The sequence below is a fragment of the Mauremys reevesii genome, linkage group 11, assembly GCF_016161935.1.
Source record: "Mauremys reevesii isolate NIE-2019 linkage group 11, ASM1616193v1, whole genome shotgun sequence".
In the NCBI taxonomy this organism is placed as follows: domain Eukaryota; kingdom Metazoa; phylum Chordata; order Testudines; family Geoemydidae; genus Mauremys; species Mauremys reevesii.
Genome location: NC_052633.1, coordinates 62,927,479 through 62,999,567, shown reverse-complemented (window position 1 = coordinate 62,999,567; position 72,089 = coordinate 62,927,479). Strand labels below are relative to the sequence as shown.

Genomic DNA, 72,089 nt, shown 5'->3' with positions numbered 1-72,089 from the left:
GCAATAAAACCTTCCTGTCATCTGCTGTGTCTTTGTTCTTGAGGCAGAGTAAAGTGCAGCTAAGGCCATATTTTATGATTAGCTGATCCCGTTGGGGCTGAACTTCATGTACCCCTTGTCACCAACAGCCTTCTCTACAATTTCAGATGTACCCCTTAGTTATACAAAAGTAAAGTCTGAATTTGTGCTGTCTGTCGGAGTCTCTGACCAACATCCCACCAATTTATCACATCTGTGGCTACTGCTGGCCTTTTAGTCAAGAAGATAGAGCGGCCCCAGTGGTTAGGGCACTTTGACTGGGAGTCAGGAGATCCAGGTTCTGTTTTTGGTAGTGCCACTCACATAAGAACAGCCATCCTGGGTCAGACCAATGGTCCATCTAGCCCAGTGTCGTGTCTTCCAACAGTGGCCAGTGCCAGAAGCTTCAAAGAGAATGAACAGAACAGGACAATCCTTAGGTAATCATCCCCTGTTGTCCAGTCCCAGCATCTGTCAGTCATAGGCTTAGGGACACCCAGAGGATGGGGTTGTGTTCCTGACCATCTTGGCTAATAGCCACTGATGGACCTATCCTCTATGAGCTTATCTAAATCAGGTACAATGTGTGTCAAATCCAGGCTGTAGTGGGGTGGACCCCCTCTCCCGCTTCTGCCCTGGAGGGTTAAAAACAGCCCTGGGAGGTGGCTGTGGCTGGAAAAAGCAGCATTTAGGCTGGGCTGATTGGGGGAAGTGGCTGCAGCTGGGGCCACGCCCCAAACTGAGCAAGAGGGCCTTATAAGAAGGCCAGGGAAGCCAGGAGCAAGTAGTCTTTCTCTGTTTGCAGAGGGAGATGGGCCTGGCTGCAGGGAGCTAGAGGCAAAGTACCTGAGTGGAGCAAGCTGGGGAAAGGCAGAGGAGCTCCAGGCTGCGGCCTAGCATTGGGCTAATAGGTATTGTGGGTTGCAGAGGGCAGCCCAGGGGTAGGCCAAGGCAGCAGGTCCAAACCCTCCTTGCCAGATGAGTAGGCTGATACTGCAGTCTGACCCAGGGTTCAGGAGCTAGACAATGACTGGCAGTAGCCTTATACTGAGGCGAGGTGGGACTAGTGGGTGGGGGTTTCCTGGGGAGGGGAGACCCTGAGAGAAAGGGGTTACTGCCAGGGGGCAGCACTTCATGTAAAAGGGCACCGGGTCCAGGGAGGGACATGGGGGCCAGAGGACAGGTGGCTCAACGGCCTGCAGAGGGCACTCCAGAGCTGGAATGAGCTAATTCCCAGGAGTCACCAGCAGGAGGTGCCGCAGGGGTGAGTCCGCATGTCTACACAGGCCCATAGGGTTGCCAAGCAGTAGCCTTACCCTTTTTATCACTACATGCTTTGTGATTTTGGGTAACTCACTTCAGTTCTCCATGTGGCAAAATTAGCTTCCCCAGTGGCAAAATTAGGATAATGAATTTTGCCTTCCTTACTGAAGTGCTTTGAGAATCATAATTCTATCCATAGGAATCATAATCCTACCCATGGTAAGCCTATGTAATTTATTTGTACGTGTGTTTCAAGGGAGTGTCCAAGAATACATGACCTTGACGGATAAGGTTCACCTAACAGGGAGTAGGGGAGAAAGATTTTCTTTGCTTTAGACACATAAAATTGTTGTTGTCTGGGGTGCGGGGTGGGGTCACAACCCACCAGCTGAGAAACACTGGTTTAGTGTCTAGAACTGGACTCAGGAGACTCGGATTCATTCTTTAGCTTTGCCACAGACTTTCTGCATGACCTTGGACAAATCACTTATGTCTGGATCCTCCAGTGGGAATTAGGCAACTAAATACCTTAGAGCAGTGGTGGGTAACCTGTGACCTGCTGGCAGACCATGAGACAGGTTGTTTACATTGACTGTCCGCAGGCACGGCCGCCCGCATCTCCCAGTGGCTGCAGTTCGCTGTTCCTGGTCAATGGGCGTTGCGGGAAGTGGCAGCCAATGTAAACAAACTGTTTCGTGGCCTGCCAGTGGATTACCCTGACGGTCCGCAGGTTGCCAATCAGGGCCCTAAGCTGACCTGTGCCTCAGTTTCCTATCTTTAAAACGGGGACAATACTTCCTTGTCTCAGAGTTGTTGTGAGGATGAAATACATTAATAATGGTAGCAAAGAATCCTGTGGCACCTTATAGACTAACAGACGTTTTGCAGCATGAGCTTTCGTGGGTGAATACCCACTTCTTCCGATGACTTGCATCCGAAGAAGTGGGTATTCACCCACGAAAGCTCATGCTGCAAAACGTCTGTTAGTCTATAAGGTGCCACAGGATTCTTGGTCCGGTTCTGTAGAAGCAGCAAACGCGGCTACCCCTCTGATACTTGACATTAATAATGGTGAGGTCCTCGTATACGACAGTGACCAGAGCTGTACAAATACCCAGATAGAAAAGAATAGATAGGAATGAAAAGGACTAATATTATTGTGTGAATGTGTATGTGCCTCAGTTAAACACTGGGAATATTATTGTTGTTTTCACCCTGGAGAGGCATTGCTTTCCATGTTGATTCAAAAATTAATGATCCTTATCTTTTATTTTGCAAAATGAAACCTTTTTCTGTTACTGTTATGTAACTTGTTTTCCCTCCTTTCTGCATCTACAATCTGAATCCTTTAATTAAACAAAAGGTATTTAAAAATTCATCCAGTATCTCTTAAGCAGGCATTACAATCAAAACCCATACTTCCTAGCTGTAGGAGAGCTACTTTGTATCTTCACGTTGCTCGAAGGTACTCTTGTGTCCCATCTACACTGTAATTCTTGCAGTGTTGTGTGATCCAGTTACATTATGAAATAAACATCATTACAACATGGTAAATGCTATGGCAATATGTTTGTTTTCTTACCACATAGGTTAGAGTAGCAGTGCTGACAAGACTGCACTGTTTTAATGGTGTTTGAGAACTCTGCTGTAACCTGTAAGAATCCAAGGCTGTTGCATCGTTCAGGGATTAAAGTATAATTTGGTGTAATATACACTGCAAGGCACAACTGTGCTTTATCTGCCTTCGGGCAGGGGAGCCATGTTGTAAATAGCTTACCCAACAGGTATGAATTACGATGTAGACTAGCTGTTAGTCCACAGGCCCCAATGCTTACCTTCTTTATTTTTGCTGTTTTCTTCCAATAGCAGTTTGATTTCCTGTGGGATTATGCAAAGACCCCATCGTTCCAAACAGGCAGAGGCAACCGCTTTTGGGAGCGCCAGCACACATCCCAAACTGAACTATCCCCTACTGTAGGCCTCTCTAATCCAATGGCGCATATCTTTTGGCTGACATAGCGCTGTTTACACAGGGAGCGGGAAAATCCGCACTCCTGAATGATGCAGTTATAACGATATTTGTAGTGTAGACTAGAGCTAAGAAATTACCTTTTTAAACTCAAACTATTTTTCCACTTGTCACAATTTAACCTATGGGGTGCTTTGGATACCCGATGTGTCAAAAAGACTTTTCCAAACTTTGACTGCAATAAATCTTTACAGAATGGCAGAAAGAACTGTACTGTATCATTTTGTAATGTTATACCACAGATTCTTCATAGAAATATGGTTATTGTGGAAATTAATGGAAGGAGGAGGCATACATCAGAGCCCTGGTGGGGCTCTGGGTGATCGCTACTTCCACCACCCAACACAGATGTAATGAGGCTGAGTAGTGTCTGCAGAAGAGAAACTAAACAACTAATTATTCCTCAAGAAAGGTTTTTAATGACTTACGACTATAAAGGCAACACAGACAGAATGTGCCTAATGACTTCACGTGTACTGTAACCATCCCCAACCAACACAAATTCATATGCATTACTGATACATTAATTAACTATAACTTACTAATTTTAACCTACCTATCAACTTATTTAACAACTTATAAAATTCTACTGGCTTTTATGATAAACTGAATGACAATTTATACTGAAGACAGGCACAGTGACATGCAAAGCTATTATTGTTTACAAACCACTAGCTTCACCAGTGCTGTACCCGTTTCCAGCAAGGCACAAACATATACAGTTATTATATATTGATCAACTATTGACTACGACTATCTCTAATCAACTTAAACAATTTTAAAACACTTTACTAAAATAATTAAGTTATAATGTTAATACAGACTTACGATTAACTAGTTCGAGCATAACCAGACCTCCTCACTGCAAAACCATACCCTGCATTCTTTCAAAGATACATTACCTTCAGTCGACTGTTTTCTGCACTGACCAGGCACAGGTAGTCGGTGGAGCGCAAGTCCCTTTGGTTCAGGGTGTGTGTACATGAGCCTGACAAAGAGTGATCTCCTTTAGGTCAACACACACACAAACACTTGCGCCTCTGCATCTTATTTATACGGTGTTTGCTGGCTGTGTTTCAAAACAGGTCAACCGGTTAAGGTGGCCAAATATTCTAGTGTGGTATTTGCAGTTGTCTTGATCTTATGAATTGTGCACCCGTGCTCAGCTCATCTTTTCTTTATGCAGCCTGTTGTCCTAATTGTGGTCAATTTGCTAGACTCAAAAATGCTCAGGTCAGCTTAAAGAAGTATCTGGTTGCAGGGCACAGTAACTACAAGTCCATATCTATCTTTACATAATTTCCTTTTTAGTCCATAAACTTCCTAGCTAGATTATGCTTATGCTTGCAGGATTCAACTGTGCTTTCTCCTTACAACTTCCAGAAGGTTGAGGCCTAATACTGCTTGACAAGACTTATGCACATTAATCACAGTTATATGAATATGGCCTAACTAAGAGAGATTTTATGCAAGATGGGTCTTTGTAAGGTATCATTGGAAAGGTTATGATTAACTCAATGTGATTATCCAATTTGTAGGCATGTATAATTTCTGTATCCAAAGTTAGGGATATTGACTATGTAACAGTTACAACTGTGTATGTATTTGGGAGACCCCCACCAGACAACAGGTCATCAGCTTTTATGGGACATTTGGAAGACACAATAAGACTTTAAAGATACTAATCTCCTTCTTGAGATGTAGCGGTGACACTACTAGGTCAGGTGGTCCTGTCACCTGATACTAAATACTATCTTGGACTTTTAGTAATTTTCCCACTAAAAGGAGGGGGAGGTCAAGACTTGGAAACAAAAGAATCCTGTCTTATGTAAATCTTATTTAAGGCTGGAGAGTAAGGCATTGCCATCCTGCCCAAGAAGAGAGACTGCTGAAAGTACCTGAAGAGAAAAAGGAACCTAGGGGGAAAAGCAAGGACTGAGTCCAGACTGAGACAGAGGAGTCTAGTCTGTAAAGAGAAATAACTGGAACTCTGAGCTACAGAAACTGCATCCTGCCTAATTAAACATTTAGGGTGAGAAATTACATTTTTGTAACCTGCTTCTTTAGTGAATCAAGCTTAGTTTGTGTGTTCTGTTTTATTTGCTTAGGAACAGCAAAGAATCCTGTGGCACCTTATAGACTAACAGTTTTTGCATGAGCTTTCTTGGGTGGGTGAATACCACTTTCTCAGAGCAGAGAAAGCTCATGCTGCAAAATGTCTGTTTAGTCTAAGACTACACAAATTTTTAGTCTACAGAACTAGACTAACACTTATTTGCTTAGTAATCTGTTTTGTTCTGTTTGCTATTCCTTATAATCACTTAATCTGTCCTTTGTCATTAATAAACGTTATTTCTTGTTTATAATATAACCAGTTTGTGCAATCCATATCGGGGCGGCGGGGAAGAAGCTGTGCATATCTCTCTTCACATTGAGGGATAGGGCGAATTTTTATGAGCTTGCACTGTTCAGAACATTCTATACAGCGCAAGACAGTATTATCTTGGGTGTACTTTCCAGAGGGAAGCTGCACTTGTGTGCTGGGCAATTTCCCATTCAGAGCTGTTTGCAGATTCTGCGTGATTCTACAGCTGGTGCTCCTGGCCTCTGTGTGTGCAGCAAGAGGCCAGAGAGCCTGATTCAGCAACACAGAGGGAAAGGGAGACCAGACTAGTGGAGCAGGTGGGCTCAGTGAAATCCCAATACATCAGGTGGCATCCCAGAAGTGGGGTCCAACCCGTCACACATCTTACAATTACTTCAGAATTTATTTCTATCCTTTGCTTGTCTTGACAACTGTATTTAGAGGACTCAAACTCTGTTTCAGAATTGAAGCTGCTACGTATGTTGTGTCTGTGCAGTCTTTCCTCAATGAGTTATCTTCATAAGCGATTTCCTAGCTCTTCCATTTCTTCGTTTTATAACTTTACCAACCCTGCATGTTATTTCAGAATGCAAGCTTTCTTTGCCTTGCATCATTTTAACTGGAACTTCTCCAATCCAAAAATTCTGTAGGCCTGAACGTCCAAAAGTGACTAGTGATTTGGGTGCCTCTGTTTTTTTTTTTATGTCCAACTTAAAGCACTCTAGGTTTCACAAGTGCCGAGCAGTCACCCTCTGAAAAATCAGGCTTCTTTCAGGTCTCTGAAGATAAGCACCCAAAAATTGAAGCATGCAAAATCACTAGGCACTTCTGAAAATTTAGGTCTATTATAAATCTCCTTTGAAAAGCCATTAATATCTATTAAGAGTGACATTGACAGTAGTTTTGGAGACAAGCTTGTCTTTTTAAAATAGATGTGATATATGTCTGACAGCATCAAATAGCAACTTGAATATTTTGCCAGCACCACTTTCTAACATGAATTTCTTTTTGAATTCATCCTGCAAGACTGCTTCTTTGTCTTCCTTTATAATAATTTGGAAATTTAGTAAACCCCCATTTTATTGGAAACCATGATCACAATGAGAAGTTATTCAATGTAAACCATATTGAGAATCTCACTTCTCCACGGGGAAAAAAAACACCACAAAATCATCATCTTTGACTGCTTGCTCATGTCCATTCCGTTGTAGGTGTGTGTGCTCGCCACTTGTGCCACTATTTACCTCTCTCCATTCTGAAAACTGATTGTTTATTCCTACCCTTTGTTTCCTATCTTTTAACCACTTACCAGTCCATGAAAGAACCTTCCCTCTTATCCTGTGGCAGATTACTTTGTGTAAGAGCCTTTGAGGAACCTTGTCAAAGACTTTCTGAAAATCTAAGTAGCTATATCCACTGGATCACACTTGTCCACATGCTTTTTGACCCCCCTAAAAGAATTTTAGTAGATTGGTGAGGCATGATTTCCTTTTACAAAAACCATATTGACTCTTCCCAAACAAATTATGTTCATCTATGTGTCTGACAATTTTGTTCTTTACTATAGTTTCAACTGGTTTGCCCAGTACTGAAGTCAGGCTTACCGGCCTGTAATTGCTGGGATCACCTCTGGAACCCTTCTTAAAAATTGGTGTCACATTAGCTATCCTCCAGTCATTTGGTACAGCAACTGATTTAAATGATAGGTTACAAACTACAGTTAGTAGTTATGCAATTTCACATTTGAGTTCCTTCAGAACTCTTGGGTGAATACCATCTGGTCCTAGTGACTTATTACTGTTTAGTTAATCAGTTTGTTCCCAAACCTCCTCTAATGATGCCTCAATCTGGGATAGTTCCTCAGAATTGTCACCTAAAAAGAATGTCTCAGGTTTTGGAATCTCCCTCACATCAGCCGTGAAGACCGATGCAAAGAATTAATTTAGTTTCTCCACAATGGCCTTGTTGTCCTTGAATGCTCCTTTAGCATCTTGATAGTCAGGGCCGGCTCCAGACCCCAGCGCGCCAAACGCGCGCTTGGGGCGGCGTCCCGCGGGAGGGCGGCAGGCGGCTCCGGTGGACCTCCCACAGACGTGCCTGCGGAGGGGCCGCTGGTCCCGCGGCTCTGGTGGAGCATCTGCAGGCATGCCTGCGGGAGGTCCACCGGAGCCGCGGAACCAGTGGACCCTCCACAGGCACGTGTGCAGGAGACCCACCGGAACCGCGGGACCGGCGACGGCTAGAGCACCCCCCGCGGCGTGCCACCCTGCTTGGGGCGGCGGAAATCCTAGAGCCGCCCCTGTTGATAGTCCAGTGGCCCCACTGGTTGTTTAGCAGGCTTCCTGCTTCTGATGTACTTAAACATTTTTTTGCTATTCCTTTTTGAGTCTTTGACTAGTTCTTCTTCTTTTTTGGCCTTCCCAATTACATTTTTACACTTCATTTGCCATAGTTTTTTATTTTAATAGCCTTTCTAATCTCCCTGAGCATTTCATAGTCGCTATCACCATCCGGGTCAGGTGGTCGGTAATATATCCCTAATGCTATATTCTTATTATTAGAGCATGGAATTACTATTCATAGAGATTTTATGATACGGTTTGGTTCATTTAAGATTTTTATATCATTTGATTCTACGCTTTTTCACATATAATGCTACTCCCCCACCAGCATGACTTGTTCTGTCCTTGCAAAATATTTTGTACCCTGGTATTACTATGTCCCATTGATTATCCTCCATCCACCAAGTTTCTGTGATGCCTATTATATCAATATTCTCATTTAATACGAGGCACTCTAGTTCACCCATCTTTAGACTTCTAGCATTTGTATATTAGCACTTTAAAAACTTGTCCCCTTCTAACTGTCTGCCATTACATGATGTAATTGAACGGGGCTGTCTTTCATTTAACTGTTTCTCATCATATCCTACCTGTATTTTATCATCTTCCATCCTCTCCTCCTTACTAGGACATAGAGAATCTCCATTAATAGATCATCCCCTAAGGGATGTCTCTGTCCAAACCACGTGCTCCTCGGTACCTGTCGGCTTTCCCCCAGACCTTAGTTTAAAAACTTCTCTACAACCTTTTTAATTTTAATTGCCAGCAATCTGGTTCCATTTTGGAGCCCATCCTTCCTGTATAGGTTCCCCGTTTCCCCTAAAGTTTCCCTGGTTTCTAATAAATCTAAAGCCCTCCTCTCTACACTATCGTCTCATTCACACAGTGAGACTCTACAATTCTGCCTGTCTGTCTGGCCCTGCGTGTGGAACTGGAAGCCTTTCAGAGAATGCTACCATGGAGTTCCTGGACTTGAATTTCTTAGTTAGCAGCCTAAATTTGGCCTCCAGGACATCTCTCCTATCCTTCCACCATGTCATTGGTACCTACATGTACCATGACCACCAGAACCTCCCCACCACTACACAGAAGTCTATCTAGATGTTGCGGATCTCTCGAGACCTTCGCACCAGGCAGGCAAGTCACCATGTGGTGACTTCGAGGTACAGAATAACACACAAACCTAGCTAAAGAAAGAGAGCTAACTGTCATCACTTGCACTGGTGTTGACTAAATCCTGAACTTCATCTAAACTGTGAGCCTCCCTCTTTTCATTTTCCTTTCCTACCTAATTTTGTTCTTTTTCCTATCTTTCTCTTTTTTGCCTTCTATCTAATGCGAGCCTGGCTTAGCTGGTTAAGACAATTCTACTTCTTGCCATGCTGATCAGAAAGGCAAACCAAAAGCAATGTCTGACATAATCTAGTGCCAGTAAAAGTATTCCAGGTCTTAGAGTGGCTGATAAAACCATGTACCTTAATTTGGTTGCATCCAACAGGGAACATCAGAGACAGAAGCCACATGCTCTGCCTTTCGCAATCCTTCCTTTTTGGGTATGTGTCTTAAAGGAAACAAGATCGGAGTTCACCAGCAGCTCAAGACCATCTTATCCAGTGGTTCCCAAACCTGTTCCACCACTGGTGCAGGGAAAGCCCCTGGTGGGCCGGGACGGTTTGTGTACCTGCCGGGTCCGCAGGTTCGGCCGATCGCAGCTCCCAGGGGCCACGATTCACCGCTCCAGGTCAATGGGGGCTGCAGGAAGCGGCGGCTCGGCCGGCGCCATTTCCAGCAGCTTCCATTGGCCCAGAGCAGCGAACTGCGGCCACTGGGAGCCGCGATCGGCTGAACCTGCAGACACAGCAGGTACACAAACAGGCCCGGCCCGTCAGGGGCTTTCCCTGCACAAGTGGCAGAACAGGTTTGGGAACCACTGATCTAATCTAACTTTCTCTCTCCCTGCAAAGAGAACAGTTATTGCCATCTTTAAATCCCATCTCAAATGACTGTCAAACACAGGTTTTCCCCTTATAGGAGACTCTGTATAGCTACAGCCACTAAGGGAAATTATTAAAATAAAAGCCATACTTGTTTCTTTAGGTTCCATTTTTAACTGTTCTTTCTCTTCTTATGTTTGATAAAAAGGTTTAAACCAATGAATGATGATTGTTACAGTTGGAATAACCCACCAATAACATGACATGGAACCCCGGACCACTAGTTATAACATTAACTGTAAACAAGGGATTTATTAACCTTATCTCCCTTTTTGGACCCCAGACCGCCTTTTATCAACACACCAGCATGGCTTATTAACAGTGTGGAGAAGCTAATCTTACACAATCCACCTTCCCCTACAGGGGTTGGCTGACACACCCGCCAGATTCTTCCACAGTCTCCCAAACTCGTGGCACCTGAAGGGACAGGTCGGCCTCCTCTTCAGTTGAGAGTAGTTGCTAACTCTATGAGATCAACCTCCTTGAGATTCCTAACCCCCTACGCACTGCTTTTGTTTTTTTCTCATTGGGCAGAGGTAGCCTAGCTCTGTGTTAATACTTCCTTTTCAGTAACTGCATAATGTCTGAGCAGAGTTTATTTCTCCTTGATAATCGTTTGGCTGCTCTCTCATTCCGTGAACGCAAAGTCCTGGTGCTTTATAAGATTGCTATGGCAACCCATTATAGCGTCTCAAGAACGGGGCTGTAATTTGAGAAGGAGGAGATGGTTTAAAAAAAAAAAGAGTGAAGAGATTTCCAGATAGCATTTCAGTTGCTTTCTCATTATTTATAATATGTGACTAAGTGGAAGGAGTAAAATATACAAATAAATGTCTTGCTTCTTCTGTAGAACAATGGAAATAAACAATAGACCAGGGGTAGGCAACCTATGGCACACGTACCAAAGGCGGCACACTCACACTGCCCGGGTCCTGGCCACTAGTCCGGGGGGCTCGGCATTTTAATTTAATTTTAAATGAAGTGTCTTAAACATTTTAAAAGCTTTAATTACTTTACATACAACAATGGTTTAGTTATATATTATAGACTTATAGAAAGAGACCTTCTAAAAACGTTAAAATGTATTACCAGCACATGAAACCTTAAATCAGAGTGAATAAATAAAGACTCGGCACACCACTTCTGAAAGGTTGGCGACCCCTGCAGTAGACCATATTTTAGTTCAGTTTGCAGTTACGGTATTGCCAAATGCTGCCTTCTTGAAGCAGGGTATAAATGCTTTGATTAATTCATTGCTATTTTAATGACTATTGAAGCCACACTCTATGTCAAGGCTGCAACTTCTAACTCAATTTCCTGTCTCCTCCAAAAGACATAGTTGGCATTCTTTCTTGATAACTGATATCAACAACTGTTTCATTACTTTTTTTAATAATTTATGTTATTGCAAAGGACCTGGGAGTAGGTGAAGGGAATGATCCATGAATGCAAAGTGGCATTATCATTCCTTCGACTGACACGGTGGTTCATGAGCTCAGGGAAGAAGGGATAAGAGATGGGAATCTGTTTTTGTAAAACTTTTATAAATATAGAAATCACAAACAAATCAGAAATAGGATTGTGACAGGGTGTACCAGACCCAGAGGCGTCATGCAGGAGGCTTCAAGCTCCTACTACACCTCATCCCAGAAAGGAGCAATGGAGCTAAGTTCTCGAAGTGGCCTAGAGAGACTGTACAGGGAGCAGCCAATCAGGGCCCAGCAATCTCACATAAAAGGAGCTGCAGGGGTCGAGTCACTCAGTGGCTGCCTGGAGCTGGAGGAGTGAGGACTGTGTTAATAGCTGGCTGAAAGAGAAATAGGACTACGGACAGATCAGTTGCTGGCAGGGACAGAGGGAGCAAAAGGGAGCTCCTGGCTGGCTGCTGGGACTGAAGACAGAACAGCTGGAGCTAGAAAGTCCCAGAAAGGGTGAAGAGTCTGCGGGGAGGAAGCCCTGGGGGCACAGCCCCATACCAGGGTCGGGACTATTTAAAGACTGAGCCCAGGGAGGGCTACAGAGATACCAACAGATGTGTACTGGGATAGGCCCCCATTGGCCTTTATACCCTGGAAGGGGTCTGTTTTGTTTCACATACAGACTGTGTTTCAGAGTAGCAGCCGTGTTAGTCTGTATCCGCAAAAAGAACAGGAGTACGTGTGGCACCTTAGAGACTAACACATTTATTTGAGCATAAGCTTTTGTGGGCTAAAGCCCACTTCTTCGGATGCATAGAATGGAACATATATTACACACACACACACACACACACACACACACAGACACACAGACACACACACACCCCCCATGAAAAGGTGGGAGTCGTCTTACCAGCTGTGTGTGTGACTTGGCTGGAGGGCTGAGTCATTCAAAACTGCTCGAGAAACCACCAACCAGGGTTGCTGCAGGCTGAGAGTGCAGGCAAACACACTTGTGCAGTGGGCACTCGTGAGAGGTCAGTGCCATGCTGTTAGAAGGATAATTTATAGACGGTATGAAGCTTAACAAGCATCCAACCAGCTTGAACTTTTGGAGGAAGCTTATAACTTTGACTAGCTCCCATCTCAGTAGTGGGCCAAATAAAAATCCTGGAATCAGACGTCATATGATGCAGGGATCTTAGGCCAAGCACTGATTAGATTGTGTTAGCATTGATAGAGTAATGACAAGCAATTTTATTACTGATAATAAAAGACCCAATTATGGCTCCTAGATCTATGTGCAGAGGAGACCGTCCATGCTCTATATTCTAGCTGTGCAGAAAGAGGCTTTGTTGTTTCCTTGACACCATTTTCCCCCCTTTCTCCAGTCTCTGTGGAGGGTGCTCTGTTGGCTTTGGGACGCATGAGAGTGGACTTGGGGTGGAGCGGAGGGAGTATTGCCCAGGCTCTAAAACATTTTTCCAGTCTGTAACCTATCACCAAATACCACCCAAAGAAATCCCACAAAGCAGATGTTGTATAGAAAACTCATCACAAGGCCTGTGCCCTCCACTAACAGCTTCACCGTGCGCCATTCAAATCGATGGCGGTTTTTCAATTGACTTGAATGGAGCATGGTCGCATCCTTAAAAAATAATGAACATTTTCTGTCTTCAGGCTCTTTACAATATGCTCTGCACTGCAACCTGCTACCTTAAGTCCTTTTCACTCCTACATGGACTTCTTCTTAGACAGTTGACTTTGTCGGGAATGCAGCTGTCCTCATTTTATATTTCCCTAAACTAGTTCCTTCATTACCTCTCTATTTTCTGAGGCATCTGAGGGCTCCGTTCTGTGCTGGAGTAGGCTATGCTAACAATCCATGTCAGGGAGACACAGTTACAACTAAATAGCCCCTATGGAAAGGAATAGAGCTCAGACCCTAGGTCCCAGCTCAACATTGGCTTGGACCCTCCAAGTTAAAGCCCTAATTAAAATAATTGGTGTGTGGACACAGGGAGGATTAGGCTTGAGCCCAGGCCCAAACCTGGACTCATGTTGGTGTGTAAACATACGCTCTATAGCTCAGTGGTTAGGGCACCCACCTGGAAATGAGTCCCTGGATCCAGTCACTCTTTCATTATGTGTCCACAGTGGAACACCTTTAACTGGACAGACTGAGGGAGCCCCATGTCACAATGTCCCATAGCTCAGTAGAGCTAAGAGATAGGATTTGAACAGGGGTCTCTCTTCTCCCCCTCAGCAGGGAAGGGTGGGGGAGGAATTGAACCTAGGTCTCCCACGTCCCAGGCATGTGCTTTATCTGCTGGCCTAAAAGTTATAAAGTGAGTGGTAGTGGCAGTACCTTTTCCTCCTTGTTTTGAATGGGACCAGATCCAGCAGGTGCCCTCTGAGCATGCCTGCTGGATGTGCCTCTGCGTACAACTCAGCAGCTGCATGCCTGTCTTCCCCCAGTTTATGGCTCACTCTAGAGCTTAGGCAGAAAAGTGTCTGGATGCCTAGAGGGAGGCTGCAATGTGCTTGCCCAGTGGGTGAATCATAGGCATCTAGAGAACTTCTACTTTGAAAAACGTAAGCGATCAAGTGAGTTTAGGCACCTACCATGTTTGGCAGGAGTCTTATGTATTGAATTGGAGCCAGACCTGGGACTCAGATGCCTACAACTTTTGTGGATCTCACCCAGACAGATTTGGCACCTCAACAAAGCTTTACAGCTAAACATAAAAGTGTTTTTCCACCACTAGAAGACTTTGCCACTAACTCACTCTATACCTATGGGGAGACTCTCCTTAATGTTCATTGCTGAGTTCCAATGTTGCTGGAAGTAGCATCTTTTTTTTAGTGAAAACCTCACTAAGACCATTCCACAGTAGGGCTCATGTATTGCCCTTGATCTACATGTATGAATTCCATTATCACTAAGAGCCTTGATTTTGATGCGGGGTGAGGGTAAGTGAAAGTATGGGCACATAGATGCTTGCTTTGTATGAACTGATCCTATTCACAAACCTGGAATCTGCATGTGGATGTAGGCAGCTGCTCATTTGTGTGTGGAAACATTTATTGTATACAGAGTGACTGCAAGCCCACATTGTAAGAAAAAAATCAGATCCTTTTAGTCCCATACTGAAATTAGTTAAGATCTACGCATCCCATCAATATTAGTTTGCAGCCTGAGAGAAGTACATGTTCTGCATTATTTGCTTTACAGATAACTTGTAAAAGCAGGGCACAAATCTCTTTATCAGTCTGAATCAATGACTTAGCTCTTTAAGATCTAAACTTCAATTAGTTCCTGTATCTGTAATCGGCTAACTACAGTTTTTGGAACAAGACATGCCCTTCATGCAGGGGTTTTAGGCCAAGCACTGATCAGCCTTGCTCTCTTATCATTACACTGTCAGTGCTATTATACTACTAATAATGCAGGACCCGATCATAGCTCCATGTGCAGAGGAGACAGTCCATGGTCAGGATTCTAGCTGTGCAGAATGGCTTTGCTGCCTCCATGGCAGTATTTTTCCCCTTTCTCCTTGTGGAGGGTGCTCCATGGGTCCTAGGATCTATAGGGGGAGAGTGGAGTTGGGGAGCATTGCAAAAGCTCCAAAGTATTTTACCAGGCTGTATTCTATCTTCAAATACCACCACAAACCCAGCTGCAGTAGCCTGCTAAACGACCTCTATGATGTAAGGACTTATGATCACTGCAAGCTTGGTAACAGAAAGCATCAATGAATCACATGCTTTAGTCTAATGATCTTGAAATAATGACCTAAAGGACAAAGGCTCAGTAGCCATTACTACGTCCCTGAGTTTGTCAATATCCTGGGAATGAACATCCAGTTTAAATGCCAATATAACATGCATGTAGATACTCTAATGATGACCCTTTTGCACCACTGTTTGGCATTCCTAGAGGAAACAGTACTCATTCGTAGGGGAGCATGGAGAGCACCTTAGCAAAGCATATTTAAAATGGCAGCTACAAGAAGGAAGAGAGTTTGTGGAGGACATTAGGGGCCCACAGTGCAAGATTTTGCAGGGCCTGGGAGCTTCTCTGCACTCTTAAGGTGATTCCAGACAAAAGACACTATAGAATTTTATTTTAATGATCTACTACTGTAGCTTAGTAGTGATACTGCAATGTTTGGGGCTAGGGTGTAGTACTATGGAATACTCGACATTTTGTTTAATAGAGCCACTGTAATTCTCGAGTGGGATGGTGTTTTTCTACAGGATGAGTGGGATAGATTTGTGATTTCACCATTTTGTACTAATTGAATTGTTACCTTCGATGATGATTAGTGTCATGCTAGCACTGAGAGAGCCCAACTAACCAAAGCTAAATGAATTCTTTGCATTGGTCTTCACTGCAGAGGATGTGAAGGAGATTCCCACACTTGAGCCATTCTTTTTAGGAGACCAATCTGAGGAACTGTCCCAGATTGAGGTGTCAATAGAGGTGGTTTGGGAACAAATTGATAAATCGAACAGTAATGTCACCAGGGCCAGCTGGTATTCCCCCAAGAGTTTGGAAGGAAGTCAAATATGAAATTATAGAACTAACAACTAGTATGTAACCTGTCGCTTAAATCAGCCTCTGTACCAGATGACTGGACACTAGCTAATGTGACACTGATTTTTAAAAAATGCTTCCAAGGTGATCCTGGCAATTCCAGGTCAGTAAATATAACTTCAGTACCAGGCAAATTGTCTGAAATTACAGTAAAGAATGGAATTATCAAACAGAAACACAATATATTGGGGCTTTTGTAAAGAGAAATCATGCCTCACAACTCTGTTAGAATTCTTTGAGGATGTTAGCCAGCATGTGGACAAGGGAGATCCAGTCAAAATAGCCTACTTGGACTTTCAGAAAGCCTTTGACAAGGTCCCTCACCAAAGGTCCTTAAGCACACTAAGCAGTCATGGGATAAGAACTAGGTAAGTTCAGGGAGGATAGCTCCATCCATGTCTACTAGCCAAGATGATCAGGGATGCAACCTATGCTGTGTGTCCCTAAACCTCTGCCTGAAACTGAGCCTGGATGACAGGACATGGATCAGTCAATAAATGTCCTGTTCTGTTTATTCCCTCTGAAGCATCTGGCATTGGCCACTGTCGGTAGACAGGATACTGGGCTAGATAGACCATTGGTCTGACCCAGTGTGGCCATTCTTATGTTTTTAATTAAGATATGCTCTAGTCACTGAACACACATAGTAAGATAGTCTCTACTATAAATAACTTGCATATATATAAAGATAATCTCATCCCCAATTTTAGAGATGGTAAAGTAAGGCAGGCAGATGGACTAAATTGCTTCCCCTCCCCGCCCCCCAAAAAACCCTGGCAAAACCAGGGGACTGAGCCTAGATCATTTACATCTTTGCCCAGTGTCTTAATTAGAAGGCCAACCTACCTCATCTTTTCACAATTCCACATTAAGGTTGGAGAGATTCTAAAGGAGCCGTTTCGGGTAGGAAAGAAATGTAGACATTTCTCTTAACATCATCCAGACCTCTGATATGGATTCAACTGAAACCGCTAATAAAATTTGAACCACTTGTAGCTTTGGAAAGAACAAATATTTTAGAGTGACTTTAATGCTGGTTTGAGAGTTTGGAGTGAGAGGGTTGGAACACAGAGGCTTCTGTAAGTCCAGAGAATAGGTAAACAAGAAATGATAGAGAAAACTCTTGGTTGACCTAGTCAAAGTGCCTCAAATCCTGATGTGGGAGGACCAGCTGCAACAGTGACTGAAAAAATCACCTCCAAGCTATTCAATCAATTTGTGGCTTCTTAAGGGAGTACTAACAAAGCTATGACTATTATATGATCTTTTATTTTGAAAATCTGCCTTTGGGAACCAGATAAACCTTGAACATGGTTCATATTGGCTCCAGAACATCCTTCATGAAGAACAAAGCGGCCTGACGCTTACTCTGATGTGTAGAGCTATGCTTAACACTTAGCTTATATCCACCTTTTGCTTGAACATCCACCTTTTGCACACTGCATGAGGCACTGCAGCATCAGGGCCTTAATGTACCAGTGTGAATTCCGTCATTAGAATGTCACTGTTCATTATGAAATTAAGCCATCAATTTACGCAAGAAACAGGGTTTTAAGAAGTGTTTTTCTATTTACAGTGAAGCAAGTGTAGATAAAAACCTGTCCTAGTCTGCATCCAGCTCCCACAAAACCTTGCTATTTTGTTAGTAAATCTTCACTGTCTACCTATGACATTTCGCCTGAAAGATTTGAAAGTGAGGGTTTTTTTATGCCTGTCTAGGACTGCACTGTATTACAGCATTCATAAGAGAGGTGATTGTATCATGACAAATTTTTTCAGAATTATAAGTAGTATCTAGGCACTGGAAAATTCCTCTATGGACTTGTTCTAGAAAATGTCAAAAAAATTTCTTCCAGTTTTGATCACCCCTTTAACTAGCTTAAAAAGTCCAATTTCTTTGTCAAGGTTCTTGAAGAGAGAGGAGGCAATTTCTCAAGGAATACAATATTAGTTCGCAACCTATCAGTCATTCTTATGAGACAAGCCTTGAGAGTCTGATGGCTGAGGTCTATTAACTGCTCACAAGATTGATAACAGGGGAAGCTGTAAAGGAAACTGTAGATTTCCAATCAGTTTGATCTTTGAAACTTATAGTAACATCCTTGTAGAAACAGACGCCTGATCTGAATGAGCAGATATTCCATTACAAGATGAATTTTTCATTAGCGATGCATTAACTGGGGAGAAGGATATCTATGCATCTACACAATCCAATGAGCTGTGGGGTCCTTGTCTTTCAATACATATATACAGTCACCTCTGGACTTACTCTTCTGATTAGTCAGGAAACTGCAACATGAAATAGTAGAATATGTAAGTATTCCCATAGATACAGCATAGGTACAATACATCTAGGATTTTTAAGTAAAACCAACTATGGTCCCTCTATAGGGAAAGTGAGCATTCCAAGCTGTTGGCAAAGATGTCCTCTAAAAGGGCCTGTTGTCCTCCAGGGCAAGCTGATCCCAAACTCTGCAGCAGTGTATTCCGGTTCCTGAAGCTCTTAGGTATGGCAGAATGAAAATTCAGTAACAATTTTTTTAAAGGAAGTTTTATTTCATTAAATATGAAAATACAACCAGTAGAGTGGCCCCTTTATTTCTTTTTTATACTATTTTACACTGAACCCATGTACTTAGTTTTCATTGTGCTAGATTTTAGTATTGACTGCTTAGCTACACTGCAGAAGAGGTAGGGTCGGACTGGGGGCTGTGCAGCTGGGTACAGGACAATGAGCTTTCAGCATCCAGAAAGGTGAACCTGAGAGTGGACAGGACTCTTTATTTTTAAGTTGAATTCACAGAAGACTCAAGAGCAGGCAATATCTCTCCATAGCTTTCACAAGATCACAGTTAGAGGCAATGAATGCAACTCTGGGCATCTAACCAGAGATGTAGACAATATGGAGAGATCACTTGCTATTGTTTTCTGACTATGGGCCTGGAGAACGTGACAGTTGAGAAGATTATGAACTAAGGGTGAAATCCTGGTCCCACTGAAGTCTGTGGCAAAACTCCCATTGACTTCAACAAAGAGCGAGAGGAATTATTTAGGGAAGCAGAAGGAGATAAAACTAGGAATAATAGTTTTAAGTCAATGAAAGAAAAATTTAGGATAATACTCTCAGTAAGAGACTGCCTCCCTTTATTAAAAACTAGATTTGAATAAGACAACTTTCTTCTTATGAAGGAAGAGTGAAATATTGCTCACTGACAGCATTCAGTTCTGAAAATATTAAAAGGAAAGAGTCTTGTAGCTAACACACAGGAGTTCTGGGTTCAGCTCCCATTTGCAAAACTGGAGATACGTCACCACAGGACTGTTGTGAGCATAGCACATAGGAAGTCCTCAGGTACTATGGTGATGGAGGCCATGCTATGTAGGTAAAGCTGCTTACTTGTGAAATACAGAGACCTTGTCTACACACATAAGTTGCACCAGTTTAACTTAGATCTGTTTTAAATCAATTTATGTCTGGTCTACACTACAGAGTTAGGTCAATACAAGGCAACTTACTTCGACCTATGGACGTGTCTACACTTACATTTCTCTCCTGCCGATATAACTGCCCTGGTACACTGACTTAACTACACCTCCATATGTCAGGTTGATGTAATTAGGTTGACAGTGTCACTGTAGACACTGCATTGCTTATGTTGACTGTTACTGGCTTTCATGAACCATCCCACAATGCCCCACACTGACAGTACAAGCGATACAAGTGCTCCTGGTAAGGACACGCACCGTCAACCCAAGGAGCAATGCGTAAACACACACAAGCGATGTAATTACTGGGACAGATGTATGCCGATGTACATTAGGTTGACAATTTTGTAGTGTAGACATGGCCTTAGTTAAACCACTGTAGACCACGGGGTGGATATTTACTTTGGTTTAAGAATAGCTTTTTGCGGTTTTGCTTAAACCTATTCCCAGCCAATTTAAGCCAAACTGAAATACGTGTCCACACAGCCATTTGCACCAGTTTCAAAAAGACCTAAAGTTAAACTGGTGTAACTTTCACATACAAACCCTTACATACTATGGTGTTATATACTTCATAGGTATTTCTAAAACACGTTAGAGACTTTTTAACAATTATTTGTATAAGGATATAACCTGGAGTCAAGGATCAGTGCCCCATTGTGCTAGGTTTAGAGAGAGAGATGATCAATGCAGTTTTAATTTAAAGAACAGCTTCTGCTCCTCATTGCAACCAGTGAAGCTTTAAGTTGTTAAATCCAAACAACTTGATGTATCAGAAATCCAAACTTCTTAACTGACCAACATTTATTTTTTAAAAATTGCCAGATTAAGGAAATGTTTCTTCATAGTGCTACAGGTATGCGTTTAATTATGTATAGGCCAATAGTGATAATAGAATGGTCATGCTCCTTCTCCCAACACTAATGTTCCCCCCACAAAACAAAGGAGTCAAGCCTTCCTACACAAAGTCTTTCACTTTTACGTCTGACTTGCTGATTTAAAAACGTATTAGCGGTTTTAGTGAATTAACTATATGCAAATGAACACATTCACAATCTGTTCACATCAGTATTAAGATTGAAAAACTGAATGTCTGAGTGTCAGGGAAATTCCTACCTCATTTTGGGAGTGGTGGGGAGGGTAAAATGAAATTTGAGCTGCTACACAGAGAGAGATATGCTGCAGGGGCATGGAATCAGGATTCTGTGGGTCTGAGTTTTTTTCTTTTTTACTGACTTACCCTAGCAGCATGGGCAAGTCACTTAGCATCTTTGAAAGAGGGATAATGCTATTTCTCTACCTCACAGTGGCCTTACAAGAATACTACTTATCTACCAGGGCAGTGGTATTGGGGAGAAACATGAAAAATAGCTGGTGATTAGCCCAATGATTAAATCTATCGACCACAGTGAAAATACATGCCCTGCCATACTCTCTGCAATTTAAAGGACTAAGTCAGTTGTCTATTGTCCACTATGCAAAGTATTTAATTGTAATACTGTCAATCAATTTACTGCCCTCACTCTCTTACAATCTTAATGGGTTACTCTTCCCCACTTCATCCTTCCCACTAATGTGTATTCTATATCTTCCCCTGTATTTTCTCTTTTCCACTTCTCATTCCAAGATCTCCCTATATTTACACCCTACTTCACCTTTCTAAATCTTACATACACTGCGTTGCATTCACTCAATTCTGTGACTGAATCTTTGGCTTTACTCACCACTGATCCAAGGAATGGCTACTAAAAAGTAATACACTGTTACAGAATATAGTTGCAACAGTTCTTGTTGTACCCTCTTCATAAAGAATACTACAGATTAAATAAAGGTGTATCATTTTTTATTTGCATATTCTTGTTTTAACAGAATATATTTTAGAAATGAGAGATGGTTAAATTTAAATCTAAATTTGAGAGAAGATGCTGAAGCAAGCAGATTGCTCCTCTGGAATATAAATTAGCATATTAACATCATATCAAAACGCAATTCAAGAATGTCACATAATATATACTATTAAGTTTGCTTTTCTAGTCTTGCCTTTGTACTCTTTGATACACAGACCAAAGTGTTTTCCTTGATGGTTTAAAAACACATTATGCTCATAGAAATCTGTTTGTCATTTCATATTCTTCATCTTAACTACTAGAAAAAGCAATGAGTTTTGTAGCTTTATAAAGAAGTCCAGTAACCCAAGTAAACAAGGATCATTTATTTTGTGCCGTAAAATAGTCTCAGTGACCTGCCATCCCCTTTAATTTCTGAATACTCTGAAGGACTCTTGCTATGCACAACCATACTGTATTCAGAATTGCTTTTTTTGATGGGTGCTTAGAGGGTGAAGTGAGGAAGAAAGGGAGAATATCTTACAGAAAAAAACACTGAAAAATGTGTTCTATTTTCAGGAACAATGTGTTTAACTTATTTATAGTAAAAAAGGTTACATCCAGCTATCCTCTCCTTTGTGACTAAAGTTTCCAAAATCACTTAGTTTTCTCAGTCTGTTTTTCCTTACTTAAATGCTTTTGAAATGAGTTATAAGATATACCCAGAAACCAAATGTAAAATTTTAAAAATTTAGACAGAGCATAGCTTAAACCTGAGCAATTTGCAAAGGAAATATCTGTAAGATTATTTTCACAGAGAGTCTATTTTAATGACAAAAGCCATTTCAATGGCCAGCTTCAACGAGAAAACTGCCGGCTGTCTGACTTTTTCTTGTTAATGTGTTTGAAAATTTTGGATTTGTGGACATTCTTGGATTTCTGGTAACCAAATCCTCCACCTCCGCCTCTTTTTTGCAATCTTCTACCTTGGCTGCTGTTCACATCTGGGAATTTTTGGTTAAGGAATACAGACAATAAACATTAAACCAAGTTAATTGTCACATATTTCAGTATAATGGGATGTTTTCAGGGGAAAAGAATAATCGTGTGCCTGGCATTTTACAGAGCAAAACCTTAGTGGATGCAAGGGTGGAGAAAACCTGTCAAACTAAAAACTCACCTAGTGTTTGTCATTCCTTTGGTTGTTTTTTAAAGGTAAAAAAGGTAATAATTGGTGATATACCAATCTCCTAGAACTGGAAGGGACCTCGAAAGGTCATTGAGTCCAGCCCCCTGCCTTCATAGCACGACCAGTTTTTGCCCCAGATCCCTAAGTGACCTCCTCAAGGATTGAACTCACAACCCTGGGTTTAGCAGGCCAATGCTCAAACCACTGAGCTATCCCTCCCCCCTATTTATTTATTTTTCCTTCTTTCAAATTGTTTAACTCTGTTCCTTCTCACACTATGGACTGCACTAATGGGTCAGCCTTTACCACCAGTAGTTCTGAAACAATTTGAGCAGTTCCTATACTTGTCTTTCCCCCAGGACAATATGCCACAACCATTACACAGATGTATCTCATTGTGCAAACCCCACATTAGTAAAAGAGGAAATTACTCTCAAGAATATACATGTAATATTCCCAGATCCACTATATATGCAAAAATTAAAATGCTGTTATTCTTGCCCTGCCATATATACATAGTCATGAACAAATATTAAAACTGGCAAATAACTGGTTAACTTCTATAAAACTATTCTCTTAGGGTTAGGACCTGCTTAGATAATTAATAGTAAAACTATCGTTTGCACTTAGATACTCCAGTGATGTGCACATTAGAAATGTTAAGCAGATAAATTACTTTTGACACATTGCGATAAAAGGATACTGAGATCAACAAATGGAGGGACTTTGAAACCAAACGAAAGGGAAACTTTGGGTAGATCCAAGTTATTGACGTTATAGATCTGTTTCAGAGAATGGGAGTCATAAGCTCTAATGTATGCTTTGTATGCTTCCTGGGCTGACTTGTGAAGGAAATAGTTCTTCTCAATCAATTTTTCAAGCTGGAAAAAGAAAGGCAAGACAGTTGTATCCAATTACGGCTGTAACCAGTTTATAAATTATACAGCAAATAACTCATTTTGCTTGTAATTTGCAATGAGTACATTAACCATAATATTCACTTCAGAAAAACTGAACTATTACAGCAAAATACAAATTTATCAATGTGTCTTTATAAATCAGGGGGAGAAAAACAATTGAATTACATTACATAGCCTCAAAGTAATCTTAAAAAGTATTGCAAAAATAATGAGTTACCCTGTCTGAATGCATTCTCTTTAGCTTAACTTTATAGCTATATTTAAGTGGTACAAACAAGGGAGCTTGGAATTAATGGACAAAGGTGGCTGGCAGATATTCTAATATCAAAATTGTATCAGTCTACGAAGATATGCATATGTTGTGAGATTCTACCACTAAAGCAGGCAATGTTAGCTTCTCCCTTGATGCATATCTGAATTTTCTCCTTAAATTGAAGGTTTTTACTATTTAGAATTGACAAGATTTATTGTTCTGCATGTACCAACTAACCACAAATATTCAGAAAAGACTGCAAAATTCCACAAAAATAAATAAGACCGACAAACCGCCAATGCCCAAATACACTGCTTCACTAGTTTCTGCATTTAGAATCAAAAGTGACAACCTTCTGAAAAAATAAACAGAGCATCTTTCTGAAATTCAACTCAACTTAGGCAGAACAGAAACTGAACATGAGCTCATCAGTTCTGGTGCTCTAGGTTAAACCATGACTTTGCTGAGTCAGGATTTCAAGCCAACTGAAAAATCATATTTATAGAAAAATTGCATAAAAACAATTTATGTATTACCTAAAAAACAGCTCACTCCAAATTTTAAAATCTTTTTTTCTAAAATTTAATTCAAAGTAGTCATTTTTATTACTGAATGTACGTACGTATAACATGGAATTCTTTCCAAATTTACAAAAAAATGCCTATTCTAGTCTACTTAGATTCCTATTCCATGCTCATCACATTATAGCTGAACATTAAACAGATTTATCTACCACTGGATTATGACAGCATGTAAATCAGGCCAGTTAAACAGGTTACTACTATGCATTATAGAATTTACAAATGTCATTTCTAGATTTTCCTGTTCGTAGAGATACAGTGTAATCCTTTTATGAAGTATTACATTACTGACAAGTAAATGGAACACACACCCTTATTCAGTAAGGGGAAAAAACCCTATATTTATTGTGCTAGGTACACACACTTTATGAATAGAGGTTTATATTTGTGGATAAAGTCAAAGATATACTTAAAATTACTATGGTAGATTAAAGCCCTCTTTATGGCGTGATATGTTGGCGCCACTCCAGGGGTCGCAGCGATGCTCCCCCACTACGGATACTGCTAAGGGAAAAACTTCCGGCACCGGTGCACGTGGCGAGCACGCACACCTATAGTGGAATACACCTGAGCAATCACTCAAAGAAGAAAGTCCTGTTTCTAAACAGGCATATGTTCATTCTCACTGAAGTCAATGACAGGTTACCTGTATGTTATGAGGGCAGAATTTGATACTTCAAATGAAACAATGTATCTGAAGTTATAACATGGTATCATAATAAAGTCATGGATAGATGTAATGACATGAGGGTTTAGCATTTAAGAGCAAATATCTAGAGGAATCTTTCAGATCATGTAAGCAGATTTCCACAATTTCTTTAAACCTTCAATTGCTTTGCAAGAGCAGGCTAGTCTATACCTATAATCATTTTCATGTAAACATTCAGAGAACTAATATGAAATAACTTTATACCTGAGACTGGATGTCTGAAATTTTGGACCAGGAAAATTCAAATTCACTTAATGGTACCTACCCAAAAAAAAAAAAGGTGTTTAGATAACTCTTACGCAGTATTATACAGCCTATATAAGAAGGTGCAAGTAAAAGTTACAGCATTCACCTAAAGAAAATGATAACTAAGGCCCCATCTACACTAGAAAAGGTTATACTGGTATAACTATGACTGCTAGGTAAGCAATTATAACCTTAATACTGGTAATATGCCCCAGTGTGGACACAGTTACACTAGTATAATATCTTATACCAGTATAAGCACTTTTATATCCATTTAATTGTGGTCCACACTATGTGGTTTTGCCACTTTAACTATATTGGTATAATTAAAATAGCAAAATGTTCTAATGTAAACAAGTCCTAAAGGAAGGCAAGTTAAGAATATGCAGATAGTTGACTTATTTTCATTATTCAAATAATGTTCTTTAAAAGTTCCAGTAAGTATTTTTGCAGGGCTTTTTGCTGCAAAGCATTCTATCACCAGGGTGAGAATAGTGGGTTTTCCAGAGTCACGTTGTGAATTTGAAAATGATGGAAAAAAGTGAACCACTTTTTCTATATGAATTCAGGCTTGAGATAGGTATTTTGAAGGCATTTCCGCCTCTTTCCTGCTCCTATAGAAATACCGGGTTTTTAATCAGAGCACATCATTAGTGGCAATATTTACACTAATGTTCTTCTCATTGAAAGGACATTTCTCCTTTATGGTAATGAAATGTGGCAGTGACTCAGGGCTGAGAAAACAAATGAGGAATTGGTAAGTTTAGCAGCTGTGCTGCCTTTTGATATACTACTGACTGAAACTTGCAATTTTTTTCCTGCCATTTCTTAAAATAGAGACTTTAAAAATATATTACTAGGGTTGTGTCTTCCTTGTTTTTGTTGGAGCACCATGCACCTAATGGTTTTGGTAGAGGACTCAGAAACATTTTTTCCCTTTCACAGCACATCGTTAAGCTGCATTGTCAAGTGATTCCAGCTGCACTGGAACTTAAATGATTATTTAGTTTCTATTGCGGTGGCCACCTTGCATTTCTATTAAATTATTCAGTTAAACATTTTCTAAGCAATAAAATGGGTTTCGGTTAAAATACTGAAACACTTGATTAATCATTACAGTTTCTACATCAAAAAATTCCAGTAGCATAGTAAAATACTACACATGACTTTACCCTGGCTTGCTTTAGGTAACGAAGGAAACCCAATTCTTCTGGTCGTAAAATGAGTAGAGCATGTCCTCTGCCATTTATACCTCTGGCAGTTCTACCAACACGATGAATGTATTCCTTTTTGGAAAAAGAATAGTTAAAAAAATGTAATAATTTGAAATCAAAATTCTTACGCCAAGTAATTTCTTTAAAATTAACACTATTACTATCTCCAGAGTATGCTAATATCAGTGAAGATAATGGTCAAACTCAACATTTAACACCATGGAAATATTTATTTCCATGTCCTGATTCAAGGTCCTGGGTCAATGGGATCTGCTTTTGACTCTTGCAAATGTGAATAGCCTAACAGAAAAACAAACTTAATAGTACTGCAGCTATGGAGTCTCATCCATAATGATGTAAATTCTGCTCATCACATTGACATCTACTGCAGGGCCGCCCAGAGAATTCGGGGGGGGGGGGCGGGCGCGGGGGCCCCCCCCAGCGCACCTGAAGACCTGCGCGGCATTTTGGCTCGCTGGCTCCGCAGGCATGCGCGCGGCAGGTCCGAGCCCGCCGGAGTGACTGCGCGGTGCGTGCGTGCGGGTGGGTGCGCGGCTCCGAGCCCGCTGGTCACGGCCATCCGAGGGCTGGCAGACGCAGCAGCCGCGCCTCGCAGCGCCATGCCATGCAGGTCCACTGCCCCCGGCTCGCTGACCTGCTCGCGCTGACCTGCCCCAGGCATCATGCCGGCGGGAGAACACAAACGCAGGGGGGGGCCAGAAAACTGGCCTGGGGGGCCCTGCAGGGGCTGGGCCCCTCTGCCCCCTGATCTACTGATAAAGAAACCAAGTGCTGCAAACCTGAAGCACTAGGTTTGATGAAGAGACACTCAACTAAAAAAATCCATTTGAAAATATTTTACTTACCGGTATTATTATTATAATCAATATCTATGATTACTGTAACTAATGTTTCTGCTTGTTTTTTTCAGTTTGATTACTTTGTGCAGTTGTTCGTATGGGTCTTTCACGTAGTAACAGGAAGAAAAACTAAACTGGAAAATAGGGACTTAAAAAAATCACAAAAATTGTCAGGGGGACTTAAGGGCAAGCATGCAACCTTATGCTTCTTTTGACTCATTTTTAAAATTAACTAAATGTTAAGTCTAAGTACACATAATTTTTTCCAACAGGCAATCATTTTAAAAGCATGCTGAATGCTTCAAATAAGTGGTGCATTCAGCACATGAATTGTAAAAATCAAGCATTTTCCAGGAACAACAATAGAAAGTCAGTTTGTTTGATGCAAACCCTGCCTGAGCCTAACAGTTTTCTGTAGAGGGATAATTAAATCCATACTTTCTCCAAAATTGTGGAATGTTAGAGACACATCAGAAGCATTTTCAGGGGACAAGATACCTTTGGGTCATCTGGAGGGTCATACTGGACAATCCAATCAACTTCAGGAATATCCAGTCCTCTGGCAGCTACATCAGTGCACAACAGTATTCCAGAATCTGCATTACAGAACTGGAAAAATGTGGTGGTCCGTTTAGTTTGTTTCTGCTTGCCCTAGGAGAAAACATATTCAGGATTGAATTAGTTAACAACGAAAAAATTCTGCAAATCAGCCTTCAGAATTGTAGCTTTACATGTACACAAGAAATATATCTCAGACACTGTGGGGTTACTAAGAAGATTTAAAACCATGTGTTAAAGCATCTTTCCATCTAAGCGACTCATACATACCCACACATCCATGGCTTTTAAAAGCAGAACCATTTTCATAGTGCATAAACAAAGCAGGCTGATGTACAGCATTCAGCAACATAAATGCTACTTTGGAGGAGGTTACACTGTACATTCTAAAGCAATGATAATAATAATAAAGCTCAATCCTCCGAACATACAGTGCAATGGGACTAATTCAAGGGCTTAAAGTTAAGGACATGCCTAATTGTTTGAAGGATCAGAGTAAAACAGTAACACTTCCAAGACTAGAGAGAAATAGAAGAACGGTAAGATTCCTCCCTCCCCACCCCCGATTTAGCACTTCCATTCAGAATGCAGTACAAAGACCTTAGCAGTACCCAAAAAACCCCAAAACAAACAAAACACACCGAGGCGAGTTAACAACTCAATTATGTTTGTTTCATAAGGTATTTATCACCTTAAATCAAGTATACAATTAGTCCATATTCCCAACTATTTAGGGCCGCAGTTGTGATAATATAACAAAATAAAAAACACGTATCCATTGCATCCCCACTTGGAAGTCAAAATTTAAAAAAACAATTACCAACTGAAGAGATCCCTGAAGTGTGTGGCAAAAAAGAATTATTGTTTCCTTTTTGAAAATTCTACCAAATATAAATACCTACCCAGGTGGCTTGCTTAGTAAAGGGGAGACTGTTAAGCAAGGATGCTAAACTAAAAACAAATAGTAACGTTAATTCCCACGTAGACAATGAAAAGCTCCACTACCTCCACAACATGGAAGCATGATGAAATCATTTTCAGTGAGCAAACTTGGAATTTCTAAACTAGATGTTTGATGGAAAATGCTCTTTCAACACACAACTCCATCTCACTGACAGAAACCTTGTTCTTCAGATGCATATTTAAAAGACCAGCTTTAAGAGAAGGCTGGTGTGAAAGTGTTAACTTAAGAAAATACTTACATGAATGGCCATGACTGGCAAGTCGATATAGTTGAGTAATTCATAGTGGTATTTCACAGACATACATGACGAGAAAAACACCATCACCTTTTTCTTCCGATTTTTCTTGAGGAATGTGAAGAGCAGAAGGAACCTTTTTTCGGATGGACACACTACATATCCCTGGAAATCATTCAAAGTCAGTTATTTAAAACAGGTATGAAATATGCTTTTGTTTCATATAACTCAATTAAGTCAGTGCAAACAAATGGAGCTTTAAAACATATAGTTTAAGTCTTTGGTTCTACAGCAATATTAAACAAAACTTTCAGACACCTATGTTCCCTTTTCCCCAGTCTCATCTTCTTGGGAACTGACATCCATATAGTACACTTAATAAATTGTCTAACAAAGAGACGTATATTAGGGAATTATTGATAAGTAGAAGTTACGTTATTTATACTACAAAGATGTTCCAAGTTTTTTTTAATCACTGTAAATAACACACCGTACAATATCTATCTCCTGGGTCCTTAAAATTCAGAACTTTTTTCAAAGCACATTATTTAAAAAGAAATTCTGCCACTGATCAAGTCTTTGGCATCTATGGAAAGGTGATGTAATAACCTGTAATTCTGCAGCAGCCCTTCTCACCTCACAGTATTGAAGAGATTGTGAATTGGAGCTCTAATTCCAAAGCTGTTGGTATTGCTTATCTTGCAACATCTACTAAAATGTAAATAATTCCTTATAGGTGGCTAATGCCAAAGAGATTTAATCAGTCTACTAACAGTTGTCCAACCAGGATGACCAAAGGCCACCTGAACTTTAGGACTATACTTTACATTTATAGAATGCACATAAAAATCGATGTTTAGAAGTAGTTTGTGCACATATTGCATCTATTTTTATTAGTATTTCTGCTTCACTTTACCTGTTCAAGACCATCTACTGTTGCTGTTTCTTTGTTATCATCAACCCCAACATACAGTGGCTCCTTTTTCAGAGATATCTTAGCCAGGTCGTCAACCTTTCGGGTTTGTGTAGCAGAAAAAAGCATGGTCTGTCTGCGCTCTGAAATAATTCACAAAAAATAATCTCACTTTTGCATTGGATTATGCAAATAGCAGAGACACAAGATGTAGTTGCATGTGTTTTGCCTGTTTTCCTCAGTGGGTGGCCAAATGTAGGTTTTACTATATCATGTCTGTCTCTACAACAACCACTAGCAATGTAATTTACACTATGTAGTACTCATGACCTACAAAGCAATGCTTGTTTTAAAAAATATTTAATACCTATAAACCCTAAGTAGTCCTTTCCCTTCAGGGGCATGTTCATATTCATTTGCACTGCTGTTTATACAGAAAATAGCAATCATACCAAATCAGATTTTAATTCTAGCTAGTATAACTGCATATTTTTTCATTCATGTAAATATCAAATGCTTTTTTGTATCCTCAAAAAAACTTCTGAAATTCATTGCAGCAAGGTAACCAATACGTTACACAAAAAAGTATTTATTTTATCAGTTTTACCTTTTAATTTAATGTCATGGTACAGAGGTTATACCATAGCACCACACATTACATGTGTACACACATTACTTTTGCTGTGTGGGACAACCCCTACGCTGAGCCTTGCTGACTTCACTGGGACAGTGCACAGGTGCAAGGGGCTGCCTGGATCCCATTGCCTGATATAAACGTAGGCACTGATCCTGCAATGTTTCCCTCCTGTCTAAATGTATAGGGTTAGGGAGGAAATCAAGCACAATCCTTTTTACTTATGATGCAAAGAACAATAACAGAATTGATTCCCTATAGTTTTAGCCTCTCTACTTATCAGTATGAGTGGCTATTCTACTCATCTTTTGTTGTTTGGTTTTACATACTGCATATTAAGTTGCTACTACTCTTAAATACATCAGCCTGCATATTTACAAAAAAGGCCCTTGTTTCATGTTTTCCTGTTTTTAAGATGAAAGAGTTCTTCAGGGGTTCTGAGAAAGACTGCCTGCTATAAAAGAGAAATACAAGGAGTAATAGGATGAAATTTAGAAAAGGGGAAAAAAAATAATCAGGTAAGGATCAGGATAAACTTCCTGAAGTAGTCTCTGAATATGTGCAGGAGACTCCCAAGTGAAGGGATGGAAACCTTTTAGCATGCAACATTTAAACTGTGTCAGAAAATACTGTACTGCAGGGAATGAGCCTGCATTGGCAGAAAGATGCCCTACATAAAAATGAAAGACACCTCTTATGTTAACTTCTATGGCAGGGTTTCTCACACTGGGGTCACCGCTTGTGTAGGGAAAGCCCCTAGCAGGCCGGGCTGGTTTGTTTATCTGCCCCGTCCGCAGGTCCAGCCGACCACGGCTCCCACTGGCCACAGAGCGCTGCTCCAGGCCAACGGGAGCTGCTGGAAGCGGCAGCCAGTACGTCCCTCAGCCCGCGCCGCTTCCAGCAGCTCCCATTGGCCCGGAGCAGTGAACCGCGGCCAGTGGGAGCCGCGATTGGTGGGACCTGCGGACAGGGCAGGTAAACAGGCCTGGCCCACCAGGGGCTTTCCCTACACAAGCAGCAACCCCAGTTTGAGAAACTCTTGTTCTATGGGCTATATTATTTCTTTAAAGTACCCATGAAAAGCCTGTCCTTCAGATAAACGATGGTCTGATGGAGTGCCTACCCCATACAGGTGATGAAAGGGTTAACGTGGTTCTGAGACCAATTAACCCAGCTGGTTACAAATGGGGGAAGGGTCAACCCCAATTAATGATGAAACCAGCTGGGTTCTATAAAGAGAAGTATGGAGCAGAAGGGGGCTGCAGGGAGAAATGCTGCTGTCTCTGTCCTGATAGTAGGGAGTGACAAGACTTGTAGGAAACAGGAAGCATTTTGTAAGGTGAGGAGAAAGTCCACAGTAGGGCTTAGCAGGAAGAAGTCCAGGTAGAAGGCAGCAAGGAGTACGGTGGAGTGAACCTCGACTGCCTGTCCTAAGGTCCCTAGACTGGAACCCAGTGTAGTGAGAAGGGCTGGGTTTCCCTATCAGCCACGGGTAAGGTGGCGTAAAGCCTCTGAAAATGAGATATGGACTAATGGGAGCCCTGAGAAAAAGATGTATGGACCGCTGGACCCAGAATTGAGGGTGGCAGACTGGATGGAGAGATCAGACATTTGTTTTTGCTGGACTTTATCATCCCTGATGGGGTAGGACTAAATATGACCTGGCCAGGTTGAGTTGCAAGAAGCAGCAGACCACTGCAGGCAAAAAAGACTGTCAGCAGGGGGTGCTTTAGGAGGAGAGCCTGCTAGCCAACATCCAGCCATGAGGGGGTGCTCCAGTGGTGAGTTGACCTATCTATAGATGGTAAAATATAACAAACAAGTTTCTGCTGACTACTGTATACTGAATTAAGAAGGGGCGGGCGTGCGTCAGTCAGAACAAGCATCAGAAAGTGTAGGACAATCATTCCAAAACTAATACTAAAACTATTGTACCCGAAGCCTTTTCTCCTAGTTCTCTCCTTTCTTGACCAACATGCTGCTCAGAAGGTAACATGATTTCTAGGAATGACACAGAATTTTACTTACTTGGCAGAAGTTTTATGATCTGTTTCATTTCTTCCTCAAACCCAACCTCCAGGATGCGATCGGCTTCATCGATTACCAGACACTGCAGGTTCTTGAACATAAACCCAGGGGTGTTCTACAAGATTTTAATGAACACAAAGTCAGCCAGAGAAACTATGTATGGGTGGAATTTTTTTGTTTTGTTTTGTAAATACATACGGCTACCTGATATTTTACCTACCTGCATGTGATCCAGAAGTCTACCTGGTGTTGCCACTATAATGTTGATCCCTTTTGCAAGTTTCTGTGCCTCAGCTGATCGGTTACTGCCTCCCATTATCAGGCCATAAGTGTGAACATGATGAGTCATCAGTTCTTTCAGAACTCCATAAGTCTGCATGGCAAGCTCTCGAGTAGGTGAAAGAATCAGAACACCCGTTCCTAAAAAAGAAGTTGCTCATTTCAGCAAAAATTAAACCAAGTTATCCTTCCTTCTCTCCTTAAGAATAACTTCAACTTAACTGAGAAGCATAGAAAGAGCCTTACCATTCCTAGGCATGAATCTTAACTTGTAGATGAGCTCTATGGCAGGAATGAGGAATGCAAGAGTTTTGCCACTGCCCGTTTTTGCAGCTGCTAGAATATCTCTGTAGGTGTCATAATTAGGAAGAAAATATTTAGTTTTTCACATTGTCAGCAGCATTTAAAATTTTAGTTACTTTTGTAGAGAAAAAATGAACAGCTCAAAGGTTTGATAATGGTAAGTATTTAGCCATTCAAAAACAGCCCTGGTCAACTGTGACTGGAACCATCCAATCAAGGCAGAGAACTTTGGTCTCCAGACCAGCCCGAACTTGCTATAGGATTGGCTCAGAGACTCTCTCCCCCGCCCATGACTGACATTCCACTAGTTATGTTTGATGGGAACAAGAGATGGAACTTCAACAGGGGTAGGATTTACACTATGGAACTCATGCACAAGAGACAGCAAAGATCACAGACCTCCCCACTTTTAAAACTAATTTCTACTGAGCTTTCCCCTCAGTTTCTTCACACAAACCACACAAGCACAACATGGACACTCACACAAAGCAAACAAATAAGCCCATCAACCAAACAAACTTTCTCCAGAAGGCTGGGAAGAAAGCAAATCACATGAAAAATTAATTCTGCTTGGGAAATATGTGGAAGACACTCGTACTTGGGTAATGGGGGGCCATATATAAATACTTAGAACACATGAGCACTAAAAAAACCCATGACTTTCTACAAAATATTACAAAACTCATACAATCCAAATAGGTTGTATCCCAATACTTTTAAAAATCTTTATTTTTATATAAAATATAAACACATAATGAAACAAAACATATATAAACACATGCATAAGATGGAAATACCATATAAATAACACATTCAATATTAAATTATTGGTAAAACCTTGGGCGGGGCAGGGTTGGGACCCTGAACCTGTAATGGTCATGCAGGGCATCAATTATTAAAGTGACTAAATAGACAAATAAATGAGAACATAACCTATAAGTATTAGGGACTAATATATACTAAATTGCAAAAGTATTCAATAGTTTCATGTGTGACCAGAAATCCTCATTCTTTCCAAGCATTTCTATTAGAATTTTTCATTAATGCAGTAGCAGAGATGTCACTGAGCCAGTCTGTGTACAAGAGCGGAATTGCAATCCCAATACTTTTAAGGTGTTTGCATTTCACATGGAGACAAAACTGAGGTGGAATTTTAATTACACATGCTCCTTTTTTTTTAAATAAAGTATTTCTTACCTGCCTTCCAGAAGGGGTTTAATACTTTTATGTTGAATTTCTGTCATGTGTGTAAAGCCCATATCAGTTATTCCTTTCAGCGTGTTCTCGCTGACTAGATCAGACAGTGAAGCAAATGAGGTGTCTTCAAAAGCACCTGAAGAGAAAAGTTCATCAATCATTTCAACCTTGTTTCTTCAAACCTGCCCACCCTCATTGGCTACTTGGCTAAATTGATCTCGCAATTAACAAGTTAAGTTTCAAGTTACTGTATCTGATTACTACAAGCAGTTTTGTCTTATGCAGGTTAGTACTTCATCATTAAGTTAATAAGAAAAGGAAACCCAGGGGAACTAAGACAAATCAAACATGTAAGTGACATGAAAACCTCTTAAAGAGCAGGCCCTCCCAAATGAAAATTAATATTCAACTTAGAAGTATCGGCTATTTGCCAAACATTAACAAGAAAAACCTACTGCAAAAACTTTCAAATTTGGCTGTTTAGAGTCAGACACCTAACTTTAAGTACCTAAGTTTGAAAAAAATTATTTACTCTAAAGAGAGTTTCAGAACTTGCATTCTGGCTCTAGGCAAAAAGAAAAACAGAGATATGGAAACTCTGACACAAGTTACCTGTTACACCAAGAGGTAAACTGGGCTCTTCGGTATCTTCATCCATTACTTCTCTCTCTTCAGGATCCTCATTATTTTCTTCCACTTCAGGATCCTTACCATCTTTTGCATCCTCCATGTCTGCAGATGCTTGTTCTTCAGTCTTTGCTTTTTTAGTTTCTGTACCTGCAATTAATTTATTTTTAAAGCGAATGAACATACCAAACAAGTCACACTTAGATATATTCTTTGCAACCATTATTATAATAAAAAAAGAGATAATGGGATATTTATTCCCCCAGTACGTAAATCACTCATGCACATTTCAATATAGCAGGAATTTCATTTTAGTTCATGCTTTTTATCTATCCACAGGGAGAAAAAAAAATTGTTTCAGGAAGTCATCCCACAGGCTAGGGCAGGCAACACTGCATCAGTTCATATTCAGATGGTGTGTTCCCAACCAAGGAGAAAGAAAAAAATTTTAAACAAAGTTTAAAGTTACTTCCTTTCCTTTGCAAAGCAGGCAAGTGCATTAGCTTAGCAATATCTATAGGACATAAATATTAGTTTACATTCACTGTACACTCGTTGTTATATACAGTAAATGTGCTATAAAAGGTTGGGAAGAGGTGCTCCTGAACAGGAAGACATGAGGTTAACTGTGGAAATCAACTACAGGGCAAAGTTCCACTTCTTAGCAGGAAATATTGAAATATTTTAACATCTGTATGATGGAGTATTTAACGTAAAGCGTTTTCTCTATTTAAGAATAGATGAAAAAGCAGAATCCCTGTTCAACAAGTAGACTGATAACTGTTTAATATGCATTACAGTATAGTTCTCTCATTTAGAGAAAAACAGGTCTGTTACAATATGTAAATCACTAGCTATTAATATACATTTACATTTTAAACTCAATGATTACTTTGATTATTTCCCTTAAATGACTGTGCAGCTAGAATAAATGACAGTCAACTTGTTTTTCCATTTAAAAATAATTTGATGTGTTTGAAGTTGTTACTTATAAATACTACATACATGAGACGCAAAAACATTGAGGCTACGCCTACACTACCACTTATGTCAGTATAGCTCATGTCGCTCGGGGATGGGAATAAGCCACTGAGTGACCTCAACTACGCTGACCTAAGTGCCGTTGTGGACAGCGCTGTGTCAGCGGGTGGGCTGCTCCTGCTGACACAGGGACAGCTGCTCGTTGGGGGTGGATTAATTAAAAGTTGACAAGAGAGTTCTCTCCCGCCAGCTTAGAGCAGATACCCTACAGAGCTTATAGTGGCGCAGCTGCATGCTTTAAGCTTTCTAGTGTATCCATAGGTATCATTCATCAAATTCTGTTGCATGAGTTTTATAGGGTGAGAGAGAAAATTATTAGGCCTTTCAGTGCAATTCCTAAGTATATTTTCTAATGCTTTGTCCAGCTTGATTTTTTTTAACGTGTCATGTGGTGGGGCTTCACCAACTAACCTGGAGAAAATATTCTGTTATAGTATCAGAGCGGTAGCCGTGTTTGCTGCTTTTACAGATCCAGACTAAGAGTCCTCTGGCACCTTATAGACTAACAGACGTTTTGCAACATGAGCTTTCGTGGGTGAATACCCACTTCTTCGGATGCCAAGAAGAAGTGGGTATTCACCCACGAAAGCTCATGCTGCAAAACGTCTGTTAGTCTATAAGGTGCCACAGGATTCTTTGCTGCTTATTCTGTTATAGTAGCATTTGCTGTCAGGAACACATTTCTGATATTCAGTTTCTCAGAGTAGTATTACTTTGCAGTTCTATTCATCTGAGAACCTCATAGCACTTTGCACTTGCAAATAGTTAACATTTGTAGCCTTGAAAATAGGAAACAGATCGCTTAGGTTGTAAATTCAGGGGGAAAATCAGTAGCAAAGATTATGAGTTATTCAAGCTGATGTGGGGTCTGTGAAAATCATGACTTTTTAAAGGCTATGTCTAACACTATGAGGTAGGGGTGTGATTCCGCTGCTCATGGTAGCTCAATAAGAGCTAGCAAAAGTATAAACAGTTGTGTATTCACAGTAACTTAGCTGTGCTGAATACAAACCTGCCTGAAACCAGTGGGTATGTACTTGGCACAGCCCAGCCACATTTCCAGTACCTGTGCTACCCTGGCTACACTTGCCCTAGCTCTCATGGAGCTACTGCATGTATGTATACATGAGCAGGGGAATCGCACCCTTAACTCACAGAGTAGATGATGCCTTAGAAGACGACAGACCAGTTTTCAGGACAGGTTCAGTGCTATCCTCACTGTCCCTATGCAAGCTTTCTTCCAGCCAACTGTAGTATTGAAGCTACAGCCTACTACCTCACCAGTATGACCTCTGTTCACAGTAAGGGATAGCTCAGTGGTGGGAGAGGCAGTGTAGATAGACTAAGCTTAGGACACTAAAATATCCCTGTGTTCTGATCCCAGATCAGACAAAGTTAACCACTTTGTCACACTACTTGACCTCTTTTCCTTACTTTCCATACATTTCAAATTTAAATGCTTAATATCTTACTTCACAGAGGGGGCTATGATTACTAATTAACATTTACGACTACATGTGTTAGGATTTTATTTGTATTGCAAAGAATTCTAAGACATATGACCATATACAGTTTATTTAGATACCTGTCCCTTCAAAACTCTTAAACAGTAAAGTATTCAGAGATTCATCACAAACCTTTGGGTAACACTCCTCTTGCAACAGAGAGATGGGGCACCTAGAAGTCTTCTAGCATATGGTTTACATAAAATTGGTCACATCTGGATATAACCCCTAGGAATCATCACACTAAACTTTCCAAAAATTCTCAGGACAGCCCTAGGAATAGCTGCAAGATCAATGCTGGCAGAATTTGGTTATACTAGTAGAGTTTTGTAGGCCCATTCAAAGACACTACTGCCAGCTTAGAGGGGAACTCAGAGGATAACATTTTAAGTAAGAGTGAAGATGACATACCCTCTTCTGTGTTAGTCATTTGCCTTTTCTTCTTCTTTTTCTTCTTCTTTGATTCAGAATTTTTTGCTTCTTCAGCTACTTCACCGTTAGCTATTAGTTGAGGTTGCTTTACATTCTTCACTTTAAGCTCCTTCACTGATTCTTCAGAAATGACATTGTTCGTAGCTTTCTCGGAGGTATCCACAGATCTTGTCTCCACTAGAAGCAGGAATGGCAAATCCAAAACAATAGAAAAGAGGAAGGCAATTAAAAAAAAATCCCGAACATTTACAGTTTGAACAATTCCAGTATTTTGATTAGAGAAATGGTATTAGTCACTAGCTAATATCATAGCATCTGGAACTCTGCGGTGGTGGTAATACGCAGAGTATTAACAACAGTCAGTAGTTTGATGCCTGAGAATACACTAGGAGCTGCAGAATTCCAGAAGCTCTGACCGCTCACAATTCCAGGATCGTACGATTACTAGTTGGGCATGTGCTTTATTAAACCCATGGAAGACCGAGTTCAAAGTTCTCTCTGGTTTGGAACCTGGTGTAGCTGTTTCAGCTCGTAGTCCAGTGACAACTAGATCTGCAACACCACCTCCATTTTCTAACATGGCCACTGATGGAGAGAGCTTCCATTCTTGACTGTCCAACATGAGAGCATCAGGGCCCCATTTCCAGAGGAGCTGAGTGCCACAACGCCAAATGACTTCAAGGGGATCTGCTCTGCACCTCTGAAAAGCAGGCTGGGGTGTTTCTGCGGGGCATTCATAATCACTAGTGCTAACCAGGAGGGGCCACGTTTGAAAAGGCGAGGCCAGCGACACAACAGTTCCTGGATCCGTGCTGCCATTTACCACAACCACCAAATAATGAGCTGAGGCCGGTTCTACAGCTAGAATATCGCCCCCCACCCGCGATCAGCAGCGCTCACACACGCGCCCCGGCCCCCCACGAATTCCCGTGGGCACCCGAGCGCCCGGCCCCCAGCGAGCTCCAGGCAGAGAAGCGGGGCAGAGCCCAGGGACCACCTGCCCCCCTGAGCTCTGCCCTGGGCCCGGCGCTCCTGGCTCAGCCGCTGCGGGTTCGTCTAGGTTCCCCGGGCGCTTTACGTGGGAGGCTAGGCCGGGCCTCCAGAGACACCCCCCACCCACACACACCCCGAGTGGGACGGGAAGGGGCAGCTCCTGCCACCCCCAGCTCTCTCCGGGAGTAGGCCCGGCTCAGCTCGGCACCACCACCCGGCTCGGTTCCTGGCAGCCCGGACCCCCCGGCCCGGTTCCTGGCGGCCCGGATCCGCGCCCGCCCCCCGCCCCGGTACCTGGCGGCCCGGACCCCCGCCCCGGTACCTGGCGGCCCGGACCCGCGCCCGCCCCCGGCTCGGTACCCGGCGGCCCGGACCCGCGCCCCCCCCCTCGGTTCCTGGCAGCCCGGACCCCGGCTCGGTACCTGGCGGCCCGGACCCCGACAGCCCGGACCCCGGCTCGGTACCCGGCGGCCCGGACGCCCGCCCGCCCCGGCTCGGTACCCGGCGGCCCGGACCCCGGCTCGGTTCCTGGCGGCCCGGACCCCGCCCGCCCCGGCTCGGTACCTGGCGGCCCGGACCCCGCCCGCCCCCCGGCCCGGTACCTGGCGGCCCGGTACCTGGCGGCCCGGACCCGCGCCCGCCCCCCGGCGCGGTACCGGGCGGCCCGGACCCGCGCCCGCCCCCCGGCGCGGTCCCGGGCGGCCCGGACCCCGGCTCGGTACCTGGCGGCCCGGCCCTCTGTAGCGCCAGGTTGCGCTGCCGCAGCTTGCGGTTGCGCTTGTCGATCTTCCTGCGGAGCAGCAGCATGGGCAGGTTCCCGGGCGCCGCCATCCCGCGCCGATCGCTGATTCCGGCAGCGCCGCCGCACGTGGGCACCGGCCGCGAACAGAGCCGCCGGGGCGCCCCGGAACCGCTTCCCCCGCTCGCGCGGCCCGCAGCGGCCTCTAGCGGCCGGGAGGCCCAGGCTAGGCGGGGAGCTGCGCGTGCGCGGCGGGGAGGCTCCGCGGCCGGCGCGTGCCCCCTTCCCTAGGGGTTGCCAGGCCGGGCCCTGCCCCGCTCCGCGCCCTGAGCTCGGGTGGGGCTGCGCGAGCTCACAGTGGGGGGATGGGCCCCTCCGCCTCCCTCTCCCCGGAGAGGTGCTGCCAGGCTGAAGGGCAGTTGGGCAGTTCCTCCCCGAGCCAGCCTCGAGTCGTCCGTGTGGACCGCCCACCCGCCCACCGATGGGGCTCGCGCTCTCCCCACCCCCGTGGATGGGAACCACACCCATAAGGATCCTCAGAGAACCGGTGACTGTAAGATGCAGGTTTCAGTTCCAATTCTGGGGGAAGGGGTATGTAGGGCTATACATGCACACACCCCCCCCAGATCACGGATATGCGCGCTGCCCAGCCTCCCACAGCGACCCACACCACAGACACACGTACACTCACAGCGACCCACACCACAGACACAGGTACACTCACAGCGACCCACATCACAGACACACCTACACACACCCTCCTCCATGCACAGCGACCCACACTGTAGACACACCTACACACACCCTCCTCCACGCACAGCGACCCACACCACAGACACACCTCCACACACAGCAATCCACACACAGACACGGCTACACACACTGCATCATCCATGCACCGTGACACACTTACACACACCTCATCACGCACAGCCACCCACACCACATACACCATCATCCCCGCATAGGGTTGCCAGTTTTGGTTGGATGTATTCCTGGAGATTTAATCACATGACATAATCTTTAATTAAAGATTAATTCCTGGAGACTCCAGGACAATCTTGGAGGGTTGGCAACCGTATCTTCACACAGCGACCCACACAAGGGTTGCCAACCCTCCAGGATTGTCCAGGAGTCTCCAGGAATTAAAGATTAATCTTTAATTAAAGATTATATTGTGATGAAATCTCCAGGAATATGTCCAACCAAAATTGGCAACCGTAACCTACACCACAGGACCCCCCCCATACATACACCCCATCATCCTTGCACAGCGACCACACCACAGAGACACCTACACACAGCATCGTCCACACACAGTGGCTTATACCACAATTACATCTACACCCACCCGTCATCCATGCACAGTGATCAACAGCACTGACACTCCAAACTGCGCTCCTCCCCACTTGCTATATTTCAGACTACAGAGAATGAACAACATGCTGCATTATATTTTCAGGAATGAAATATAAACCTCTCTCACAAAGTGCATTTACTGTAAGTTTGTTTGCAAAGTGCCTCCTTGTTTGAAAGTGTTTAATTCAAGTAGGGGAAATACATGAATATATTCCCCAGTCCCTCATCATTCACCTCTGTGATCACATAGAATCATAGAACTGGAAGGGACCTCAAGAGGTCATCTAGTCCAGTCCCCTGCACTCAAGGCTGGACTAAGTGTTATCTAGACCATCCCTGACACGTGTTTGTCCAACCTGCTCTTAAAAATCCTCAATGATGGAGATTCCACAACCTCCCTAGGCAATTTATTTCAATGCTTAATCACTCTGACAGGAAGTTTTTCCTAATGTCCAACCTAAACCACTCTTGCTGCAATTTATTCATTGCTTCTTGTCCTATCCTCAGAGGTTAAGAAGAACAATTTTTCTCCCTCCTTGTAACAACCTTTTATGTACTTGAAAACTGTTATCACAGTGTTTCTCAAACTAGGGTCACCGCTCGTGTAGGGAAAGCCCTTGGCAGGCCGGGCCATTTTGTTTACCTGCCCCGTCCGCAGGTCTGGCTGATCGCGGCTCCCGGGGGCCGCAGTTCGCCGCTGCAGGCCAATGGGAGCTGCTGGAAGCGGTGGCCAGTATGTCCCTGCCCCCATTGGCCCAGAGCAGCGAAACGTGGCCAGTGGGAGCCGCGATCGGCCGGACCGGTGGACGGGGCAGGTAAACAAACTGGCCCGGCCCGCCAGGGGCTTTCCCTGAACAAGCGGCGACCCCAGTTTGAGAAACACTGTGTTATCATGTCCCCACTCAGTCTTCTCTTCCCCATGCACTCTTATTACATGGGGTTTGACACAGGTCTGCAAGGGAAAAATATTTTGGGGGAAACCTTATTGGCAGCATATCACTGCTTCATCCTATCCATAGGAGAGGCCAGTCAGATAAGCAACAGTGGCAGAAGTGAGATTGGGAAAACTGCTGCTGCTACATTGGCTCAGCTTCTTGCCAACAATAAACTGTGGCTACACTAGGATTTTTTAGACCCAAGATTCCCAGTAGGTGTAGCTCCGCCGATGAGAGGATCTGTGAAAGCGGTAGTGTAGAAAGGACTCAGGCATTTTCCACTTACGGTGCTAAAATTCATGAATCTTTCAGAAATCCGGTCTCCTAGACTCTGACTATTGTGAGAATGGGCACACATGTGCCTTCCATACGATCTTCTGCTAGAGCCCTGGATCTTTACTGACCATCTGGTGTACTGTCCATCCCTAGTGATGGGCTCCCAGAACCCACAAATCTCCTGAATCTTCACGAGCCAGCCAGTTCTTGCTCAGCCAGCCAAGTTTTAGAGCCTATCAGTTCCAGTGCATGAGCTCCTGGATCTTTATCAGGCAGCACTTTCCAACTGGCCAGCTGGATTTCCCAGCTGCTCCTTAGTCTCAGTGATGGGCAATGTGACCTTTCCTTATAATGTTCTCTTTCTTCTCAGCTCCCCATCCTCTTCCAAAAAATTGATTCTATCAATTTGGAATAAAGATTACTCCAGGCACTCTTGACCAGTAGGTGGCACAAATAGTACAAGAATTATACAGCAGGTGGCTTTGCCATCATAAACCAATAACTGCTGCATGGTCTTAAAAGCCTTAATTGCTACACACAACATAATTTTCAACCTATAATATCTTGATATAATGTGGATTAATCACACTATACAGAGCTATTACTATGTTAATTTCAGAACAATTATTACATATAACTTCTCATAAAAATTACTGATGTGGGAGGCAGAACAAAACTCAATTTTTGCCCTTTTCAGTTTTTGTTTTGAAGAGCTCCTGTGGCTCAGCTGGATGAGAATTAAAAATGCTAGCCTAACCTTCCAAATGACAGGAGCTACACAAGGACTTGATTAGACATATTCACAAGGTTTATATAAAGATTAAGGGTTGCCACCTTAACATTTCCCATTTGTTAGATCCAGTCATTAATTCTTGACAAGTTTCCATCCCTAACTAAGGATAAACAAATGGTCGGCCAGTTCTTTTACTTAACTGCAAATGTCTTGCTCCAGAAATATTTGGGATAAATTATACCAAGAATTTTCAGAGGAAAAGGGATATAAAAAAGAGTAGGAAAGAAAAGGGAGACGTACCCAGGGAAAGAGTGGTAAGATCAGCAATAATACAAAATAATTTTGCTTATGGGAACTATCTGAAGAGATGGGGAAAATGACTGGGGAAGGATATTTCCCCTAAGCAGCAATCTCTTGAATTGAAAAGGTGGTGCCATCCTTCATTTGTGTGGTAATAAATCTGAGATGAGGCAGAACAATAAAAAAAATTTGGAGGGAAGTATCCAATTGGAACTTTGCTGAACAAAACTCCCAGAAATGAAAACTACTTAACTTTGGAAGGTTTGGAACTACTTGCATAGGTAAGGTGACTCATATGTGTAAGTGTTTGCAAAATGCAGATCTTAGTCTGGAAACCTGGGGGATACATTAAAGTGGTCACTTAAGGAGCTGCTTATTTGAAATGCAGATCCTTCATGCAGGTTTCATTTTATCTAGGTTAGACAGATAAGCATTTGTTGCAAGCCTCTACATATAATTTGGTTTTACTGCTGACAGTCTGCTGAGGGATTCTGCATTTTAAGTGAATGTGGAAGGATTGCAGCTAATTTAATCCTGTATATGGATTTACAACTAACCAGACTACACTTTAGAGACTATATTCAGTATAATGACTTGCGTGAATAAGGATTGTTAACTTGATTAAGTTTGCAGGATGGAATCCTTATTTGACCTTTAGTCAAAGACGACCTCTACCCACTCTCCCCCAAGTGTTGACCAGCCCTTGGTATAGGACCTAGCACAGTGGAATCCCACTTTCAGTTGGGACCCCTAGGCACTAATAATAATAATACTAAAAATATCAATTAATTTGGATTTACTGACAGGTAAAAAAGAGTCAGTACAGAAGCTCTGAGTGCCCTCACAATAATTAACTCCCCAGGAACATTAAATGCTAACACACAAATAATAGTAATATAGTATGTTGGTATCAGAGAATGATAGGATTTATGGGGCCAGATTTACACTATTTACGCTATGCCCCTTTACAACACTCTGGCAGCATAAAAGGGCCTTAAAGTGTGCATAAATTACATTTATACTCACTTTAAAGCTCCTTTACACTCCCAGTGCAGTGGAAGGGGGTCTTAGCATACCTTAGAATCAGGACCATGCTGTTAGAAATTAATTCCTGAATTGTACACTCGATATTTGTATTTTTTATTGAAACTCAGTGGATGTTGAAGGAGCTCAGCCTTCACAAGTGGGGTTCAGCAGCTTGTACGATCAGGCTCAGAGCTTTTACAGTTCAAGCCTTTACAAAGTGTACCAAGCTGTGATTGCTATAATTACCGCACACTTTGACAACCTCTATAGTGCAGTTGTAATAAATCAACCTTTGCAACTTTCAATCGTCTGTCCTTTATTATTAGTGACATTTTCCCGTAAAAGTTCAAAGCAAGCTTGACTTTACGATCGGCCATATTCTTTAACTAGAGTCACATTGATTTTTGGTGGAAGACTACTGTTAGTGAAAGCCAGGAGATGGCAGTGTTTCTTAACGGATAAGAGTTAAAGTCGAATACTGTAAATGGGAATACAAACTAAAAGTTTGATTCTACACCCTTCACTCCTATCAGGCAACTTTGCTCATGTGAGTAGCCCCACCGAACTTGATGGGACAATTCACCTGAGTAAGGCTTTGCAGGATTGGGCACGAAAATAAGCTAGAATTAAAAATAAAATTAATGAAGGGCCAGATCTCTGGCTATGCTATAGAGTTCCTTAGTGCCAGGCCAGTGGTGCAAAGCAGCCAAAATGCAGTGGATTCAGGCAGTGAGGGATTCCTCTTGTATAGAGGAATCCTCTATGGGATTGGGCTGCATTAGCAGTTCTTACATCATCTCCCTCCAGGTTCCAGGTGTAGGGAATGTGCATGGGATTCCACTGCATCCAGCTGCTTCCTGGCTGGTAGAATGGGCACTTTGGGCTGTTGGCAGCTAGCATAAAAGAGCTCAGTCTGTTTAATCCTGGAGACTAGGTAAACAATTTGTTTCCTTGGGCTCAGGGGAACACAAAGGTGGCTAGAAACCACTTTTTGCCCTCCTACCCTACCTACAGGGATAGAGAATCTGGCTTCAGGTGTTCACTACAGACATGGTGAATTTCATTAATGAAGAATTTCAAAGTGACGTCAGCAAACCCTTCCGTTTCCCCATATGTACGTTCAGCCTCCCCACACGCAAATCTCCCCTTATTCTGTTACCACTCCCTCCGACTGAGTCCCTTCTCATACTATCATACCAAGCTTAGCATATGGTAATGGTATGCACGCATGCACGGAGGAAGTATAGGTTATTACTCACAATCCTATTGGGTTCATTCAGTATTTGAATGAGCACGTTGCCTTCCTGTGGAACAAATTCTTGCTTTGCAGATCTCAGTCTCTATGTTCCCTGTGTAGATGGTGCTTTAAACAAACCCTCTGTGGTTAATAGGAATAACAAACTATAATGATGTATAATCTCGTTAATGCATCACAACACTGAAGACAGAGAGAAGGAGATACAGATTCTTTACACAAGACAGATGAAATTCAGCACACATGGGACCCATAGTAAATCAAACTAAACAGAAAACAACAGGAATAAACTGTTCAAAATACCCAACTGGGTTCTCAGTCCTGGTGACTGTCAGTATGCTGGGGGAATCTCCTAAATCTTCCCATATACCCAGATTGGGAGAATCTGGAACCATTACGTGCAACAGGACTAGCAAGTTACAAGGTGCTACGGTCACCATAGTGCTGTTCTTTGAGCTAATGGCAACAGAGACTTCACTTCAGGAAGGTCTGGAGATTCCCAACTGATTGACTGTCTCTCTTTGCCTCCAGCTGTCCAGGAGCCTTGATTTCACCTATGGTGAAAATGCCAATTTATCTTGTGGCTCCTCTGCTGAGTGGTAGTAGATATCAGGGCCTTGCAGATTAATTTCCCATTGGAGGAAAACCAGTGACATGGAGACTGGGGTATTTTCTTAGTGTAACTTGTTTCATTACACTACCATAACCAATCCTTGAACAGAGGCGGTCAAATAGCATAGAGCAACCCCCTCTCTCAGGAATCAATCTTGAGCAAAACATCAATGCCTGCTTCCAGGGAATAACACTGCCCCAAGAACTGATTCTCATTAGAGAAATTAAGGGGAAGAGAGCAAAAGCTCTTGCTGCTTGTACAACTGCATTACAAAACTAGCAACAGCACTAGTAACACTTCTTCAGACTGAACAGTGTTTGCATGTTAAGAAAAAGAACTTAAACAACTATGTGTAACAGCACCGTCCAGTGACTCCTGTCAGAGCAGTATGTTGAGTTCCTTTCTCAATAGTGTAGGCGGGGAGGAGGCTGTACTCATCCATCAGAAAGATGAAAGGCAAGTCAGAATTTTGTAGGAATCATGTAAACAGTGACAATTGACCAGATATGCGTTCATCATACACACACAGCAAGTGTGTTCATTTCCAATGTGTAGCCAAGTTTCTTGACACACTGAACATGTGAATAGATTGACTGAAAGAAGCAAAACTTGTGTCACTCTCCTCAGGAGCTCAACACTGGTTCCATACAGCTATAATCTAATTGATATTATCTGCATGTGTGAAGTTGTAATAGAAACATGGTATCAGAATGCAAACCTCAAAGAGTGCTGTTAAACATCTATAGTGCACTAAATCATCTGCCAGAAATGTGCAAAGGCATAATATCTCATTAATAATTATTGCATCATTGAGTCGTGCAGAGAGATATTCCCTTCTTTACTTACATAATGGCAAGTCACCATTAAAACACAGGTCATTTCCAATGTATGCGGTAGAACATCAGATACTGAAGCTCCGTTTAAAGGAATTAACAAAGCTTTATTAAAAGAGAGGTTTTTTAAGGGAAGCAAGTACAGGTTGAAAGATGCAGTACTCAGCTAATGCAAACAATATAGATCCCCCCACCTACTTTTTTGAGGTTAAAACATAGCCAGGTAATTGGGAAAGAAGCAATATAAATAGAACCAGAATGAAGTTCATAGTATCAACCATTTCCCCACTTGCCCCCTACAAAAGCCCACACCCAAACAGAGCTTTCTGTAACCCCAGAAAGGGAGAAGATCCAGAGAGCCCATGAAGTCCACTGGGCACCTGTGATGGGGTGTATAAATCCTGCACTGGTGACAAAGGGGTTAAAGAGTTGCTGTAAGCAGGGCTGGCCCTGCCCCTCTTGCCCTGTCAATCATGTCAGGGGTGGAGTAAGGATTTAAAAGCAGCAAGTGTCAGGAGCTGAGGGAGGAGAGAGCAGATAGCAGTTTTGAAAGAAAGAAAGAAAGATCTGAGGTAAGCTTCAGGGATTTTGACCTCAAGGAGGTCACATGCTGATCCTACAAGGAGATAGCAGACTCTGGTATACCAGCTGCAGATGATAGGTTCAGCAAGCAAGCCAGCCAGCCTCAAGGTGAGCTAAGTGGTCAGTACTGCTTTGCTCAACAACCCCTCCTGGGTTACTGAAAGGACTATGGAATGGGAGCCCAGAGCTCTGTTCCTGTCAAATGCAGTCAGATTATTCTGCTCAATTGAGTATCAGTGAGACTCCTGTATATGCAGCTGGAGGTGCTCTGTGTACAGGAGGTACCTGACAGTAACCTGAGAAGTGTGACCAGACCTCACTATTGCCAATCTATCTTATGTGGAAAGCACTCAGATGTTTAGGACTCTTATTTCCTATTTATCTGTGTAGTGCCTAGTGCAATGGGGCTCAGCCTTGTGCAACTGCAGGCACTACTGCACTATAAGTGTTAACAATAACACCAGTGATGTGGGGCAGTGCAAAGCCCTAAGATAGAGCCTAGAAATTATCTACCACTATTTTTTCCCAAGGGAATAAGCTGGCCTTGGGGTTCAGACATTGGACTGGATTCAGGGAATATGAATTAAATTCCCAGCTCTGCCACAGAGGTCCTGTGTGAGCTAAGTAAGTCACAAAGTCTGCTCTTCAGTGCTCTGTAAGATGGAGATAATACTGTTTTTCTCCCACTCTTTGCCTTGTCTATTTAGATGGTCAAATATCTTCCACTCAAACATTATTCCCTCCAACTATAATGGATGGAAATTCACTGAATATCCCTGACTTGGGTAGAATCATTAATAGCCCAGAGTAAATGCTATGAAGTTCTGCTACAGGAGTCTCTATGGGGACTGAAGAAATACAAAGGTACCTGAAAAGGTGGTGAGAGTCTGTGCATCGAAAAAACAGAGTAGGGGAAACAGATTTGGGCAAGATATGTATAGCCACTCAAGTAAACCTTTCTGATTTATTTTTTCCAATAGCATCTCACACCACTACATTTATAACAAATGCATCTAAACAGAGATACTGGCAGGAACATGGAGAAACTCCAGGGTTGGTGAGTTTGTCCCAGAGTAAAAGCCAATAGACCTGGAAATGAATAAGAGCTACTTTACTTAATTGAGATAACACTGGAGTCTACAGCATAGTTGGCATTAACTTCTCACACAGAATTCTCTGTGACATTCATGGGAATGCCAAGCAACTAAGGTGAGAGCAAAGCATGAGACAACAGCAATAGCCTCAGCTCTGCTTTCCAAAACTTAAGAGTTAAACCTTGAGAAATTCTAACCTCATGCCCTATTAGTGGGTCATGGCCAGGTGTAGTTAGGTGAAAAGGAACAGAAGCCCCATGTTTGGTAATGGGACTCTGGAAATTAATGAGACTTCCTCATGATAAGAAAATTAATGATTTTGGGGAGGTACTCCATCTGTGGAGCAGCTCTGCTGTCTTTTCTGGTGGAAAAAGTATGCTGAAATTCAGCCCCAAGCTGGTCTGACATTCTTCTATGTTGCTTTCAGCAGCCCTGTGCCATCCCTTGTTGCCAGCCATCTTTCTGTCAAGTTTTGGGGTACTGAGGGAGCCATTTACTTAATTTTTCTTGCTGGCTCAGTCATTAGCCTTCTGCTAAACCAAAAACGTTGAATTCAAGTCCACACAAAATCTTCCTGCTAGTGTCCCTGGTTCACAGGAGTCTCTGGATTCTAAGTCCTTTCTTGGTACAGTGGGGAGGTGAAGGGGAAGTTCAATCTGCTCTCCCTTCCTCTACTAAAAAGCTTCAGCCTTGGCCCTTTGGAAGGAAGCATGTAGTCAGGCGTCAGGCCCATTCTGCTACTCTGCACAAGCTCCCTTCATTTATTCCTCTTTAAAGTCCTCCTACCACTCTGCTCATGTCGCTTCAGCTCCTTCTCAGGCTGCCACCCAGCTCCTTCTGCAGAGAAGCTGCAGGAGCTCTGCACTCTCCAAGTCTAACTCATAGCAAGTCCTACTCCCTCTAGGTCTCTCCCCATACTAGACAAAAGGGAGCTCATCAACACTGCCTTCCTTCCCAGCATTCTTTGCAATGAGGCCTGGATTCCTTTTCTGGAATATACCGGGTGAAACAAAACTTTGTTAATGAGAAGTCAAGACCAAACAGACTGTAAAGCATTTTTTTCATCTGAAGATTGCACTGTTTAGAAATGTCCATGCTTTGAGTAAACGATGTGTTACTCTTTCATAATGGATTTCTTCCCTCTTTGTGTCCCTAATGAATGAAGAATAAAAAGGAAGGAGGAGGAAGAAGAGGAGTATAGAGTAGCCCCAGACAGAACAAATGCACTGACAAAAATATTTTTTAAGAATGATTTAGAACTTTATGTGAAGTCTAAAGTACATACATCTCCGATATGACAGAACTCACACAGCAATAAATGTCATTTCGCAGCAGGAGGCAAGAAGTATAAAAGAGCCTTAGCCCTTTCAGAGGGTGAAAATTAAAAATAAAATCCCAAGCCAGGGTTAATGTGACTCAAGGAAAATAAAACAGTGACGCAGGTGCACAGCTAGAGAAAGGCATTGAGGATAGGTTAAGTACTAACAAAATTTGTATGTATACAGCATATTGCTCTCCATAACTGGTATGAGCAAATCCTGAGAGATGCTAAGATACTGATTTCATGAGGAATTGTGGATTCCTAGATTTTTAAGGCCGGAAATGACTATTATGATAGTCTGAACTTCTGTATAACAAAGGCCATAGAAAGTTAATGCACAAAGGTGAAATTCACCTCTGTGCAGAGGGGCCACCAGAAGGTCTATGTTGCACTATGTCCCACATACGTCCCTATTTTTAGGGCTTAAGTAGGAGTAATTGGCCATAGGCCTTGTACTAGGTCCTCTGCTTTAGGGTGTCTTTTTCACCCCAAATTTCAGGATTTAGACCTATATGTTATCAATATAAATAAGATAATATAGATAAATTTGCAATGGTATTATACCAACGTCTCATATTTGTGGGTGCAGAAAGGGTAATAGTGAAAAAGGTCAAATTCAGCATTCTGCAGAGGAGCAGCTAAAGGCCTATGAACTAAATGAGTCTTGTTTCACTCCTAGTTTGAGGACTTACATTGGTCTGAGAGCATGCAGAGACTTTGTGCTCCAAAAGATCATTTTACCCTTTAGTTGTCAGTCCTAGGAGAAAGAGCAGAAGACACCTGGTTCTTCCTCTCTTCTGTGAAGCAAAAGCTCAATGTTCTGTTGGCCATAGGGTTGCCAACTTTCTAATCGCACAAAACCGAACACCCCTGTCCTGCCCCTTGACCATGGCCCTGGCCCTGCTCACTCTATCCCCCCTCCCTCCATTGCTCGCTCTCCCGCACTTTCACTCACTTTCATTGGGCTGGGGCAGGGGGGTGGGGTTGGATTGTGGGAAGGGGGTGAGGGCTCTGGCTTGGGGTGTGAGCTCTGGAGTGAGGCCAGGGATGAAGGGTTTGGGGTGCGGGAGAGGGGTTCAGGCAAGGGATACAGTGCGGGGGGCATGGGCTCTGGGCTGGGGGTGAGGGCTCTGGTTGGGGCCAGAAATGAAGGGTTCAGGATACAGGAGAGGGATCCAGGCTGGGGCAGGGGGTTGGGGTGTATGTGTAGCGGTGAGGGCTCCAGTTGGGGGTGTGGGCTCTGGGGTGGGGCCAGGGATGAGGTGACAAGTAATGTTTTCTTTCAACCCTGCACAAGATCACTTACTTCCCACAATACATGGAGATGGGAGTATTAGAAGAGTAACATTTTCAGCTATCCTGAGAGTTCATAGCCTATGCAGTGCTCTTATAGTGTCTGCTCTTGGATAGACCCTTGTTGGTCAGATCGTGGACAGATTTGGACAGATGACTATGGAGGAGAATAAAAATATCGCTACAGCATGCAGGGATGTAATCAGGAAGGTCAAGGCACAATTGGAGTTGCAGTTAGCAAGGCATGTGAGGGATACCTGTAGAAACCCTTCTTGTATGTTAGCAACAAGAAGAAGGTCAGGGAAAGTGTGGGACCCTTACTGAATGGGGGAGGCAACATAGTGAAAGATGATGTGGAAAAAGCTGAAGTACTCAATGCTTTTTTTGCCTCAGTCTTCACAGACAAGGTCATCTCCCAGACTGCTGCACTGGGCAACACTGTATGGGGAGGAGGTGAGCAGCCCTCAGTGGTGAAAGGTCAGGTTTAGAAAAGCTGGATGTGCACAAGTCCATGGGTCTAGATCTAATGCACCCGAGGGTGCTGAGGGAATTGGCTGATGTGATATCAGAGCCATTGGTCATTATCTTTGAAAACTCGTGGTGATTGCGGAAGGTCCCGGACGATTGGAAAAAGGTGAATATAGTGCCCATATAGGGTGACCAGATGTCCCGATTTTATAGGGACAGTCCCGATTTATGGGTCTTTTTCTTACATAGGCTCCTATTAACCCCCACCTCCTGTCCCGATTTTTCACATTTGCTGTCTGGTCACCCTATGCCCATATTTAAAAAAGGGAAGAAAGAGAACCCGGGGAACTACAGACCAATCAGCCTCATTTCAGGCCCTGGCAAAATCATGGAGCAGGTACTCAAGAAATTCATTTTGAAGCACTTGGAGGAGAGGAAGGTGATCAGGAATAGTCAACATGGATTCACCAAAGCAAATCATGCCTGTGATGAGATAACTGGCTCTGTGGATATGGGGAAAGAGGTGGATGTGATATATCTTGACTTTAGCTTTTGATACGGTCTCCCACAGTATTCTTGCCAGCAAATTAAAAAAGTATGGATTGGATGAATGGCCTATAAGGTGGATAGAAAGCTGGCTAGATTGTCGGGCTCAATGGGTAACAATCAACAGCTCCATGTCTAGCTGGCAGCTGGTATCAAGTGAGTGCCCCAGAGGTCAGTCCTGGGGCCGGTTTTGTTCAACATCTTTATTAATGATCTGGATGTTGGGATTAATTGCACCCTCCGCAAGTTCGGGAATGACATTAAGCTGGAGGGTAGAGATAGGGTCCAGAGTGACCTAGACAAATTGGAGGATTGGGCCAAAAGAAATCTGATGAGGTTCAATAAGGACAAGTGTCCAGTCCTATACTTAGGAAGGAAGAATCCCATGCAGTTCTGCAGAAAAGGACCTGGGGATTACAGTGGACGAGAAGCTGGATATGAGTCAGCAGTGTACCCTTGTTGCCAAGAAGGCCAACACCATATTGGGCTGTATTAGTAGGAGCATTGCCAGAAGATCATGGGAAGTGATTATTCCCCTCTATTTGACACTGGTGAGGCCACGCCTGGAGTATTATGTCCAGTTTTGGTAGCCCCACTACAGAAGGGATGTGGACAAATTGGAGAGAGTCCAGCGGAGGGCAACAAAAATGATTAGGGGGCTGGGGCACATGATTTACAAGGAGAGGCTGAGGGAACTGGGATTGTTTCTTCTGCAGAAGAGAAGAGTGAGGGGGGATTTGATAGCAGCCTTCAACTACCTGAAGGGGGGTTCCACAGAAGATGGAGCTCGACTGTTCTCAGTGTTGGCAGATGACAGAACAAGAAGCAATGGTCTCAGGTTGCAGTGCAGGTCTCAGGTTGCAGTGGGGGAAACACTATTTCACTAGGAGGGTGGTGAAGCAGTGGAATGGGTTACCTAGGGAGGTGGTGGAATCTCTATCCTTAGAGGTTTTTAAGGCCCGGCTTGACAAAGCCCTGGATGGGATGATTTAGTTGGTGTTGGTCCTGCTTTGAGCAGGGGATCGTACTAGATGACCTCCTGAGGTCTCTTCCAATCCTAATATTCTATGATTCTATGGTCACTATGGGACAGATCATGAAACCGTTACTCACCCTGGTGAGCATTTACTCACAAAAGGAGTTCTGTTGAATTCAATGGGACTGCTAGTTCGAGTAACTGCTCATCAAAGGGAGTAAGGGGTTCACCATCTGGCCTTGTGTCAGATTCTGATACTGTTACTAACATTGATTAGTTCCTTGTTCCACCAGCAGTGCCACTGATTTAACTGCTGACAGAGTAAAGTACTGCTCAAAATGAATCTGGCCTATACATGAAAAGCATTTCTAGGTTAAAAAACAGAACGCCACAAGAAGTCTATGTTAAGGCAGGATATTTCTTTTTTCAGGTGGTTGAAGGCATTTCACCTTCATGGCTCCTAATATGAATATTTACATCCTGCCAGATAATTAACTATGCTGGATTTGTAAATAAAATATTTGCAAGTCATTGTGTTATCTTTTCATTAAACAACATATGCTCTATAATAATGCATATCTCTGAGGGAACAGAGTTAAGCTCTTCTTAATTTTGAATTTCTTGTCTTCTCTGGGTTTAAGCCAGACTCTCTGGGTCACATTTTCAAAACAGCCTGTATATTTGCATGCTCAGTGTTTTCTTTGCCCAGTTTTAAATGCCTATGTTTTGTAATCTTCAATATTTAGATTTGGATACAAATTGACCAGTTAGGTATCTCCCTACCTAAATTGTCTAATTCTGCCTTTTTTTGGAATACACAGGTGTCCAAAATTGTATCTGCAAGATCTTGAATGAAGAAGTGAAGAGCAGGTTAAGACCACTTGGACAATTTGATTCTTACTTACAATACTGAACTTTATGATATAGTGTTTATACTGTTTGTACGTGGTGGTGCTTTTTGGTGTGTGTGTGTGTGTGTTTTGCCATTCCCAGACAACTTCAATAGCACCAAAGTCAAACAATGCTAGTACACAGTGCAAACTTGGAAGGTTATCTTTGATGAATAGGGAATAGTGTAGTGAGCTGCTTAGAAGAATTATGTGAAGATTAAGATTTGCCTAAATTAGTGGAATGGAAGAGGGCTTTCTGGGTAAAAATATTTCAGGAAATGAATGTGATAAAGGAGTCAATTAAAAAAAAAAATTCCAAATCTACTTACATAAAGGTAGGTGTCTGATTTTTTTCTTCCTTTAAATATACCCCCTAAAAGTTATGAAAAAAGAATAATTACTTTTAACACAATTTTCTGTTCATTTATTCTGTTTGGATTTTTCAGAGTACGTTGTCAGATCAGTGTGTGGAGTTATATGTGCATATCTCATTACCACTAATGGGAATTTCAAAGCAGCATAGAATTTTACTGTGCTATTTTGTCTGACTTGTAATACACCTGTCAGTCTGCTTTCCTCATGGAATTTCATTAATATTTAAAAACTAATATTTAAAGGTCAAACTTAGCCTGCAGTGATATTAAAATATATCATTCAATTTCTTCTGATTTGTGGAGAACTTCTTTGGGAAGAGGAGAGATAGGAAATCACTAGCACTTGCTACCTTTTTATGCAATTTCTTTTTCTTCAACCCCCGATCAGAAATCAGTCATTTTTTTCCATTTAGAGGGAGACCTGTCAAAGGCACAAATGGCAGCTAGGTGCCTAATTCTTATTGCAAATCAATAGGAATTAGGGGCCTAGTTGCCATTTATGTCTTAGAAATCTCCTCTTAGCTGTTTTGTTAAGTAAAAACAGAACAAAGAGAGATCTTGCTGCACAACTAAACACAACCACCTTTTCACGCCGACTATTCTACGGTGATGTCTAAGAGCTTAATCCTGCTCCCTGTCAAGTCAATGGAAAAATTCCCATAGACTGGAATGATGCAAGATCCTTTATCATCAGTTATGTTGTGTTTGACAAAATGAAAGTCACACTTCAGCAGAATGGCAGCTCAAGAAGTAAAAGCATGAGCTAAGCTTTAAGTGCTCTGTCTAGCATTGGCAGTGCTCAGCAATAGACTCTAACTAGTACTGTCTACTCTAAAATGTAAGTGGGCAGATTAAGGCCCCACTCCAGCAAATACTGTTATAGGTGAGTAACTTCATGGATGTGAGTGGTTGCACTGAATTCAACGTATGTGACATTGGACATTGGGTAAAATGGGACTATACATTTGCATGAAGTTATTCACTTGCATAAGTGTTTGCCGGCTCAGGCTCTAAGGTTGTAAGATCTACTGGCTTCCAGAGAATTGCAAATAGGGAGTGTATACTTCATGAACTAGAATCACTTTCACATTGACATCCTTGTTTGAGGCCTCCAGAACCTAGCCATTCTTGTTTGACTGAATCCTCCTGAAAACAGTGAGGAAGTTATACAATGTAATCTTTATTTCCCAATGTGTATTTGGAGGCAGACTGCGGTTCCAGAGAAAACTGGGAAGTGCCTATGGGGAGTGCTGATGTTCAATGAATCAAAACTCCTGCTCTGGTGGATCATAGGAATTCTGCCATCCGGACATCTTCCCCAGCTGCAGAGCTCCTGTGGCATGTCAGAGTAGGGCTCCCTCCATCGCACCTTAGTAGGTCCTCTTGAGTTACAACTGGGCATGTGAGCTGAGGCCCAGAACAAATGGACTAGGAACCTGTGTATAGTTTGGGAGGTATTTTATTTTAAAACAGTTCACAAAGAGAGGGGGGCTCGAACCTGGACCATGGAAGTCAATAGAAGTTTTATCGTTGACTTCAGGATCAGCCTCTGGGCTCCTAAACATTTAAACAATGTTGGGCTAACAATATAGCGGCCTCAATGCACAGTGGTTTTCCACTGTTGGGTTCATCTATGTTGAAACATGGTTGTGTGGACAGGGCAACATGCTTCTGTAACTGTGACCCTGAAATACTGTGTTTTCTGTGATGGCACAGTGGCATAATGAAACCAAGAGGCCAACATCATCATGTGACACTATATCAGCATATTTCAGGTAGCTAGAACTGGTTGGACATTTTTCATCTAAACAGTTTTTGTGAAAAATGCTATTTTTGTTGCAATAAAAATGTTTTGAAAATGTATTCATTTTGACAAATTTGTTTTGAGACCCCCAAAATGTCCTGTTTTGACAGATTTGGAATTATTAGTTTACAATTTTTTGTCTTGAAAAGATTTTTTGAAATTTAATTTGTTTACATACAAACATTTTAAGAAGTTAAAGGTCAAAATTGAAATGAAATATTTATGATTTATCAAAACAAAACATTTAGATTGACCTGAAAGGAATCTTTTTCAGAATTTAGTTTTTATGGGGAATTTTGAATTTTTGTTGTTTTTCATTCTGTTTTGGAACATTTTTTTTAATTGTGGAATTTCCTGCAAAATGGAAAATCCAGTTCCTGCTCAGCTTTCCGTGCAACTTAGACATCACAATCTTTGTGTTCTTTGAACTTGAACCTGCAATGTTTGGATTTCATGTGATGAACTCAAAATGGTTCCCCCCCCCAAAAAAACCCCTTTCTCCCAGCTCAAATGTCATTATGAATGTGCAGAAATGTAGAAAGTCATAATGAGTAGGAGACACCCCATTGTCAGATGTAATAAATGCTTCTACATTTGATGGTTCTTTCTAAATACTTCTACGTTTGATCAGTTGAACAGCTGTTTATCCTAAAAGTAATGTAATTCCTGTGAACCTAATGCTATGTACTTCTAAAGAGCTGATGGCAAATTATGACAAATTTTGCTTCTCTCTCACACTCTCCTAGCATAATATTGTTAATTAACTTAGGATTCCCTCCTTCCAGCTGTTTATAAAACAATAACCAGATGCCCTTGTTACTTCTCCAATGCCTTTGTTTCACACACGAAACAGCATTAGGAAAGTAAAAATCTCCTTCAATGTATCTGCAGGTAAGAGTTGTTCCACATTACACCATACAAATGGCTGATGCTTTATCACTTTTAGCATATCGTCAAAGAACAAATATTTTTAATAGGGTAAGTAAATCTCCTTAAATTCACTAGCCCTTCTTGAAAAAAGAAGCCTTAGAGTTCCTGCTGTCATAGAAACCATCTTTAGCGAGCAGATTGTAAACAAAAACAGCGCTCCCTGGCTTCATGTTTATATTGTGTGTGTATTCCCCTTTAAATATGAATAATGACACATTGTTTTTCAGATACATGGTCTGTTGATCCCATGTTGTATGTGATTGTATTTATAGGAAGAAGTAATGTTAAGAGCTGAAAAATGTTTGGACCCTATAGATATGGCAGGGACAGCCTGAGCCCAGCCACAGGCTGTAGCTCCACACAAATGTGTGGAAGGAACAGGAATGTCTCTGTTGTTTCTCAGCGGGGCTGAAGAGCAGTGCACATGTGCCTATGCGCTCTCTATGCCATAGTCCTACAAATACCACGTTAGTGATATTTTAGTTGCTCAGTGTGAGATTTCATAAAAGAGAATTTCGTTAGGGAAACACATGATGAAGCTTTGAGCCAAATTCTCTGCTGGCCTAGCCTCGTTCACTCGACAGAATGGTGTCCGCGGAGGATTTGGTCCATTTTTGTGAAGCACTGACCAGAATTTTCAAAAGTGACTAGTGTTTTTGCGTGCCCAGTTTATAACATCTGAAAAGCACCTGGCTTTGCTGAAGACCCTCCCTCCAAAAAAACAGGCCCCTTTAAGGAGTCTCAAGTTTGGCATCCAAAAATGGAGGCTATCCATAATCTTGTCTCATAACTCCCATAGCCCTGAGAGAGCTCTCCTTAAAGTAAGAGTTAAAAATAATGCCACGCTGTTTAGGTTTGTAGAGCATGGCTTGCTTTTTTTTTGCCTGTAGGACTTAATCGCAACAAAAATCTAAATAATAACACTTAGCAGTTTTCATCTGGGGACATGTAAACATTATGCAGACATTAGTTACTTTAGTCATAATACGCTCCTGGGAGATTGTAAATATTATCATCCTTAGTTCTTTGATATAGGGATTTTAAGTGACTTGCCAAGATCATACAGTGAACAAGTGGCAAAGTTGGGAATAGAATCTTGGACTCCTGGCCACCTAGTCCCTTACACATTCAAGTAGTGTTGCAAATATCAATTTAGAAGTGCAGAAAAAGAGATTTCTGGTAATTTCAGTGCTCTGTCTAGTAAAAATGACTGCCTAGATTATTTCCCAGTGTGAACCTGCTCTAACTTTTTGTCTTTACAGGTAACTTTAAAGTGTGGTAGTCAAACATGAGAAGTCTTTTTGTTAACTAGTAATATTTATAGGAACTAAAATTACGGCAAGTGATATTTTCTCACCTTGTGTTCATCATCAGTTCATGTATCTGTTTTTTGATGTAATATGAGATTTCACACTGTAGCCCGAAACTCCTATGCCCTTTTTATTCTTGAAATAATGATTTTCTAGACAGGTTAGACTAGACAAGATTGGAATTGTAACACAGCTCTGTAAGATGCAGGGCAGTGTTTTGCTCATTCTACCTATACTTTTCTAGCCATTGCATTGTTTTCTTTTTATTATTTAACTTCCAAGAGGAATATTTGTATTGCCAGTATAGAAAAATAAGCCTTCTGCCACTCATAGTGTCTTAGTAGGGAAAATCAGATGTATCTAGTAACATATTTGTGAATGAAAAGATGAATCAGTCATTTTACCTTTTGTGGAAACCATTTAGGGGGAGACTTTTAACTCTGAGTGAAATTTGTCCTGGAATATATATCCATTGTTGGTGGTTATTAATATTACTGGTATCGTGGTAGTAACTAGAGACCCTAATCAAGCAATCTACACCTAGAATCATAGGGTTAGACGGGACCGCAAGGGTCATCTAGTCCACTGGTTCTCAACCAGGGGTACACGTATCCCCGGAGTATTCAGAGATCTTCCGGGGGCATGTCACCTCATCTAGATCAGTGGTTTCTCAACCTGGGGGATTCTGGGATGGGTTTAGAGGGGTTGCAAGTGTAGGGCTGGCATTAGGGGCTGGCAAGCAGGGCAGTTACCTGGGGCCCCATGCCATGGGGGCCCCCTGCAAAGCTAAATTACACATTTCAGCCCCGAGTGGCAGGGCTTGGGATTCAGGGGCACAGTAATCTGGAAAGGTTGAGAACCATGGCTCTAGTCTATTTCCTTGCCAAGATGCAGGATTTGTTGTGCCTAAACCATCCAAGACAGATGGCTGTCCAGCCTTGTTTTGAAAACCTCCAGTGAAGAAGCTTCCACAACGTCCTGAGGCAGTCTGTTCCCTTGTTCTGCTGTTCTTACAGTTAGGAAGTTTTTCCTGAGATTTAATCCAAATCCGCTGTGCTGTAGTTCAGTGAGTCTCAACCTGTGGTCCACGGGCCACTTGTGGCCCAATCAGCACATTGCTGTGGCCCAACTGACATCCTCAGGGCCATACAGGTCGTATATATATTGTGTGGGTGTGGCCCACATAACACATAGAGAACTGAGTATGCGGCTCACTATGTTAAATAGGTTGAGAACCACTACTGTAGTTAGAACCCATTGCTTCTTATCCTGCCCTCTATGGCAAAAAAGAACAACTTTGCTCCATCTTTTTTGTGGCAGCCTTTCAAGTATCTAAAGACCACTATCATATCCCCCCTTAATCTCATAACTTTTTTTCATAACATAATCTCTTTTCCAAACTAAACATACCCAGGATCCTTACAGTTTTTCTACATCCTCTCTATACATTGGTGATCAAAATTGGACACCTATAATGAAAAGACGATCCCTAATCCAAAGAGTTTACTAATGACAGTGGCTTTTTCAGCAGCGCCCAAATGAAGGTTCTATCTTGGGTGATGTAAAACTACCCTGATTCAAAGGAAGGAGCTCTTCAGAGATAATCTCATCCCATGGGAAAACAGGTTTCAGAGTGGTAGCCATGTTAGTCTGTATCAGCAAAAAGAACGAGGAGTACTTGTGGCACCTTAGAGGCTAACAAATTTATTTGGGCATAAGCTTTCATGGGCTAAAACCCACTTTATCAGATGCATGGAGTAGGAAGATATATATATATATACACACACACACACACAGAACATGAAAAGATGGGGGTTGCCATACCAACACTAACAAGATAAATAATTTAAAGTAGAATATTATCAGCAGAAGAAAAAAAATTGTAGTGATAATCAGGATGGCCCATTTCAAACAGTTGACAAGAAGGTGTGAGTAACAGTAGAGGGAAAAAATTAGCATGGGGAAATAGTTTTTAGTTTATGTAATGACCCATCCACTCCCAGTCTTTATTCAAACCTAATTTAATGGTGTCTAGTTTGCAAATTAATTCCAGTTCAGCAGTTTCTCATTAGAGTCTGTTTTTTATTTTTTTGTTGTTGTTGTTGAAGAATTGTGACTTTTAGGTCTGTAATTGAGTATCCAGGGAGGTGGAAATGTTCTCCAACTGGTTTTTGAATGTGATAATTCTTGACGTCTGATTTATATCCATTTATTCTTTTGTGTAGAGACTGTCCAGTTTGGCCAGTGTACGTGGCAGAGGGGCATTGCTGGCACATGATGGCATATATCACATTGGTAGATGTGCAGGTGAACGAGCCCTTGATGGTGTGGCTGATGTGATTAGGTCCTATGATGGTGTCCCTTGATAGATATGTGGACAGAGTTGGCAATGGGCTTTGTTGCAAGGATAGGTTCCTGGGTTAGTGTTTTTGTTGTGTGGTGTGTGGTAGTTGGTGAGTATTTGCTTCAGGTTGCGGGGATGTCTGTAAGCGAGGACTGCCCTGTCTCCCAAGGTCTGTGAGAGTGAGAGATCGTCCTTCAGAATAGGTTGTAGATCCTTGATGGTGCGCTGGAGAGGTTTTAGTTGGGGGCTGAAGGTGACGGCTAGTCACGTTCTGTTACTTTCTTTGTTGGGCCTGTCCTTTAGTAGGTAACTTCTGGTCACTCTTCTGGCTCTGTCAATCTGTTTCTTCACTTCAATAGTTGAGTATTGTAGTTTTAAGAATGCTTGATAGAGATCTTGTAGGTGTTTGTCTCTGTCTGAGGGATTGGAGCAAATGTGGTTGTATCTTAGAGAGTGGCTGTAGACAATGGATCGTGTGATGTGGTCTGGATGAAAGCTGGAGGCATGTTGGTAAGTATAGCAGTCAGTAGGGTTACGGTATAGGGTGGTGTTTATGTGACCATTGCTTATTAGCACTGTAGTGTCCAGGAAGTGGATCTCTTGTGTGGACTGGTCCAGGCTGAGGTTGATGCTGGGATGGAAATTGTTGAAATCCTGGTGGAATTCCTCAAGGGATTCTTTTCCATGAGTCCAGATGATGAAGATGTAGTGCAAGTAGAGTAGGGGCATTAGGGGACGAGAGCTGAGGAAGCGTTGTTCTAAGTCAACCATAAAAATGTTGGCATACTGTGGGGCCATGTGGGTACCCATAGCAGTGCTGCTGACATGGTCCCAGTAGCTCATCCTTCCCTCCCTCTGGAGCAGGATCTCCTCACCTCTTGAGGGTATAAAAGAAAGAGCTAGGTTAGGCTCTCCTTGTCCTGTCCCTCAATCCAGCACGTGGTTCATCCCATGAGATGCTTAAGAAGCTCAATCTACTTATCTCAGAGGTGTCTTGTTCATGGTCTGTATGCAATGTTGTGTAGTCATGTTGGTTCTGGATATTTGAGAGACACAGTGGATGAGGTAATATCTCACGTCTCTCTCACCAACAGATATCTTCTGAGCTACACAGAGCTCTTCTTCAGGTCTGGGAAAGGGTCTCTGAATGTCAGTTAAATACAAGATGTAATACACTGGTTAGCATTGGTAGATAGTCCATATTCTAAGGGACCATTCAAGGTGGAGTGGCCCGTTAACACCGCTACAGTTTTAGGACAAAAATGGATGGAGGTTAGTGGGTTACAGACTGTTGTAATAAATCACCAATCCAGTGTCTCTGTCAGTCCATGATTTTTGGTATCTAGCAGATTAATGAATTTAAACTCCCAGGGCCATCTTTTGAAAGTGTTATGCAGGTTTCCTTTTAAGGATGATGACTGGTAGGACTGGGAGCCAGGAACAGAACCTGCATGTCTTAGCTTTCACCTTAGCATTGTGGCTATTCTTCTCTTTATGTCTAGCATTGATTCATTTTACAGTATAAATATACCTGAATTCATGAACCACTGTGACAGTCTGAATTCCTATGTTCACCCTTTTTACAAGACTATGATAATTTTTGTACAAAGTAAACCTTGTGAGTATCTTTTGAAAACTCATAATTTGCTGATCGTTTTTGTCCAAGTAAAATGTATGGCAACATTGTATGTAAAGTTGTAAAATTCTACTGTATGACTTTGCCGAGACGTTCTAAGTTTAGAAAAGCTGGCACAAACCAGTTCCGCAGAGATAAAAGGTAAACTGATGCCTCAGCAAGGTGTCAACAAAATCGAACGGATTATCACCTGGTTAATTGGCCATTCTTTGGCAGGTGTGAGCGAGAAATCTAAATTTTGGCAAAGGAAAAGCTGGAAGTTACTGTCCCCACAGACTTGCTGGCTCCTCAGCTGGAGATGATTTTCATTAAAAAGTATAAAGAATGGGGGACAGAGGCCCCAAGTCATCTCTGCCTTCACCTCTCCTCATGGCTTCAACACTTGAAGCACAAAGGAAGCATAAATGGACTGAGGAGGGATCCTGGCTGAAAGATTCAGCCAGTTAGACTACTAGATCATGTGGTAAGAGAGACCTTTTAGCTTTGAATTCGTTTAGCTTGTGATTGCATTTTGCCTTTTATTTACTTGTAACCAATTATGACTTTTATGCTCCATTACTTGCAATAATTTAAAATCTATCTTTCTGTTAGTAAATTTGTTTTATTGTTCTAAATCAGCGTGCTTAGATTGAGGTGCTTAGGAAACTTCATCTGGGATAACAAGATTTGTGCATATCATTTTCTATTAATCAAATGACAGACTTTATAGGAGCTTGTATTGTCCAGCAGGGCCGCCGGGAGGGCAAGTGGGGCAATTTGCCCCAGGCCCCCATGAGAATATAGTATTCTATAGTATTTCAACTTTTTTTTTTTTTAATGGAAGGGACCCCTGAAATTGCTTTGCCCCAGGCCCCCTGAATCCTCTGGGTGACCCTATTGTCCAGGAGGGTGCTGGGCAGTACAAGACCCACATTTCTGGTGGGAAAGTCCGGGACTGGCAGTTTGCTGGTGTTGCCGGGCAGTGTGACTGGCTATAGCACTCATACAATATAGCTGGGAGTGATTTACATCCTGGAGGCTGTGTGAGAGCTGACTAGGAGTGGTAGCTCTCACAGTGTTTGGATCCCCGCTGATAAAATGAAAGCAGTGATTCAAGAAAACAGGGTGGGGAGGTAGGGAACCAAAAAAGGAGCCTAAGTGTTAAGCATGATTATAGGTTTGTAACATTTGGAGACTGTTTTAATAACAAGTGTACTAAATACCTTTTATTACATGCTGCATTAACAGCAACTAAAGCATTTGCTCGGTGAAAGGTGCATTGTATCCAGGCTGGAAGCTGGTGATTACTTCTCTATCCAGAGTGCTAAATGGTTTTTAATGACTGTGTTTTATCATTAGGTACATTTGCACTGGTGTATTGATGTAGCTACACTGGGGCACACCGCTAACCCTGCAACTGCACCAATGTGAAACAGGGTTTACTATGGTAACTTACCGGAGTCCATTGCACTAGCTTTACATGGGTCCCATTCATCTACCTTAGTAAACTGGTTTAACTATGTGGGGAGACAAGTTGGGTGAGACAGTATCTTAGAATCATAGGACTGGAAGGGACCTCAAGAGGTCATCTAGTCCAGATGCTTGCACGCGTGGCAGGACTAAGTATTATCTAGACCATTCCTGACAGGTGTTTGTTCAACCTGCTCTTAAAAATCTTCAATGATGGAGATTCCACAACCTCCCTAGGCAATTTATTCCAGTGCTTAGCCACCCTGAAAGTTAGGACGTTTTTCCTAATGTCCAACTTAAACCTCCCTTGCTGCAATTTAAGCCCATTGCTTCTAGTCCTATCCTCAGAGGTTAAGTAGAACAATTTTTCTCCCTTCTCCTTGTAACAACCTTGTATGTACTTGATAACTGTTATCATGTCCCCTCTCAGTCTTCTCTTCTGCAGACTAAACAAACCCAATTTTTCCAATCTTCTCTCAAAGATCATGTTTTCTAGACCTTTCATCATTATTGTTGCTCTTCTCTGGACTTTCTCCAATTTGTCCACATCTTTCCTGAAATGTGGCACCCAAAACTGGACACGGTACTCCAGCTGAGGCCTAATCAGTGCGGAATAGAATGGAAGAATTACTTCCCATGTCTTTCTTACAACACTCCTGCTGATAAATCCCAGAATGACGTTTGCTTTTCTTGCAACAGAGTTACACTGTTGACTCGTATTTAGCTTGTGGTCCACTCTGACCCCTAGATCATTTTCCGCAGTACTCCTTCCTAGGCAGTCATTTCCCATTTTGTATGTGTGCAACTGATTATTCCTTCCTAAATGGAGCACTTTGCATTTATTCTTATTGAATTTCATCCTATTTACTTCAGATCATTTCTCCAGTTTATCCAGATCATTTTGAATTATAATCCTATCCTCCAAAGCACTTGCAACCCCTCCGGGCTTGTTATTGTCCGCAAACTTTATAAGTGTACTCTCTATGCCATTATCTAAATCATTGATGAAGATATTGAAGAGAACCAGATCCAGAACTAATCCCTGCGGGACCCCATTTGTTATACCCTTCCAGCATGACTGTGAACCACTGATAACTACTCTCTGGGAATGGTTCTCCAACCAATTTTGTACCCACCTTATAGTAGCTCCATCTAGGTTGCATTTCCTTTGTTTGTTTGTATCGTCTATTGGATCAACTTCTGTTGCTGAGAGAGTCAAGCTTTTTGGCTACCACATCACTGCACTTAACTACAGTGGTCTAATTACGTAAGTGTAATTACAAATTTCTCTAATGTAGAGAGGGCCTTAGTTACCAAATACTATCCCATCGGTGTAAAAACACCAAGATTGTCTAGAGACCCAATCTGGCTCTCATTTACAGCATTATAAATCTAGAGTCATTCCACTGAAGACAATGAAGTTACTCTGGATTTGCACACGTAAATATTTGCAGCAAGTAGCCATGCTGTACTAGGATCTCAGGCCTCAATGACACCTTTTTGGGGGTGATGCAGAGCTGCACTACCACAATGGAAGTGCAAGAAGGGATTGTGTTTTAAGGATGCACATGTCTCATGAAGCTTCCAGGTGCCCAGGGGAGAGCACTTACTACTACACTTCCATGGAGGTGCAGCATGCTTTCCTTTTCATGTCTGTCTAATGGTAGGAGGGGGATGCTAGCCTGGCAAATTAGAGCCAGGAGCACTTCTTGTACTTGGGAGTGCAAGGATTGCAATTGTGGATGACATGTTGGGAGTCGCAAGGATCAGAAAGGCTCCTTGTAACATTTCCTCCCAAGAGCATTCATGCAGGGGCAAGACACAATCTGGTGCTTAACTTTCATAAAGTGGGATTTTCCAGAGTGCCCAGCATTGGTCTAATTCTGCTCTTATTGAAGCCAATGAGGAATTTAATCTTTGATTTCAATGGGACCAGAGGTAGGCCACACTGAATGCTTTTGAAAACTCCACCAACAATGTCCAAATATAAAACACCTGTTAAAACCATTCTCTCTTTGTGTGTGTGTGCACGTGTTCATTTGTGAATCACTACGTGTTGTTTTTTTTTCCCTGAGGTTGTAATCTCTTCCTCAAACTTTTTTTTTCCTATTGGAGCCTCTTGCTATCTGTAAATCAGAGTGGCCCAGATCCTCATAGGTATTTAGGCTACCATCTTCCATTGATTTCAGTGGAAATAGGATCTTAAATACCTTTGAAGACATGGGCTGCTGAGATCATCAGCTGGTGAAAGTCGGCATAGATCTATTGACTTCGGTGGATCTATTCTAGCTCACTTCAGCTTAGACTCTAGCCCCAGAGTGTAGTAATGACTTCAGAGGATCTGATTCTTTACCCCTTACTCATCTGGGTAATGCCATTGGCTTCAGGGTTTAGTAGGGAGTTTAGTAGGGAAAAGGATGGAAATTGCTACTCTGGATCTAACATGAAGTTGGTTTGGGAGGGAGTTTATTTGTCCTTCTGTGTATCTCTGTGCAATAACTCTGTATAAATTCCACACACACAGACACACAAAATCAGATGCTTTCAGAACACACCTGATTTCTTCACTTTGGGGAGGGCTGGAAGGGAGTATCCATTAGCATGAAAGCCTACGGTGCAAGTAACAAAATGATATTTGTCTTAGTCCTCCTCCGCTTTTCTCTCCCCTCTTTTTCTTGTTTTGGTGTTTCTCTGTCCTTCATGCTGCAGCATGGTACAATGCTGCTGAATGCTGATGAGGCCGCACTATATCCAACCCCAGGCTCTCATTACTGGCCAATTAACTTGGCACCATAGCAGCATTTAATAGTCCTGACTGGGAGACAATCTACAGAGAAGGCTGGGCATGACATTTAATTTATTGGGAAAATGCCTCCCCGCCCCAAAATCTTCCCTCCTCACTATTTTGTTAACCTCAACAATAGTCTTTGTGTTCGAGTACATTCTTTTATCTGTAAGATGCTATAGTCTTATTGGAAAACCCGGAGGGTGGACAGACGCAAGCCTGCCCACTTCTAAAGGCCCCTTCCCCAGCCTAGCGGGAGGGACCACTGGACCCAGGGACCAAATGAACACGGGGGACAACAAATGAGAAAAACAGGGATTGAAGTGAAGGTCATAAGTTCGAAACAAGGGTACCAGACAGGGACACCGAGCAGAGCACCCCAGACTAAGATGCTGTAGTGGGGTGGCTGCCCCACTCCTGGAGAACAGCAGTTAAAAGCAGCCAGGCTAGGCTGATTGGGGAAGCAGTCACAGCTGTGGCCAGCTCAGTCAGGGCCCAGCTGGCCCTTATAAGAGGGCTGTGGCCTAGGCGCTGAAGAAGTCTCTCCCTAGTGGTGGAGAGAGAGATGGACCTGGCTGCCTGGGAGCTCAGGGTACTGGAGTAGAGTAGAGCAGAGCTGAGGAAAGGCAAGGCAAGAGGAGCTGGGGAGCTCCAGCCTGGCAAATCCCCAGGCTGAGGCCTTGCCAAAGGCCAAAGCAGGTACTGGGGTTGCAGAGGTGCAGCCTGGGATTAGGCAGAGGCAGCTGGTCTGACCACCTTGCTGATGATGAGTGGCTTTTACAGACTGCAGTTTGCTCCACTGAGAGGAGGCAAACTGAGGCAAGGTGGGCATAGAGGGATTGGCGTTCCTCTGGGAGGGGAGACCCAGAGAGTGGGGGTACTGCTGGGGGAAGAACCCTGAGTAAAAGGCACCGGGGTCCAGGAGAGACACAGGGCCAGTGGCGGGTGGGCCACAAGCCTGCAGAAGGCACTCTGGGCTGGAATCAAGTTAATTCCCAGGATAACCAGCAGGAGGCACCATGCTGGTGAGTCTTTGCTTGCTACAGGCGCACATCTTAAAAAAAAAAAAAACCAGACACCAGAACCTCCTGCAGTTTCATGACTAAGAGGAGAATGTGGGGTTTGTCTGTTTAAAGAGTGTGAGTGGAACAGAGCACACAGAGCTAACAAAATGGGAGTGATGATTTGACTTCCTGCATGCACCCAGGAATGCAGCTGCTCAAGATACAGGCGCACATCTTAAAAAAAAAAAAAACCAGACACCAGAACCTCCTGCAGTTTCATGACTAAGAGGAGAATGTGGGGTTTGTCTGTTTATTTTTTTTAATGTATCTTCTTGTTTTGTAGTTGCACCTCTTGTTTTGTAGTTGCACCCCTGGTGCTAGGTGCTGTACACACAGTGAGAGAGAATTCCCTGCTCCACAGAGCTTACTTTACACAGAAAAGCTGAAGAGTGTGAGTGGAAACAGAAGCACACAGAGCTACCAAAATGGAGGTGACGATTTGACTTCCTGCATGCACCCAGGGAAATGCAAGCTGCTCAAGACCCTCCAAACAGCTGATTTTGTTAAAGCGATATTCATTATGGAGGGGCTATGGCAAAAAGAATACAGTGGAGTTCTGAAGGGGAGAGGGGAAATATTTCTGTCAAGCAGCAGCTGACCAAACACAAGCATGTGCTTTGTGTGGAGCAACTGTGTGTGAGTAAGGATGTGGAATGTTACTACAGAAACCAAAGGCCCTCCTGTATCTTGGAAGGCAGAGTTCAGTCTCTGGACTGTACGAAGCTGCAGTCAGCACTGAAAGGTTTAAACAAAAATTATGTAAGTGTTAGGTACAAGCTGTTTGTGCAGTAATAAGGAGATAAGGTTCCTAATTAAGGTATTTAATTTGGACAGAAGAATGCCTTTACTCAGCTCAAACAATCACTTATTCCAGCTACTTCCAACCAGTGCCAAGGATTGTCCATTAGTATATATTGTCTAGAGCCATTTAGCTAACCTCCAAGATGCCTCACTTGATTGTACGTACTCTTAATGAAATACATATTTTTCTTAGTAGAAATAGTAACTGTTGATAACTCTGAAGTGTCCAACACAAAAGCGTATCCACAAATTAACAGCATCTAACTTTAGAACATGTAACTACAATGTGCAGGAAAGCACCTCAGTCTTCTATACATCTGGTTTCTACTCCTGTAACCATAGGTGCTAGAACTAGGGGTTCTGGGGGTGCTGCCTCACCCTCTGGCTTGAAGTGGATCACATTATATACATGGGTTGCAGTTTGGGTTAGTGGCTCTCAGCACCTCCACTATACTAATTGTTCCAGCGCCACTGCATGCAACATACTCTCGCCCATGCAGATATCTTTTCATATTCTAAAGGAACAATGATTGGGCCCAAAGGCATTTTGCAACAGAATAACATACAACACAATGCTGTTGGTCAAGAAAACTAGGAGCATATATCTTTTGGGCGGAATGTGCAGGCACAAGGGGAATAGTTTTCCATGTTTTCCCGATCTAATAACTGGTATTTGTAGAGAGCGTCTTGTTCCACAATATAAAGAGTCCCACTAAATTCAATGCTTTCCATTTTTAGAAATTCAGTTCTATAAACACACAAAGCCACCCCTGTTTTGGTAATTCTGGATACTTTGCATTACAGCAGGTTGTGGTTGTAGCCGTGTGGGTCCAGGATATTAGAGAGGCAAGGTGGGGGAGATAATATCTTTTATTGGACCAACTTCTGTTGGTGAGAGAGACAAGCTGTTGAGCCCCCCAGATCTCTTCTTTAGGTCTGGGAAGGAACTCACAGCAAAATGCAAGATTGTGTAGCATTAGTAGTTAGCACATATTGTAAGGGGCCATTGAAGATAGAGTGGCCTGTTAACTGTGTATAAGCCACCCCCCTGAGCAACATAAATTACACCAACCTAAGTGCCAGTGTGTTCTTAGCCCCAGTGTCTCTGTTCAGTCCAGGATTTTTGGGTGTCTAGCACAGTAATGAATTTAAGCTCTCAGGCTCGTCTTTTGAAAGCATTGTGCAGGTTTTCTTGGAGCATAAGGACTGATAGATCAGATATGGGGTGATTGCTTTGTGAAAAGTGTTCCCCCACAGGTGATAGGGTGTTTTAATCTTATCATTTTCCTGTGAGTTCATTTGCAAGCATAGTGATTGTCTGGTTTCACCGGCATAATTGTTGTTGGGGCATTTAGTGTACTGGATAAGGTACGCTTCATGTTGTGATAGGCATGTGTAGGGTCCATGAATCTTGAAAGGTGTTGTGGGGGATGTTGATCGTTGTAGCAGCAGAGAGATGTCTGCAGGTTTTGCATCTGTTGTGGCAGAGTCTGGTGTCACTTTGAGCGGGTGTATCCTAGGCTGAGGGAAGCTTCCTTTTGATGGTGAGCTTGGAGAGGTTGGGGGGTTGTTTGAAGGCCAGCATTGGAAAGATTTCTTTCAGAATGGTGTTCAAAACTGAGTATGGGTTGTAATTGTTTGGGGAAACCCCATATAGGTTCCAGTGTGGGGTGTAGGCAACAACTAGGGGTGTGCAATTGGAAAGGGTTTTATTTCTGTATTGAGGCAGGCTCTCTTGGTTGAGTTTTGTCAGATATGCAGTATTGAGCTGAATCAGACTTAGGCAAGAGCATGTGCACACTACACAAGTTTTGTGATAACTAGGCATTTCCCCCATAAGAACAGCCATACTAGGGCAGAGCAACGGTCCATCTAATCCAGTATCCTGTCTTCCAACAGTGGCCAATGCCGGGTGCCCCAGAGGAAATGAACAGAACAGGTAATCATCAAGTGATCCATCCCCTGTCGCCCATTCTTAGCTTCTGGCAAAAAGAGGCTAGGGACACCATCCCTGCCCATCCTGGCTAATAGCCATTGATGGACCTGTCCTCCATGAATCTATCTAGTTCTTTTTTGACCCCTTTTATAGTCTTGGCCTTTACAACATCCTCTGGCAAGTAGTTCCACAGGTTGAATTTGTTGTGTGAAGAAATACTTCCTTTGGTTTGTTTTAAACCTGCTGCCTATTAATTTCATTTGGTGACCCCTAGTTCTTGTGTTATGAGAAGGAGTAAATAACACTTCCTTATTTACTTTCTCCACATCAGTCATGATTTTATAGACCTCTATCATATTCCCCCTTAGTTGTCTCTTTTCCAAGCTGAAAAATCTGAGTTTTATTAATCTCGCCTCATACGGAAGCTGTTCCATGCCCCTAATCATTTTTGTTGCCTTTTTCTGAACCTTTTCCAATTCCAATATCTTTTTTTGAGATGGGACGACCACATCTGCATGCAATATTCAAGATGTGATTGTACATGGATTGATATAGAGGCAATATGGTATTTGCTGTTTTATCTATCCCTTTTGTAATGATTCCCAACATTCTCTTCGCTTTTTTGACTGCTGCTGCACATTGAGTGGATGTTTTCAGAGAAGCTGGGAGTGAGTGACAGGGAATGGACCGCTTGATGATTACCTGTTCTGTTCATTCCCTCTGGGACACCTGGCACTGAACACTGTCAGAAGACAGGACACTGAGCGAGATTGACCTTTGGTCTGACCCAGTAGGGCCATTCTTATGTAACTATCTACAATGACTCCAAGATCTCATTCTTGAGTGGTAACAGCTAATTTAGACCCCCATCATTTTATATGTATAGCTCGGATTGTTTTCCAGGGTGCATTACTTTGCATTTATCAACATATCATTTCATCCTGTGTCAGAGGAATCCCCAACTTGCTGTTTAAAGGGACTTTCTACCTGTTTGCTTTACCAAAAGGTGTGCAACAGGCCAAATGGAGGATCTGGATCTGATCGGTACGCTTTTCATAAAGGAAAGCTTAAATCATGGAGGACAATTCTGTGGGACAGGGTGGTTTCTGTGTCCCCAGGATTAGGGATACGGAGAACATCACCATTTAACTTGATCGGGATGCCCTGGCCATTGAGCTGTTCTGTGGCAGGTCCCTGCTTTTGCTGCATGTCAGGTTTCTCTGTAGTCCTGTAAGAAATCTATAACAAATGATTTGCAGGGCTTTCCTTCTCGGTCAGCAGTTTGCAAACAGTTTTTTTCAAAACTCGATTAAAATGCTCCATTTCCCCATTGTCAAGAGGATAATTAATGGAAGAATTTCAGAGCTTAATATGTGTCTCCTTCAAAAATTCTTC

General features: G+C 42.5%; 1 protein-coding gene across 1 annotated transcript; it reads right to left on the bottom strand.

The window, feature by feature from the left end:
* Positions 1–21,341: 21,341 nt before the first annotated feature.
* DDX18 (DEAD-box helicase 18) lies at positions 21,342–39,977 on the bottom strand. The gene is made up of 14 exons (XM_039495193.1): positions 39,745–39,977; positions 38,009–38,206; positions 35,037–35,201; positions 34,425–34,560; positions 33,171–33,271; positions 32,866–33,065; positions 32,646–32,760; positions 29,987–30,126; positions 29,074–29,235; positions 27,812–27,964; positions 26,412–26,525; positions 25,198–25,254; positions 23,234–23,411; positions 21,342–22,345 (listed from the first exon to the last, which is right to left on the bottom strand). Exons 1-14 carry the CDS (start codon positions 39,851–39,853, stop codon positions 22,200–22,202), a joined length of 1,974 nt encoding a protein of 657 aa, XP_039351127.1. The 5' UTR covers positions 39,854–39,977; the 3' UTR covers positions 21,342–22,199.
* Positions 39,978–72,089: the final 32,112 nt, after the last annotated feature.

Coding starts and splice junctions, on each gene's coding strand:
- DDX18 (XM_039495193.1), bottom strand. CDS start 39,853: ATGGCGGCGCCCGGGAACCTGCCCATGCTGCTGCTCCGCAGGAAGATC. Junction 33,272..34,424: donor AAACCCCTTCTGGAAGGCAG/GTAAGAAATACT, acceptor TGACACCTACAG/AGATATTCTAGCAGCTGCAA. Junction 32,761..32,865: donor GACTTCTGGATCACATGCAG/GTAGGTAAAATA, acceptor AAAATCTTGTAG/AACACCCCTGGGTTTATGTT.